Source organism: Tigriopus californicus, chromosome 11 (genome assembly GCF_007210705.1).
Source record: "Tigriopus californicus strain San Diego chromosome 11, Tcal_SD_v2.1, whole genome shotgun sequence".
In the NCBI taxonomy this organism is placed as follows: domain Eukaryota; kingdom Metazoa; phylum Arthropoda; class Copepoda; order Harpacticoida; family Harpacticidae; genus Tigriopus; species Tigriopus californicus.
Genome location: NC_081450.1, coordinates 10,342,748 through 10,414,836, shown reverse-complemented (window position 1 = coordinate 10,414,836; position 72,089 = coordinate 10,342,748). Strand labels below are relative to the sequence as shown.

Below are 72,089 nucleotides of genomic sequence, written 5' to 3'. Positions count from 1 at the left end.
AAAAATGAACCACCCATCCCACGAGAACTTTGAAATCGAGATCTCGAAATATTTGAATATCACCCAACAAATCATGACTTCCAAGGCGCACCCTTCACGAGGCAGACTATTCAATGAGGAGCTCGACTCGTGCTTGAATGGAGACTCCAGAAACTTTCTCAACGATTCACCTCAGCTAGAAGCCATGCTCGTGGAACGTCTTTGTTCCATGTCGATGAAGGACTTGGAAAGGGTTCCACTCGAGCTTCTTACCAACCCAGGGTTGCTCAATGCTCTGGAGTGCTTGAATCCAGGTCAAACTCTCGTTTTAACCAACAAGTTGAGCGATCAATTCCCGCTTGCAATGCCTTCTTTCATGTGGAAGCATGTGCTTATGGAGAAGTTTGAGGTGTTTCAAAGCGACCTGTCGGATTCCGAGCTTCTCAAGTTCCTTCAAAAGACGCCAATCTCCACCGAACAAGAATGGATTGTGTACAACCGATTTCAACCGAGGCTCTTGAACAATTTGACTTCGGAATTGCTCTTTGAGCTTCTCTTGATTCCAAATCCCGCTGGAATCTTTGGGCTCATCGCGCCATGGGATTTACGACCTCATATTGATAACCTCCTGGATGACATGGAGCTTTGGCCCATCCAAAAGCTCACGGCATTGTCGGAATTGCCTCCAGTGTTAGCTTCATCGTTACTCAGCAAAATCTGGGAGAGCAATGAGTTTGACCATGGTGGCAAAATCGCTCACCATTTGATCCACGGACTGGCTTGTCATCATGTGAATCAAATCCCTTTGATTTCGATTGACCGACTCGCCAGGGAGTTTTTGGCACGCCTCGGCCCGGGAACATGGATCAATTCCCACCAGATCATCACTTGTTCCTGTTTACGAGCGAGATTACAGCACTTCCAAAGACTTTCCAATCAAGGGACGTCCTTAGTTACGACCCAACTTGAGGCCATTTCAAACTTGTCCCCATCGAACGAAACTGACGGAGAAGAAGAGCTTTCTTCAGCCTCTCTGGGAAGGGGAATTTGTTTGCGAAGAAGCCATTTGTTTCTTCCAAGTGATTTGTCGAAAACGGCATCGGTCGTCGTGCCGCCCTTAGAGCACCAACCCTGGCATCGATTACATTTGGCCAAGATATTTCCCTATCTCGCCAAGCGTGACGTCATAAAAATAGGAGAAATGTGGAAAAGTTTCGGGTAAGAAGAGGAGGATGAATGACGACGATGCTCCGGATGACGGAAGGTTGTACTGTAGCAGTGGTAATGACAAAAGTAGGTGCTGAGATGCTGAGACGATGTACTATGTGCAAACATATTTAGCATTTGGAGGTCCCTTTTCCTGGTTATGGTACTTGATGCCACAAATCGCAATGATTGTGCTAGGCACTCGGGATTGGTTGATAGTAACAGGTACTTTATACTATGTCTACTTTAGGGCATCACTCCTTTTGAGAAGAGAGTAAGTAAGATATTGAATTACTTAGAAAGTCTCCCCGCAAAAGATGAGATCATGACAACGACCCTCTCCCTTCTTGGTTGGTTCTCTTTTCTTCCTCTCTTTTTGGTGTGGGCCGAATGAAACAAAACCATGCTAGCTCGGTTATACCACTGCGGGTACAGCTACTACTGCTACGCCCATGCAATGGAAGAATCAATCTCATAAATCTTTTTAGGGTCCCCTTATCATTGAGTTTAGAGGATCTGATCCAATTTGGTCCGAGCATTTCGTTATTGGCCTTGGAGAGGTTCCAAATGGTCCCGGAACAACGGAAAAATCTCTCCATGGCCTTAAAGGCCGTCATTCGTGAATCCCACCACTTCCAGGCAACAAACGACCCAAAAGTGAGTTTCCGCCCAATTCTAACACAAATTCAATTCGACATATGAAAGAGACTGACTGAGCACAGTCATGGCAAACGAGTTTTCTTGTTCTTAAGCTTGGACCTATTAAAGATAATACTCGTAAGTTATTAAAACCTCAGAATTGATTTACGGTAAAGATTTCCTAACACTCAGCATGAAATGAATGGGTTTCGCTCCATTTCGCCGCCAGGCATTGAAACTTGAGAGCACGAGCTTTCTTTAAACCTGTAAAAGAATAACACATTGTCACCAGACGGAAAATCTTCCCGTTTTTTCCTTTCCCTATTGCTAAAAACCGTGTGCCATTACAATTTGCAGAGTTGCTTTTCGAATGAATTCAAGGATGAAATGGATAATTTGTTGGAGCTCTACTTGCGTCTCACGAGTCTGGACGAGAATTCAGTTAATGGCTCGAGCCATTTCATTTCCTCGTCGAAAAGTCCAGGTCAAATTGGAACAACAATAACAACAACAACAACAACAACCCCACCTTTAGCTCCGACTCGAAAAGCTAAATGGCCCAGGAGGAAGAAGCGGGACATGGAGCACTCAGGCTTGGCCAGTAAAGCAAAGTGTGACTTTGCCAACTTAACGTTCACACGAGAGCTTTTCAATTTCACACTCAAATTAGCTCAACTGCATTTGGATTCGGGACTTATTCGGCCTGTACCACACATTGGACCATTGGTAATGGACGTAGTGGAACAGAGGCGAACGATCCTTCAACGGGTTCTCAACCTCGGCATGAAACTGAGCGATAAAGAACTTTATGACGAGGTCACTTTTGAGCTTGAGGACCATGAAATCAATCCTGAGCAACGGGCTCTCATCGAGGATGCTTTCAATGAAATCTATATAAAAGCGGTGAAGCGCCTCGTTGTTACGGCCAATCTGTTCCCCAAGGATATGACTCCCTTGAGCTGTCGAATTGCTGACATGGACCTTTTCCTGATTTTTCCCATGTCCATTATGAGCCAATTTTATGATCGAGAAATCTGGTTGGAACACAGGAACTACTCCATGGAAGAGACATTGGAGAACGAGGTCATCTCGGGTGAGATTTGATGAGACAAAAAATGTGCCAATTGAGATTGATAAATCACATAATCATCATAATACCCACATTAATCACTTTCAGATACCAATGAGAATGAAACCGATTCAGTGCTTTTGGCCATTCTTTACAAAGGGTCCAAGGCGTATTCATCAGCTTTGGTCACGGCCGAGGAATTGGAGAGAGCCATTGACTTTGTGGCCCAACTTTATGGGCTCATCATGGAGGCCTACAATCAGAAATTGAACTCGCCTTCGTCCTCGAATTGGAACCTGGTGGGGATGAGTTCCAAAGTGGAATATAAGATTGCCACCGAAAAACGAAGATACCTTGATCGACTTAAACGGATCTTCGAACTCAGCGATTTGAGATCCGACGAAGTTGGCGTCATTTTGCAGTCTCGCTTGGAGAGTGAGGACCAAAAGGCACTTTTCCACATGGAAAACCTAAGGTATCAGTACCGTCTTATCAAGAGCATGATTCAGATTGCGAAAATAAAGGCCGAAGATTTAGAGCTAGGTGATCTTCTTATGGGTAATGGAGATGCCCTGGAAATTATCTTGAACCTCTTTCCGGAGTATCATCCCACGGAATACAGTTCAAACACGACCACCCAGATCTTCCCTACTGTTCTTCATTCAACTTGGTCTATTCCAACAACCACCACGGCCGTCATGTGGACATCGACAAATCCACCCCCGACTTCCAAAATCCACCAATCGACCCCGGGAGAGATCTTAGCCTGTTCGTTTGGCCTTCTATCTGGCGAAATTTGCGAGAAGAATCCCGTATATGAAGACTATCCTCGTATCCTCAACAAATCTTTGGCAAACTCCTCCGGAAAGGATCCCGAAAATCATGATCTTATAATCCAAAGCTTATATCTCACTTTGATCCAACTCTTAAATCAGAGAGTCAGCACTGTCAATGTTAGTAAAGATGACAAAGTTTACATCCAACTTTTCATGGACAAGAAGAAGAGGAAGTTCGTTTCGTTCTTGAAGATGAGGAACGTTACATTGGAAGATACTTCAGGCTTGGAACACCACTTCCTGGAACAAATGTTGGACATTTCAAAGACTCTCATTCAGGAGCTGGACTTGTCGCCGGGTGACTTGGGGGTGGAACATGCTTTGGAATATCCAGTCATCCAGGACTTGTTTCGGGGCTATATATTCCAAGGTGTGAAACAGAACCCCGAGCTTCATGACCTGATGTGCGAGAACCATTTGCTCCAAACCTCGTGTGTAGTAGAAGGAAGCCCCCACAACCGATCCAATTTCTTAGAAAAAAATACGAGGGATCAAAAAGTATCGACACTTTACGAAAACGTACTACACATCCTTGAAGAAAGGGAGGTTGAAGGAAAGCTGAACACATCCATGGCTAATTTAGTTCATAAGGTGAAGATCCGTGCTCAAAAGAACCTTCAGCAATCACTCTCGAACGCGATGTCGAAGAACGGAGAAAGCAGCGAAATTGAGCCCATGACGATGCTCCACACCAATGTCGATCCGGCCGAGATCAACCTGATCAAGACCAATCTGACGGACTTCAAGCTTAAAATGGCTCAATACTTCATCGACAGCTTGAAATTGGAACCCGGGGACCTGGGGTTGAACCAATCTGCCTCCAGAGACGAGTCTATGAGGACGGCTTTCCGGTGGTATTACGTCAAGTTGAGCATGGAACAAAGACGGATCCTATTTCAAATTGATGCCATGTTCAAGCAGGCTAAGAAAACACTCAAGACCAAGCCACTGACGAGGGATCAAATTCACGAAATTCGAACCCTGCAAAAGAAGGTCAACAAAGACAGTGCCATCGTGGCCCAGCGATACTTAAAAATAAACGCGACTGGACAAGAAAAGCAAGTGGCTAGAATCTTGGCCGAGATGGTGAAGGCTGGGAATCTTTCGGACATTGTTATCGATGAGGTCAATGAATTTGCCCTCCTGCAGAAAGTGTACATTATCATGCGACTCGTGCAGATCGTCGACATTTCTCCGCAAGACTTTAGCTCCACTCTTCTGGACCAGATCCCTCAATCGTACTTGAACATCATGTTTGGAAAACATTTGGAAGAGAGTCAGGTGGAACCGCCGACTCAAAACCACGAAGACGTCACCCAAGCCCCAAAGGTTATGGGTAGAGGAATACCTAGTGATGGACGCGAGGACAAGGATGTCACCAAATCCAAGTCCAAAAGAGAATCCGAGCGCCCCGAAACGGCTCATGCTTTGGAAAGCAACACCTTGTCAAATATTGCTTTCTTTTTGTACCATAGAGCTGTTAGCATCGCCTCCTTCCGCAAATCCAAAGGCCAATTAAGTGTTGAGACAATCCAGGAATTAAACAACATTCTAGCCAACCAGCAGAGAAGCATTGTGGAACGATTTCGAAACTTGGGGTCCGATGAAGCTCTCCCAAGTGAAGGTCAAAGCAAATTGGGATTTGTAGTTCTCCATGGCAACCTCGGCATGGATGAAAGTGAGGCAATCAACAATGAAGTTATCAAGATCCAACTCAAGGCTACGAAACAGATCATTCTCCTCTTGAATTTGGAACCACAATTCTTTCAAGTCAATTCGAACTTCATTTTGACCTCCGGAATCAAAGCCTATCTCTTTGGAAAGACACCCAGCTTCAAGAGCGAAACCAATAGTTACTTAAACGGAGTGAACGTATTGTATTCCGATATTCGAAAAGTGCTCACCAGATTCGCCCATGAAGGCAAACTAAACTCCAAGCAGACCATAACCGCCAAGAAGATCATCAACGATCTAAACAAAGAAACTGTGGCCGAAATGGTGCACATCCTGGAACTCTCTCGAGCGGAATTGCATCCAGACAATCTAATCAAGCTGATCCAGGCCAAAACAAGTAGTGAGACTCTCACATCTGATCAACAATTCGAGATCAAGACCGTAATTTACGAGAAGAAACTCAAGGCAATTCAGCAATTTATTTTGCTTTTGGAACTCAAGCAATCGGACTTGCGGATTAGTGGAACCGTCCCGGATGATCTCTTGACCTACATTTTTAATTCGGATGGATTAAGAGCTCTCCAAGAGGCAGAGAGTGCAGATGTGGTTCAATTTGACCGACTTAATCAAGCTCAAGAGGACATCTACGGCGTTTTTTGCATGTCTTGCTTTCACCGTTTGTATTCTCAGTGGAAGAAAGATCACAATATCGACCAAAACGACGACAACACCACTGATGATGGTCCTCCAGAAAAAAGGATCTTGGGTGGAAAGGAGGGTGATTTCATTATCAAAAGCCTGGGTTTCCTCAATGACGATGCAAATGACATTGTAGTGGCAATCGACGACTACGATTTGGCTTCTAACAAATTAATGAGATCCTTGAATGCCGAACACTTTCCGGCAACTCACACAGACGTCGGGATTATTTTGCATATGTATCAAGTGACGGCAAATCTAGGTGCAAATATGAATTTAACTGACATCCAAAGGCGCCAATTCAACCAGCTTCTAGACTCTCAAGAAGAGATGATCTATTCCAAACTTCCTGGTGTAATTGGAAACGCAACATACTCGGTCAAGAATGGTAGATTTGGCATCGTGGTCGAGACCAAAGACATCGAGGAATATCGGAAAAAGGCCCTTGAGGATTTCATCTTTAACTTTCACCTCTCTATGACGAAGAAAATGATCCATCTCCTGGGATTAAAGAAACAGGACTTTGACGAGTCCATACATATTCCACCTTCAGTAGAGGAGGTTTTGTTTGCTCCTATGTTCCTTAACATCACAACCAAAGACCTTGGCTCTATTAGTGCAATCTATGACTATCTAAAAGACACGGTTCAAACGAGGAACAACCTTGGACTCATGTTCGATCATGAATATGAAAAGGCCACAAGGACAATTGATGCCATGAATAGGAAAATAGAGGACCGCTTTGTTCCCCATTTGGGACAAGAGATGAGGAATTTGACCTTGGCAAGGGCCTATCATCTTTTGGAGAGGAAGGTTGACAACGGTAGAATGAGTAGAGAGGAATTGGAACAACTCAAGTCCGAGAGCTTCGTGGACATGATCCAAAGTTTGAAGATTGTCATTGAGATTCTGGAGCTTGAAGAGAGTGACTTGCCCGATTTTGGGAGCATCAACTTTGAAATAATGAATGCGCTTTTCGATTCAATGACCGATTCGGATCAAGCTTATTTGGAGCTTCTACACGAAAGGCCCAAAATTAAGGCCGAGCTAGACATGGGGAAAGTAGAACGGCAGCTGCAAGTCTTGAGAAACGTGGCCGCTAATGGACGTTCATGGGGTAAGAGCAACGGCGATTCCCTGGAAGATGGAGAAGTTCAACCAATCCCGTCCCTTGACTTCAACAATCCGATAATTAATCATGCCAAGGACAGTGACATCACCCCTTCCCTAGGTCACAAGCGGTCTAAGCGATATGTCATCCAGCCTTGGGTCTTCTCCTGCGAGGACTTGCGATCGTTGGGTGTGAAACGAGCCCATTTGTCTGTTGAAATGGTGGGGGCAATGTCTCTCAATGAGATCCGTAATTGTATGGATATCATTCAAAACCCGGGTCCGCTCCACCTTTGGCAAGGTGTGCTCAACCTCTTCAATTTGACTCATACCGAGCAACTTGTCCTCGCTCAGAAGGTCCCCGAACTCGTTGGGATGCTTCCTGAGATGAACGAGGTGGATAATAAACGTGAATTCTTGACGAAATTAGGTCGAAATTTTCAATTCTCCACCCCGGGATTGTGTCGCGAGGGACACCTTCTTTCTTCTAATGACATTGAGAAAAATGTGCCCATTCCAACAAGTGACTTGTCGAGCATTCCATGTGTCTTCTTCCATCCCTGTGCATCTTTTGCTCGTTTATTAAAGGGATCATCCCTGTCTCTTCCGTCTGTCATCGTGAATGGGAAGAATTCCTCTCTTCTGACACTGAAGAATGCCGGAGAAATTCCAGAATTAAAGGCCCTCCGTCGGGCCAACATCCTTTACAACAGCGACTCAACACGAACCTGGGAATGCCTGGCTGACTTGGCCAATGACGATCACGAAGACTGGACACCCGAAGACGTTTGGTATGATCAACTTTTTAGCCGACACTCTGAAGATCAATTATCCAAACTATGTCAAAGTGGTGCCATCCGAGGCTTGAACAGCTTGAAATTTGACATAAAGTCAGCTGACGTGATGGCTCGACACGAGCAGTGTGTTGATAAACTAGCTCCGATTTTGCGTGATAGAGTGATCGCAGCCCGCACAGCACTCAAAGACGATGACGTTCCTTAAGACATAAGAAATTTCGGACTTTTTTTAACGTGTTCAAGGGAAGTGATGAACAATAAAGAAACTTGTTAACAAGTACGTGTAGATGTAGGTTACAAAATGCTCATATCTCCCAGCATAGGTTGGTGCAAAATTGCATCTGTCTTGAAAGTAGATTAATGACTGCGGTATTGGGATGTCATCCGAATGAGCAGTAGAAGCAGAACTTTCCTTGGGAGCACTCTCTTTTGCACTTTTACTCGTCATTGAGAAATGACCCTCCTCTTCATTACTTAATTCCTCACAAGGGCCCTTCCACAACCCCTCTCCGAATTTAACCCTTGTGAGGATCTTTGAGGATTTGTCTAGCAATAATATGCCAATTCAAGCCTTTCTCGCGGATTTAGTCTTGTCCAAAAGGCCTTGGCCCGATTTCGACTCTGTTGGAGCGACCATTCTGATTTATGGAACAAACACATCGGCCAAATGGTGTAGGGAGGGACAAGTCCATTACGTTTTGTCCGCATGCATACATTGCCTGACAGTTACTAGCGATTATCGGTATGCAAAATAGACTCAAAAGCAAATGAGAGGTGGTTTCGCCCATGTCATTTCTCACTCCCATCTCCGAGAAACGAAACCCGACCCGATTCAAATACTCCCAAACTGGTCAAAGGCTTGACTGGCCTCTCTGTTTGTGCTTGCTAGTGTGTTTGTGTGTATCAAGATCAGATTCTCATCAATCCTTTCAAAGAATTGTGGAGGTTCGAGCGCTCATCAGCATTATTCCTCGACACAGGGGAGGGCGACGAGTAAGAGTAGTTTCAAAACTTGAGTAGGAAAGTGTCAAGTGTAACAATGGTACCCCGTGGAGATATCTTAAACCCATTGTTTGCTCACTCACTCACTCACTAACTCACTCCTTTACTCTCTGAGGCCATGGAAGGGCACAAACGGTTTCTTTCAAAATTCCCGGATTAAACCCGCTCTTCGAGAGTATCAACATGAATGTGGTGGGAAATTGCACTTTGATGATTCCTATCGAACAACTTAAGCCCAAGACGAGAGCACAAATCCTTGGGATAAAAGAAGTGTCCTTGATTGAAGACACGCGTGTACAGGACAGGCACGATATTGTATGGTGTTAAGATCGGATCCGAGGCATGAATCCTATCATAGTGGCATATTGCCATGTAATTCCAGGTTTAGATGTGAAACGGGCTCAGCATTCGACTTGCTCGGTGAGCCCGTAAACCCATCACAATACGAAGCATAATCTCTATTCAGTCCTGACAATTAAGAGAGATACAAAGCCATTCAAAGGATGGTGGTGGTCAGTCAGTATCTGAGCAGTATGTTGGTCAAGAGGACAACCTCGGGATCGGCTCTCCCATCCGTTCCCAAGCACTTTTTCAAGCCTTGACATTGGAAACCCATTTGTGGTTTATTCCCAAGGCAGGCCAGTTCTTTCATCGTATTTGTCCTAGTGTGACCGAGTGGAAGAATTTATAGAACATCCCTGAGATCGTTGCTTGAGGGGCAACAACCTCGAAACGATTTGCCTTATGGCATTGAAAACGTATCTACGTACAATGCCTCTATCCGACTCAAACATAGCAGTAAGCAATTTCCAAATTCGGCATTAAGGTATACCTCAAAATTTGTTGTCAAATGCGCAGTATGGTCGACCTCGGTGTTATACAGGCGCCTTTATCGAGAAGAGAGATCATCTGGCTGCGATAAATCCAATGTGACTGAGGAGAAAGAGAGAAAGGTTAGACTGATCCAAGAGTTTGATGTTGGACTCAAATTTCAGAGGTTTTGTGCCTCGATCTCGTTGTTCTCCTACCCATTCTTTATTGTCAGTCAAAACTTGTTGGGTTGAAACTTTGTTTTTTTTCGAGGCAGCAGGAATAGCTCGAGTGAGCATTCCAAGGCTTGACCAACCATGTTGAGCAATCAACCGACCAATCTCTCAACCGAATCGGGATTGAGTGGAGGGCTGGCTGGCTCTCTCGCAGTGAGTTTCCAAGTAAAGCACTTATTTGAGGTTGAAACATGAGACGGTTTTATCGGACTCCAAGATGACAAACCATTATGCTCCAGATCTTGAATTACTCGACTCGTTATGTATTAGCGGGAGAATGAATTGTTCCACGATGATGCTTCATATTTCTGGTCCCTCTCTTTTCAAAGGCAAACAGAGAGTCTCTTGACAGGGTTGTCCTAGTTGAGCACTCATTTACATTCGCTCCTCGTGCCTGATATTTACTTTGGGTATTAAATTCAATTCTTCTCCCGTGAAGAGCCCGAATGAAACCCCTCTTGAAAAATCTCAGTCAGTCTGTGCTCCATCTCGTTCTCACAGTCAAACACCAACACATACCTCATAAGGATGAATCCATCCATCCACACGAGAGGACTTCAAATATTTGAGCAAGTGATTGATAGTCCAATGACATAAACTTTCACATCAAACTTTCCAACTAACCTTATGCCATGGGGGAGATCACCGCTGAAACACAGCGAATGGGTCTGTTTAAACACATTTTACCCACGATCAAAAACGAGATACTCCGTCGTCCAACCTTCGATAGGTTATTTCAAACTTATCTCAGAGTCACGAACAACTTTCACGGTCGGTTGGATTCAATTGCAAGTGTCTTTTGCATTCAGCTTGCATTGATGGGAAAGTGAGCGAGCGAGTGAGTGAGTGAGTGAGTGAGTGCGATGATGGTGTTGTTCGTGCTAAAATGCCTACCATTGCACTAAGGACGTTCTCGGAAATGATCTTGGCATGATTCTTGACCAATGTTCTCTGGTTGGTTTCTCAAAATCAAATCTACATATACACACACACACACGCACACGAAGAACCCTGAGGAAGAAAGAGCTCAGAAGCTCCGAACCCCGGTCATTTGATCGCTTTCAAAATGCCTTTCCGTGAAAAGGAATGAGAAAAATTCAGAGGAAGCAAGTTCAAATGGAATTGTCCGAGTGTTTTTTTCCTCTCCCAGTTGCATCTTGTCTTTGGCGAGAAGGAATTCAAATTTGTAGGGCTTTTTTTCTCGCTCCTCTAGAGAATTCGAGCATGAACCCCGAGAGCCAAGATCAATAGAAACCTTGTTATTTTTGAAAGGGATTAGCCAAGGGATCCTCGAACCGGGGTGTTGTTTGCTATTCTTCATGAATGTTTCTGCCTTCTTTGGATAGATGAGCTCCTCATGAACAACAAACCAGCCATCCAACCAACCAACCACCTACTCGTAAGGTAACCCTTCTTCAACTCCCAGGGTGACGTGACAAGGGGGTGTTATTGCGGACTGTCCTCGAAGGTAGCAAAGTATGGCACGAGGAGCGATTGGTGATGACTGATGGCAATCATGATGATATGATCTTCGTACAAATCGGACTGAACGACGAGATGCTTATCTATTATTACTTCGATTATGCGGGTAGTACTCCCTTGATATCTCAGCTGTCCTTTGGTGGCTGGGTAAGAGTCCAAATATTAGAAATCCCTTGTCTACACAAAAACACACTCATTCGTTGGACTGACAATGATCGCTCGAGGCATCTTGGATATTTCGTCCGAGGGACACGTGCGCATTTTTGCCTCCATCCATTGCTTTGGCGGCGGAATCAAATCCTTCTTTCCCCTTGAGGGCCTGCTTGTCAAGAGCCATCATCTTCCACCCATTTAAGCTTGTTGGGTTTTGTGGATATCAATGTCTCAGATTCACATCCCCTCATCAGGTTTGAACGGGCGATATCAAACATAGAAAGAGTCTGAACAAGTATCATCCTCTGTTGTTTCACTCCTAACTTGAGGAGCATTCAATATTTTGGAAACAGAAATGCAAATGGGCATTGTTCATAGATCTAGATCAAACATGGATCGATCACTGGTCAAGATTTGAATCTCCTGGTTTGGGAAGGGTAGACCATAAGTAGGGATGCTTTTTGATCAAAAGACATTAATGCATAATGCAAGAGCTGGAAAACAGAACCACAAGAAGTTCGCTCTCTGATCTTCTCTGGCATTCCTTGATCGATCTAAACTCATTCATTCATCTTCAAACGACTCGATTCTAGAACGAGCAAAAGTGTTGAAACCAAATTTAGGGGCTCATTGGCAAAACAAGAAGATTGAAATTAGTTTAACGAACTACAAAAGCGAAACGTCCGCCTGGCTGAGGGTATGTATACCTCGTATTTAGATTTGGCCACGGATTCGTGCATAAACGAGTCTCCTTGTAGTGTTGCCTGAGCAAGCGGGAAATTGGCACTAATCTGTGCATGCATGCAACGTGCACTTCAATGATGTGATTGCAACGATTTCCGGGCTCCATGAAAGTGCATCTGTTCCAAGCCTTGTTCCACCCACCCACTCAGCCCCCTTCAAAATAGACCTTGTCGTCCTGCAGTCCAACCACTTAGAATCGAGTAGCAGAGTAGTAGTTGGCCAGGTTCTGAACCCTTCCAGTCATGATCGCTTGGTCTCACGTCAGAGAATGGATTTCAGTTTGCAATTGTGCACCTCTACCCAATCGGCATGGCGGGATCATTGGAAATACGTACATTCAGGGCATGGAAGTTGTTTTTCATTCAAGGTTTATGGACGGTCATTTATCTTTCAGGGGCCTGTTTCATTGTATTCAGTGAATTACAGATGACATTTGGTAACTGATCCAGGTTTGATATCGGTTCTCAGAACTATGACCGATGACTTTGGTTGACAATTTGAGAGCGATCCATTCGGACGCATGACACTTGATCAACAATCTCTTCTGTACTCTTTCAATTGGCTTCTCAAATAAATGATTCAAATTACTATTCTTGAGCCGAAACTCTATATTTCATGTCACGGATTATGTATGTACGTAATTGAACACCTATAAAAAAGTATTAGAAGCACCACTGAACGTGCAATTAACCATTTTCCATGAGCAAAAAATGTAAGAGTACCGCTGAAGGCAAGATGCGTGAAGCGCTTCCATGTTATTGGATCCCCCCCCCCTTTTATGGAACACTTGGTTAAAACTGCCCCTCCCTGAATGTTTTCCTCTTGCTCCAAGTGGTTGTACATGAACTGGTCCTTTTAATGTGCAATGTGGCAATGGACCCCTGGAAAAGGGTCAAAATTGGTAAATTCCGGCTCTCACGAGTTAGAGGCATTGTTCCATAGACCAAGTGTACAAGTGTTCCAACCAGGCGATAAAACTTTTTGACGTCACTTGGGGATGTCCAGGGAGGTGGCCTGAGCTTGGACCAGTATTTATTGCAAAGAGGGAGAAAAAAGGGTAAGTTAGGGGACAAAAACTTGAAATTGACGAAGAGCTCCCGCCATGTTCCACCCAGACAGGGTCCAAAATTGCCAGGGATGGACCACCCATGAGTCGAAAAAAATGGGGTGAAGAGGGGTAATTGAGGCACCTCGAATGTAACTTTGGGATAATGGCGGTTCTTGACTACATCCTCACGCGAGCCATCGAACCCAACGTCGGGGACGAACGAATCGATACTAGTGAATATGTAAAAGACATTTTCCTGGATATGTCGCATCGGAAAATGACATTTTGGCTTCAAATCTGGGTCTGAGAAAATTCGTAGCTCAATAAAACACCGACGAGAGAGGAAAAAAGAATACACTTTGCATTGTTGGTCACATTTGAAAGGGCTTGCCGCGTATCGGTCCCCACCAAATTGGAATTTAGGATGTGTTTTGGCGGGACTTGACAAAAACGAAGTCGCATTCCTTGATGGTCGGGCCAAATTGAAAGGAGATAAGTGTGGAATTTAAAGTGTTGCCACTTCTTGATTGTGGTTTATGGTTCATAAACTCGGATACACCAGGATTAACCATTGTCCATTTGACCTGCCCAACCACAGACGAGCGGTCGAGCAGACATGCATACTACGCACAGACGGGAAATCGTATATCCCTTTAAATCTGACGACAAAAGATTGCCTGAATGACCTCGATTCTTCAACCCTAAACTTTGATGGTGATCGTCTGTGAACTCTCGCCTTCTCGTAGCCTATTCCGATGGCTGATAAGAAGAGCCTTTCGAATATTGGCTCGACGCTATCGAATTCCGAGTCAGGAGGATGAGATAGCATTCTTATTATTCTTGACTCAATCAAAAGCCGTGAATGTAAAGTCGTTCGTAGGTTCGTTCCTCGGTCATGCCCACCGTCCGACTCTTGAGGGCTCCCCAATTCAAACAAGACCACGTACATCGTACCTACTACAGCTATGGAGTTCGTACGCGTCATAGACAGGAATATGATGGTCGATGATGATGGTGATGGTGGTGGTGGCGGTGGTTGTCTTCTTGTCTTGTCTCTTCGAGTCAATCGGTGCCGTATTGTATTCTTCACAACGAACTGATCAGATGGCTGTTTGGAGCTGAAAATGATCAAGAAGTCCATTGAGACGAACGAGGCGAACTGAAGGTGACTCAGGGCTTTTAAAACGGTTCCTCAAACCCCCGGTGGCCAACCCAACCCAATATTGACTTTCATTTACGTCATGTCAAGTTGCATCGAAATCACACGGAGTAAGAAATACGGCAAAATGTCCATTCATACTTTTTTGTCCTTTGGCTCGGAACTTGATTAACCTCTCTGATCTGGCTTCGGTAGTTTGTACGAATACATCGCAACGAAAGTAGAGACCTGATTCAATTCTCCCGACGTGAGTTGTCAAGTCTGAGTTGTCGATAAACCCCGGGGAAGCGGGTCATATTGCACATTATTGGCAAGATTTGGAGATGAAATTCTAAACCTGATGACATTCAAAAAACATTGTTAGGCTTGGGAAGCTTTTGTCCTCCTCCTCCTCGGTTGATGGCAGACTATAATAGCAACTTGAGACTCCAAGTGAGAATTAGTGCCAAACCCAACGGAACGTCAAAAAGCTTTTCTCTGTCGGCTCCACAAAAAGTCCGCTTTCATTGATCACTAGTAATATCGTTGGAGAGCGCATGCACTCTAGCGGCCAGACCTGGTATTGCCCAATTGATATGAGCCATTAGGACTGGGCACAAAAAAAGATAATAAATATGTTATGCATGTCCATTGCTCAAGCATTTATGGGTACATTAGTCGTCGTCATTGCTATTGAAATATCCAGCCACTTCCGTCCTCGATCCATTTACCACACCTTGCAGAGCTACAGCCTATTTACCATCCGTGAATAAGATTTCTTTATGTCGTACACTACATACAACACGCATTCTCTCTTGCATTAACAGTCTGTCCATCTGCTCGGATTTTGGGTCGTACAAATTGAGAACGAAGCTCTTTCCAGAGAAAGAGAGAGAACGAGAGCGTTGACAGGAAAAAGCGATGAAGGATTCGTTTTTTTCCCTCAATGGTTTCTCGGCTGAGGGTGCCATGATCATCCTCATGGACATCCACTGTTACAAATTGGAAACACGGATGAGCGAGATTGAATCCAGACCAGGAATATTGAATGTGCTGCTTGTCGTACATGTCCTGTAGCGTAACGATATTGGGACGGATCAAAAGGGTGATTATCAAATCTTTTGTGGCTTTGAATCCGGATTTAGATGTCGTACGATCGATCCAACACTACCTGAGCGAGCACTTTCAATGCATTTCAAAGAGTGACACCGTGACTCAGCACGGAAGAAGCTCTTAATCCGTGATAATCCGTGCATTTTTGTCGCATGCAAATGTCATTAGCTTGTCTGGTCAACCAAATCGGCGATTTATCATGAACTCACAAAACACGGGACTCATGGCGAGAGTCGCACGTCCAAATATTTTACCATTACCCTAATGGGCCAAGAGCCCACGCCCTTCAGTATTATCTGTGTACGTACTCGTATGCGACTTATGTACAGTGTGTACAAGCGCCGAGTGTGATGTACTGACAAGCTCGTCATTCATCCCAATTAGTTTCATTCTATCATCCTAATAACAAGCCGTTCCATAACTCGATGATAGAGAAACTGACTTGGAGAAGTGACGTGTTAGGAGTGCACTCACTGCACATCTGAACTTCTGGCACTTACTCGCTAAAATGAGAAGGTCTCGGTTGTCCGCTCATCCAAGTTTTAAAATCATTTATGGTATGCTTGCGTTCCTCTTCATGAAGAGTTCAACTCAAAAATGGATTGGACAAGCGGTGATGTTCAAGCAAACTACATAGACCTGTCATCGTTCCATACTTTGGCTGATGTAGTGGCATCCCATCATCAAGCAGGACAAAGTACAGGGGCACCAATGCATAATACAACATGATGAGCCGTCGCTCTTTGCTCGTGCGTTGAAAGATACCGTGCGCGTCTTTCGTCCCTTGGAAACTTCTGTGTCTGTTCATGTAATGCTCATCCTATGTGATGGCATTACACATGTATACTAGTACTGTATGTAGCGGAACATCCCCGTGCTCCATCATAAAAGGGACGCGTGGCAGGCATTCGCTCAGATCATCATCATTTTTGTCGATTTCTCAGACGACACTTGCAATGGAATGGATGGTGAAGAGAGGCTCCAAATAGGATATCCAATGTCTGTCTGAGATGAGAAAAAATGCGCCCAGGACTTCAATGGGATGCAGAATGCACATTATGAATTGTATGCACATTATTTATGAGCATGTTTACTCTGGTTGGAATATCTCATCCCGCAAGACAATTGAAAGGAACTAGACTGAAAATGAGATCGTGGGACGTGGGTGATTGGGTGGGTCGACGCAGCGATTGGGTGTCCAAAGAGCCATCAGCCATGAAACAGATGTGTCTAATGGATAATTGAAAACCAGAGATCCATCGTCCACATATCGTGGATGCGGGTGCCATTGCTGGGACTGGGATGTGCCAAACAGATTTACCCTTGATCCCAAGTATTGATATGAGTCGATTGCATCTGGTGCTCTGGGTTGAGGTTGGTAAACACATAAATATTGCACTTATCCAGACAGTTGTTCAAAACAGACTGGATCGTTCTGCAATTTTAAGCCAAATCATCCCATCGATCACTGGCCCAAGCTGGTGTTCCCAGCTCAAGCCTTTTTACTTCTGGTTGAATAGGCAAGCAAGAGTGCCAAATGCTAAGGAGATCTTCTGGGAGGAGACAAGGATCCATCGGTATCCTATAAGAGTGATTGAGGGAGAGCCGTGGACTTAACTGCAGCCATTTATTCCCCCCACCACCAAAACCTTTAAAACCTTGTTCCACGACAACCCTGCTCACTATTGACTCACCCACCCACAAGACTTCCAACATCACCCTCGATGGCACAAACAAGGATAAAAACCGAAAGCCGCTTCCAGCTAGTTCCACCCATTCTTTAGCGAAGGGATTTTTTCGAAACTGACTGCTCCTCATGCTAAGAGCCCTTCGTGTATGGTCCCCAACTGAGCCAAAGAGAGGGTGAAAGAAAGATGAAAACCACACTTGTTTGCCAAAAGTCTTTATATTGTTATATCTTAGCCTGAAATGCTCCCATCCGTCTATTTGGCCGAGTTCTTTGTTTTGTCATGTTTTACAAGTGATCCTCATCCCAAAATGATACGAGTATTTGCTTCAGTACATAGTCGAACTTGAGCGTGATGTTCCAACTCCTCTCTATATTTCACTCCATCCAGACATATGGGTGGGAAAAGTGGATCCACGATGGTCTTGGCGTTGAACCGTTTGTTTTTCGGTAGGGAAACTTAAAATGGAAACCACTGTATAAGGTTACATTGGACCAGCTCGATTCTTGGTCTTGTGCACTCGATTACTGTACTAAGTACGTACAAGGAGGGAGGGAAAGCGAGACATTTTCAGGGAGGGGATGGTTGGGGCGATTTTGGTCTCGTCCACGGTATTGAAAGTAATATTCCCTAACCACTCTTTTATCAACCCTGGACTGGTTTTGTTCCATGTTCCCCTTTCTGGTGGAATAAGGCTGGGCCAAAAGGAAAGAGAAAGAGACCGACAAAAGTAATGGAATGTCATTTGATCGCTGATGACTATTGATATTTTTATGGTTGTCTGTGCAATAAAGAACTTCATTTATCCTCCATACTTATTGGACGGAAGCCCTCAACGAGATTGGTCCAACACATAGATTCTTCTTCAGAGGGTGAAAAGAAGCAGATAAGCAAGCTTGGGATTGAGGATCCTGGGCTGGATTGACTTGTCTTTCATCTTTTGCAAACCACCCCAAGTTCCATTACTCGGGGATATTTTCCGTCATCTGCTATACTTTAGTCTCCTCTTCACCCTCCTTCAAGACAATAATGGTTGTTCCAAAGCCAAGGTTTTCTGGGGGGGATGGAATGGCACTCCTTCAGAGCTCGGTTTGATTTGATGCGGAGGATTAATTTTTCCTGTTCCGATTTCCAATGTAATTAAGTATGTCTTTGGGTGGAATGAAGTTTGCATGGATTGTTCCTTGTTCCACTTTCGTCCCCGAATCACGGTGGGTGCTGAGTCATCTCTTCCCCTTCCTCCCTTGGTTCTTCGTCTTTGGTCTCTCGTCCAAAGTTGTTGGCTCTTGAAACATTTGCTTCTTTCGCATGAACTCTCCAGGATTTGAATAGTAATTGGCTCCGCCAACCCTTGTTTCATGTTCAGCTTTGCCTTTTAAGCCCCACAATTCTCTTGATCGCCTTCAACCAACCCTATTAGTGAGTGGAGGGGATAACAGCCAACGATGATGTTATGTACATTACACAATGAGCTCCATGTGTAACTTCACAAAAAGCTTGGGTAAATAATGGCTGTCTCATTCTAATTTGACGCGCTCGTCAAGGTTCAAGCACTTTATACTGTTAAACAATAAGATTTCGGAAGATTTCATGATTAGAAAACTGTACTAGACACCAATTTCGAATCCCACGTGCGCATTGGAAAATGGAATCAGCTCGCTCCAGGTCAAAGGTCGGATGCGCAACTTTGAATTGACGGAATGCCATTCAATCGGAAGAGGAACGTCCCACTGTCCTCAATAGGTGCAATTTGCAGGGTGCGTCGTTCAAACGCTAAAGCCAATTTGGAGGAATCTCCCGCTGATTCTCACACAATGAACTCCTCCCCCCTTGCCACGACCAAAAGGGAATTTTCGAGCAAGTTCATCCTTGGACAACTCGTCTCGTGTAGTATGTGATGACTGTACAGCGATATACGAGTAGTCTGAATTACAACGTGGATTCATGATGTGCACTCAACTGTCCTTAAATACGAGCGCTCAAGTTCTGAAGCAGTTTGAAAGCCCTCGTTGCTACTTCTAGTTGGCAGCCACTGTACTTTCTCTCTCGCCTCGCTCAATAGGATCTAGAACTGGGTGGACTCAATTGGAGAACCTCAAACGATTATGATGAGCACATGTGTAGCGTCTCCAATGCTCATGACTGGGCTTAGCCTCAAGGACGTTGATTGGTCGTGGACAAGAAGCTCGAGTTGGCACATTTCGCAAATTCTTGGTATGCACAAATCTATGCCTTGAACTATCCATTGTATTGTGTTTAAGCACAGTTATGAAGAATTTCATTCTGTCATGTCCAGGATGGAGAGGGGTCCTACAATTGGACAGATCTGCGTACATGGAGCACTAACTAGGGTTTTAACTTCATGTGATGTTCGAACATTTAGGGAGGGGGAATAAGGAGGGATAGAAATGCTTTGATTTCATTCAAAAGTATTTCATTTTCCGAGCGAATGGTTTCAATTTAGGGTTCTGTCAGAGCGTAACCAAATGCTGGTGGTTCCACCCCATGGGAGGACCAACGACCAATGACGACCAACGACGATGATAAAGAATTCACATGTCAGGCAATTTTGATCAAATTACAAATGACATCGTTCCAGGGTGTCATTTTCGACTGTTCCCAGAATGGAACGCGTCAATTACCCACGCATGACACCTTTCATTCATCCCGGGTATCGCCAGACTCTAAGCTTTTCAATTCTCCGGTGGCTGGTTCTATTGTCTTGGCACAACCATTTTCCGTCCTGAGCCTCAAAAGTCTCAAGAAGGGACAATTGAAACTTACTTGTACTCGATCATCTTTCTTCTTTTGGTTCTTGCTTGTTTTGCTCCCCTCGTGACTGGTCCTGGTCCTAAAATAAATGGAACTCGTTGAGTCGGCTTTGGACCACTCATTCGCAACAATACATATCGAAAAGATAAAAGCATTTCTCCCTTGGCCAAAGGGGAGGAAATGTCCCCGATAACACGAAGAGGGTGTCTTTTGGCCCCTGAAACAAGATCAAGGAGCTCATGGAACTCCCAACCACTGACCAAAATGGTCCTTTTAGGTTTGTCTTCACGTGCGACCTTTGGATCTTGAGGACCTTTTTGGGGCTTGATAATGTTCTCCAAGCCACTAAGCATGACCTAGCATATCTAGCTGGCTTGTCCTGGTATAAATTTCAAGAGATGGGTCTGATTCTAATCAGTGAAGATTGGTTTACTTATGAGTCAAACTGGAAGTTTTTTCGGCCAAAGAGGGAGGACCAGCATTTTTGATTCATGTTCCTTTGGGTTGACATTGTCTTGGTTGAGATTCAATGGACCAAGGGATCATTTTTGTGCTTGCTTTGTTGACGTCCACGATTCTTCATTGGCGTCTCACAAAGCCCAAAAAGCCGAGAATTCAAAAGAATTCTATAACGGAATCAAGTCGGAGGAGATGGACGACAAATCGTGAACTGACCATTATGAAATGGTTGTCAAACTCTCTGAGTCTTTGGGTTCCAATAGTGCCTCCCATGAGTCATTTTCGTATACAGCACGCCCAGTACCTTCAAATGGTCCAACGATAAAGAAGAGAGGGAAGGAACAGGGATATAAATCATTTTGGAACGATTTTTATCTCTCATCGTTCCCTCATGGACGAATGAGCTCTGACCTTACTGTCCTGCTAGGAAAAAGCATGCTTACATCCAGCTGGGGAAGTCGGTGAATATTTGACTATAATGTATTCAAAAAGCATCTGAGAGTGATGACAAAAGAGCTGGAAAATTGCTTCCTCCTCTTCGCAATGAAAAGAAGAAAGAACCCAACGGTGTGTCCCATCCCAACCAAAATGTCTTTCAGTTCCAGTCCTTTTTTGACAGATTTCTCTATAAAGAGATGGGCCATTCAGCCATCGCGTGGTCCTTTCACTTCCTCAGATGCAGAAAGGTTCAACTTCAACACCCTCCGTTGCCAAGGTGGTCGATTCTCTTCTCGACTTTCTCTAACGGAGGGAGACAAAGAAAGAAAATGACAAAGATGACTTTTTGGTGCACAACTTCAAACCCCCTTCGTTCAACTTGGAACTGCACACAGCTTGATGGGAACTACCTTTCCTTCGTCCCTGGTCTAGTCAGACAGACAGTGTCTCATTGGCAGCTGCCATAATACTAAAGCGACACCTAAAAGACATATTCGGGCACAATTTTCGATGTCGACGATCCTGTTCAATCGATCAGAAAAATTGAAGGGAAATCTAATCCCTGGATGATGAAGCTTTTGCGGAAGCGTTTCTATGGACTGTACCAAGTGTGGAAGAAGATTGCCGTTCTGCTTGGTAAAGTTTTCAAGAGATCTAGGTATGGTTAGCTTTGGCGAAGAAGCCAGACTCATTGATATTCATCGAGCGTTCATGGCATTATTTCAATTTACACAAAAGAAAGAAAAAGACCCACTCTTCCGTATTCCACTCCGTCTGATCATGGTGGGAACATTAAAGGAGGGACACTGACAACAAGAATGGTAAGGGAAGAAAAGATTACTTCTCTTTCAGACTTGATGTTTGGAGTTCCTTGGAGTGACAAATATTGATCTTGTCTTTACAAGAACCTCTAGCCCATTTTTTTGCTTGAAGTCGATTGTTACCCAAAATGTATTTGACCCATTTTTCAATGACACCTCCACTGCTCTATCCGGTCCCAAGATATCCCATGAGCACTTGAACAACCCAAGACGTTTGAACCCTCCTAAAGGGGCTCTCTCGCAGAAAAGCCACTAGGTTAACCCACAACCGCAAACTTTTTTGATCCCTCTTCAACCAAACTTGAAAGACAGCAAAGAAGTGTGGGCTTTCTTTCTATTTTCGACCCCGGTGGTGAACACCCGTCAGGATATCTTCCAGTATTTTCGGTTCTATGTACTTATGAGAGCAAGTACACAATATGGAGAAGAGGTCTGAGGGGGCCTTTTGGCCCAGACTGGAACGGGCTTTTGATAGATGAAAGTTTTGGCCCATATCTCAGTAGTTTGAATATCTCTTGACATGAAAGATGTACGGGTTAGCCATAAGCAAGTCAGTCAGTCACTCTCTCCAAGTGCGCTCGATCAGCCCCATCATTACCATGGTTTCACTTTTCCCCCCATCAAATAGAGATCCCCAAGAATAGAAGCGATGAGCGATTCAACAACCATCAGTACTGCATCAAGTAGAGCGCTTTTTGGAACCCCTGGTTTAGATCTCTGTTTTCACCAAAGGGGATGAGTCAAAGAGGAAATCGATGCCTGCTTTATCGAATGAAAGCCCCAAAGGAGGTCCACTCGGGAGCGAGCTTTTTATCAGGGGTGATTTGAAGTGCCCATTGTGTGGAAGAGGTAACCCGACCGAACGGGCCTTCGCTCTTGTCTCTTCTTGCGAAAATAGGTTATTCCTCATCACATTGACCCAAATATACTTGAAGAGAAGCTTCACTATCCACCTACGACCTGCACGTACTAGATTGACAGAAGAGCTTGCAAATTTGCTATTTACAGCATGGGGCTCACAAGAAAGACGAGTTGTGCTCGTGAAGCCCTTGGGCTTAGTCTCTTCAGGGAAGTAAGTTTTGGGGAAAGATTTTTGGACCGACCAAAATCGGATGCCTCTGGGAATTGCAAAATGTGGCCTGTTCTATTGATCGCTGGATTGAGGCATCCACTTTCAGCCAAGCACATGTTTTATTCTTCAAGTTCTCGACGAGAGTCCCATGTCCTATGGTGGATGAAAATGGTGAGCTCTCTCTTCACGGCTACCCGTTCCGTTTCCGGGGTCAGTGCACTCAAGCGAGCAACCTCAAGACCCATTAGTTTGATCCAGGTAAGGATTTTTCTTACCCTCTGTCTCCGTTATCGACCTCGTTCTTCCCTGGGAGACCCTCAAAACCGCCGCTCTATTTATGCAAAGTGTTCCCCACTCTCAACTTGTCCCATCTATTTCACTCTAAGTCACCCTCCCCATCACTTTAGGGACCCGTTTTCGGGGGCGGAAGATGCTGTAGACTTTATTTAAAACAGCCTTCCCAGCTGAGTTAGGGGAACATCAACATGACTTCATCACAATGAAGATCCACCTTAACAAGGTTTTTTTATCCTTACTCTCCAGCTATTGTTGGCCTTGTTAGTCAATATCGAATTCAAAGCGAGATCGTAAATTGAATGGAGCGATATGGACAAAAGGCCGATACTTAATTGAGGTTTTGGTCCCAACTACTACATGAAAAGGCGAGACGGAGGATATAATAAAATTTTCCAAATTCTTGCTCAAGGGCCCTTAACGAAATGGTTCATGTACCATTTCCATTCGTTTCAAACTCGAGAGCAATCATTTCAAAAAAGGCTGTCTTCGTCGAATAAGTGGAAGTCGAGCTTTGAATCCTAACGGGGCTTGTCTATGGGACATTTATTTGATTACTTGTTCCACTTGCGTAATGAAAGAGGGTGGAACATTTCGGTTGGACCTTGTCCAATATCACATGGAAGTGCAGCCAACACACCACAACACACTAACAATCTGGTGGTGGGTTTTCTGCGCCTTTGTTGTTGTAACAACTACCAATGTTCCATTCGTTGTGGCTCACACATCTTGTGGCAATTAATTAGGCGAGGGGGAGTAAAACCCAGTCCAGTTTATTGGTTCCAGCTTCAAGCTTCAATCCATCGTTAGACGAACTATTTCGCCACGAAAACAGAACCACAGTATGGCAAAAACACCCATATTTTGCTTAGATTATCTTCATACTTCGGGTAATAATGGCAAACGAAGCCGAGCAATGATGATGTTTGCTTGAAACTGTGAGGGTGGCTGTGACTGCAAAAAGAAGATGGGAAATGGAATTTTGAGCCCCCTGGATATAAATATTGGGGGAATGAAGCAGAGCAGAAGAAGGAGGAGAAGGCGAAAGCGAATAGAGAGGGAAGATGGGATTTCTTCTGGTTAGGCTCTTCAAGCTTTACTTTGCAGGCAATGAACGAACGTACGTGCTACATCAAGTCAAGAAAGAGGGATTCATTTCCAGACATCTATCTCGACATTAACTCCACTAACAAGATGGACCGACCGCCCCAAAGCAGCCAAGATTGCCAAGAACCTTACGCACCAAAGAGCAACATTGAAATGCACATGTTTAACCACAGTTACGCTTTTAATGCTATTTATAAGCAAGACACTTCAGCTATAACTACGTGGAATAATCCACTTCATGTTATGTGAGCCACTGAGCTGGATACTTTTGATGCCCCCTGCTTGGATGGTCGGATGGTTGGTTGGTTGGTTGGTGAAAAAAGTAGTTTGGCTCAGTGTTTCTTTCCACCCAGCCATGGAGATAAGAACCCCCAAGGGATTAAGTGTAGACTCCAACACCGTCTCACTCGCTCACTCACTCCGTACTTCGAGCTACGTGGACCACCACCAGGCTACTGTATTCGCCCAATGTTCCACGAAAAGCACCCGGTGTGTGTTTCCATTCTGTTACAGATACTTGTTGGGTGTTCCCAAAAATGGATTGCATATTGAGACATCAAGCTCTCTCGCCTTTGGCTTGAAAGGCGAGCCATGAATGAGAGTAAATTGAATGGAATGGTTGTGGTCCTCGCGCCCACCAACCTGGTTTCCCAATAACTTTTTATCGCTCGTTTACATTCATCCACATGCGTCACATTTTCGGTTGTCAGCACTTCACTTCCCCATTCTTAGTTGGACGGGAATTGTAGTGTAACAAACAAATAGAATCTATAAAGATGCTTGCCAAAGCCCTAATTCCCCGAGGTATTCCAGACATTCAGGATGGTTCGCCCCCATTGCATTTTAATGAAATGCTGACAAATCGTCATTCCTAGACAAGCCTTCATAAGCATGGGACGAACAAGGAATATTTATTTTGGACTAAGTTTGATCATAAATTGGATGCATTACTCACAAGAAAGCTCTTGCGAACGTTTCATGGGGATATTTGAAAGGCATCGGCGAAAAGGGCAATGATCGAGCCATCATGGATGATAGTTTAAAAAGGCTCATGATTTGATTTTGTTCACCCTCAATCTTAAGACCAGACGATCCCCTTTTGTGCGTATTTTCCATATGGTGAGCTCTAATAATCTATTGAAACGATGAAAATATGCAAGTGAGAAGAAGGAGAGTCATTTAAATTTTTAATGTGTCTCCAAATTAGGTTTAGAGGGGAGAGGGAGCTGAAAATAAAGAGATCCAAGGCACGTGTTGGAAAGCTCCAGAGATTACCTCGAGAAAGTCAGTCACCCCTTCTGCTTCAAGCATTGTCTCTCTTGTTTATTGAAAGAACGGAATGAATCCCATCTTTTTCGGGACCTTAGTGAAGCATTCAATTGGTTCGGTAGGGACGAAAAGAACCACTCACTGCAGGGACCAATATTGCAACTAACCCTAGAACCACGCCCACTTTCCATGAAGAAGAGGGTTTTTTTCGTTCCGAGTCCAGACGCTTAATATCCGTCCAAGGGCGTTTTATTTTTCAATTGAATCCATGTGTCAAGCCCCCGGGAAAACTTGACGTGATCACGATATTCTGCCTGACTCTGACTTCACACAAGTTCGAGACCAATCCCAAGTTTCCCTCGAGAGTTTAGCTCAAGGAACAGTAAACAACAAATGACTTGGGAATAAGTTAGCACAAAATTATGTGCATGAACTGTCAGTCATCAAGTCAAAAAAAGACCCTGAGACTCACATTCATCGCACAAACATTATTCCCGTCACTATGTTCCCCTTTGACAGCCACTTCAAACTTCAATTTAATCAAGTTAGTCCGTATAACGAAAAAGTGTCGCCAAAATTCGAACTCACTACCTTTGAACGGGAATCTGTCCGTACGTTTTTTTGTTATTTGCCGAACCCTCGAGCCGACCGACCCAAGGGATGATGCTTCAGCCCAATTTAGTTTCAACTAGGAACATCCATTAGGGTCGTTCCGTGAAGTGGCGTCCATCATATTTCATAAATACTGGGGTTGATGGTTCTGGTGGTTGTCGCAGACCCTGAAAAAAAGTTGCTTCTGACATGAAAGGATTTAGCACAACCAGCCAACTACCAAACACTCGATACACGGGTATCCAGTTTGACATTCTAAAGGCTCGAGTAACTCACACTTGAGCACGAAAAGTGCGGGTAATTTTCAAAGAGATTGAACATTGGCCGCAAAAAAATGACGCTGGGTTTGAACATTTCATCTGGCGAATCATAGATACTGTACATACAACTTCATTGGGCATGTGAGCTCATCAATTGAAACTGGGCACGAGATCATGTCTCACAAAAAGTGCTCATTTGGGGATAGTTAATGGTTGGAACCTTGGGCTTCCCGATCATGACCTTCATTTATGAATGGGGAGTAGGCACAAAGCGTCTTCTTTGCTCACGGCCCCAGTTTCTTGCGACTTACAAGGTATACCATATACGTGGTACGTGTAGTACATTCCTTGCCAGACAAAATCCATCATCACTAAAAGGCAGTAGAGAACATCAGAGGGTCTCGAATGAAGACCTCATCATCAACATCTCCGTAGTTTCCAACATGTGCATGCACCTAGTGGAATGTCCGTACTGATAGCTGATGAGGGTCGGTTGGGGAATTCGAGACCGGGAATACGAAAGACAGCCTTCAACGCTGACGAGAACCATTAACAACGAGCACTCGATTACGGGAATTGACGATATAGCTAGTAGCTCTTACCTATTTACTACTGTACGCTTGGAATGCGAAGCACCCCATGAACCTTTGCTTCTAAAAAGGATCGTCTTTCTATGCCATGGTCAAGGGCGAGTGAGAATCGTTTCCATGCATTACAATAGACCATAGCAAGCTAGCTAGAGTGGCTTGCTTGAATCGATCATACAAAACATTGAACAGGGTAAAAGGACCGGCAGCGCAAGGGGCCACATCTGGGTAAGCTTACATTGAAGATGTCCTCAATGGCTGGCAAGTTAACACCCCGTCATTTTTTTTCGTTCTTTTGGGGGGTGGTTGCTGTGCCGATACCATCATTCAAGCCATGAGATCCATGCCATATGGGATTACACCCCAATTGAACAAGCGGGCCACCCTGTAACCCACCACGTTGTCGTCTGCCTGAAAATAGCCAGGGTGGCCAATCCATCATAGTTAAGCCTCCCTTGGTTCTCTTCCCCATGAGTGAAGCTCTTCTCGCTCTTTTTCACCCCTCTTCTTCGAACCCGTGGGTCCACTTAAAGCTCTCTATACGCCATCAAATTGAAACTATTTTATACAAAGTTGCAGTGCAAGCCTTGGAAGCATGACATTTGTCCCTTGTTCCAAAAAAATGGAAAATCCTGGAATTACAGGTTAGAACTCAAAAGACATTAAAGCTTCATAGACCGGCATTTGTGAAAGGACTAGGGGATAACAGCTCGATTTTATCCTACTCTCTGCGCTTACGTGATAGAGTGCTTCAATTCTTCCCCGTTGTTCGCTGAGAATCATCGAAGAGCCAAAAGAATGAAGAAGAAAGGTGACAAATTGTTTGTTTCATAAAAGAAGATGGATGGCTTGTTAAAGTAGCCCTGATCACCCGTTTACTCTGTCGTTCCTGAAAGTCCATTTTCTCAACCCAAAGCGAACACTACTTGGTTCGCTCGACAAAATGGGTGCATTTGCATGTGGGAAGGAAGAATGAGTGCTCAATCTTCATGTCGCACGATTGAATTTAATGGAGCTGGTGTGTGGTTGTATTGGTGGAGAATCACATTATGCACAGATCACAACAATTACTCATACTACACCTATCCAATACATCTGAAAGGAAGAGGCACGATGTTGTGTTTTTCTTTGAAAAATCGACCTACTAAAAAATTTGCTGGTTGTCGTTTTTGTCGCTTTGACGGAATGTCAAGGAATAAGCGCAAAAAGCGAGTGTTTCGTGTCAAAAGACAATTATCAAAACAAGCTAGCAACAATCCCAGAAACAACAGCTTCTTCTCGTTGAGATCAAATCAGATAAAGGTTTTAATTTCCTGCCTTCATCCGATCCAACATGAAGTGTGTAACTCGTCAAAGTGGTGCAATTTCAACAAGGCAAACATTTTGATTGCAACAACGTGGAGTACTGTGAACTTGAACAGCCCGGAATCAACTTTGTGACATTTCCTTTCATTATCCATCAATCTAACCCTCCCAGGAAACATTGTTATACTACCTCTTGTTTGTCAAACTTCATCCAGAGGGGCTTTTTAGGAACTACCTATAATGGTTCCAGTTATTTCATCTCTCGCAGAGAACTCCCAAAGCAAACACTTTCAAACATCTCCGAGCATTTGGAAAACGTTGCGCAACGAATCGACTTAACTTTGGTCCACTGAGTCAACAACTGACTTCTGACTGCATTCTACAATGTGCTTCAAACGAGGGAACAGAGTTCAATTGTTCAATCTTCAATTTCAGATCATGGACGGGAATGAAGTAATCTCATTAAAGGTTACTTTCGGCCGAGGCAGGGAAAAAAAATCGTCTCTCAATTCCCCGCCCCCCTGTCCAATCAGGTGGTTGGTTGGTTGGTGCAATCTGCGCCGTTTGTTTTTTGTTCGAGCCCACTAGCATTGCAGAAAACAGGGTTGCTTTCGCAAGGAGCAAGTACTAGCAAGCCAACAAAAAGCAGACAAATGATGAAACTGATTCGTCATAATCTATCTTGTCGAACTTCAAAGTGGCTGACAAGCTGAGGAAGGCCGCAAAAAGACGGTTTTGTAGTAAAAAACAAACACAGAACCTTAAAAAAATAGTCCGCAATGTGTGTATGTGTGTTGGTCCCAATGAGATTGGAGCAATGGCTCTAATTTGTCTTGGCAAAATCCCTCCATTTCGAAAAAGGGTCAAGGCGTTTCAATGTCCAAGGTTCTTATGCTACTCCTATGTACTACGTCTGTACATACTACGTACTACGTGTACATACGACTCCTTGGTCCATTTCCTATTATTATGAGTTGCATGCTCTTGTGTGTTGTATACGCCACCCTCGAACACAAAAGGATTCCTATATCCAAAAGAGTGTAATAACCGGGATTTAATGGCTTCCACCCTACTTTGGAGCGAGTGCGATCCTGAAGAAACGCTATCCCTCATGCAATCCAGTCCAACCAGGTCCCATGGAATGGCTTCTGGATATTTGGATGATGACGATGATAATGATCATAATGGCAACAACATACACCTAACACTATTCCCATATAGTTACAATAGATATTATAACAATGTGGATCTATTTTTCCAAGAGGAACAAGGGTCCAATAAAATTGTTCTCAACTTTATTTGTTCAACTATCCTGAACAAGGAGTAACAGTATGTGCTTCCAATGACCACTCAAAAATATAAGTGTGCATGTACAGTACGTAAACCTGCCGAGTTGGTGGTACCTACAATAAGGCCATTGAGAAGCAAGGGTATAGGGGGCAACTTTTTTAACAGACTGTTTTATAGCTTGTTACTGTAATTACCATACCATTGCACTCCATGTCCGGAGAAATAAAGTGAAACGAGGCGAAGAAATGTTTGACACCTGATAGTTGTTGTTGTTCTTCAGATTGGCATGCCAGCCCCCAAAAATGGGCGTGTGAGCAAGAATAGGACAAGATCGTGTGACCAACCAGCCCACCAAGCGTCCAACCAAGTGGAAAGACCAAGGAAGAAAAGGCGGAAGCCTGTAATTTAATGAGTTTGATGGAAAAAGTTGCACATTGGATCACGTTAATCGTTGGTTTTCACCTCGAGTATCGGTCAAAGCCAGAAATAGACGCATTCCATCGGGAAAGGTGGATATTAGAAATGGGTCCAAACATAATCAGGGAGTAGGAACGTTTCTTTTCGAGCTCTCTCGTGTTTACAGAAGTCTCTTCTATCACTTTGCCAAGACGCTCGTCTTGTTCACTTCTTCAAGCCATTTGCAAAGACAGTATTCTACTACTTTTGCAACCACCACCATCATCACCACCACCAAAGTTCTCGAGTTCTTTTGAGTGGGGATTGACATTCCAAGTCGACTCGAGTTTCTGTTGTTGTCACAGCAGGAACAAAGCAAACAATCGGTGACATTCCGGAATTCTCCAAACTTTCCATGTGAAGACTGATCAAACGACTTAGTAGGATCCAGAGGGGCAGGGGCCATCCTCCCCCCACAATACAGTGAGAGAATGAGGTACTTGCTCGGCAGCAGGGAGTGACTACGTGCGTTTATACCCTGTTAAATACTTACAGTACTTGTGGGTTCAGATTTTGACCAAAGCTTCAAAACTACCTTTGGCAATTCAGTGTTCAGACACTTTCTGTGGCATTATTGTCTCACTTTTCGCGAACTATTCGAGTGGCAGAGTAACCAAAGAGCTCTGGGTAACCGAGAATGAGTTCCAGGTCCACAGAGAAATTGCAATTCCTTCTGAGTAACGACAAATAGGACTTGGAAGTGGGATTGGCTTCCCGTTTCACACATCTCGTTACTTTCGATGGGTCGGTTCCGTACCTACTGTATCTGTGTATGTATGTACGAATTGTACAGTAGGTCGACCCGTGGATGTCTGTAATTTGAACGGTATTTTGAGACTCCCCCTCATTTATTTCATCTCTCTCATTCTGTGGCTGCTTCGTATTTGGCCCTGCCTGAAATGAAAGGGTTCATGGGGAGGCAGGAGGCAGGTTGGCAACCATAAATGCTGATTATGTCGCATTAATCCTAAACAAGCTTAGAAACATAATCACAAGGTGGAAGTGGGCGTTCTACACGAACCATCAGCCACTCAGCCATTCGCTAAAAGCACACCAATCAACCGACAAAATCATGTGCGATCAACCTCGTTAAAAGTGAACCCACATAAATTTACCCGATCCTCATTCATTTTGACAAACCAAGGCGCAATGACAATTTGGGCGAATGGATTTATGATATAGAGAAAGTCATTTCATGGAGGCAATTCATCACAATATCGAATGACATGAACACACATTCATCTATGACTACCGAGGTCTTTAATTAAGGCCAATTGGTGGCCAACAGTACAATTTGCAGTCAACCTCTTGCGTTACTTTTCTGTCATACCTACTGACAAAAACCAACGAGCAAGTTCTAAAAGTCAGGATTTCTCAGAGCGTTTCGCTTTGAGCCTTTCTTCGGAAGCTTAAGCCGTCGTTCCAATTCAACTCTGAAAGATTAATCGTTCCCTGACTGGCGGCACCCCCACTTTTAGGTGGTGAACCCTCCACCGACAACCCACCCTGCATTGTAGTATTTTCAGTAGGTCCGAGTAGTACTCCATTGGGTCGGAGGGTTGGGAGAAGTTGTTCACGATGGTTGATGTCACTCGCTGACTCGGTTCATCCAGGATTCACTTGGAAAAACACACTTTGGCGCTGCCTCTGCCACCGAAATTCGAAAGGATGTGATGACAAAAGAATCCACCCCCGAGAAAAGGTGCACTTCATTCACGGCACCCCTTTGAGAATGAGTGGGCAAATAGGCAAGGTCTATGGGAAAAAGTGACTGATTTGGCTTGAATCTAGTCCACAACTCGGTCTAGGGGAGGCTGTCGTCATCAAACGCCATGAATGATCAATGATCTGGGAGAAAATGATAACAACAATAGTAATGACGAGAACATCGTTTAGTCCGTCGTTCATGCCGTATACCATATTGTTTGACAAGAAATTTCGTATTTCATACATACATAGTTGCTGAAGATTTGAATTGTGGTCAGAGTCAATTTCACCATTTGCAGACCATTCAAATTCTTGAATAGGACGATGAGTTTGCGTTTTATCTCTCGCCTCTGTGTCTTCTGACCCGAGAAAAATATGACTGGTACTGTTCGAAAAGTTCATTTGGGGTTCGAGTCCTCCTTGTGTATCCAGCGAGTCGTAATGGTTTTCTGATACGGGCTCATTGATGTAGGGAACACTATTATTAGAAGCGTGAATCATTTCCTCCACAATGCCAGTTAATGATCCTGGGTGCTCAAAAACATGAACCTGCTGATCATCACTTCGCATCGAAAAGAGATCTTTCTCGCAGCTCCGTCCATTCAACCCGCATTTTCGCACATCTCCTCTGCCAAAGAACCAACCCACCCACCAACCAACCAACCAGCCACCCAACCAACCAATGGACTAAAGGAGAAGCACCAGATCCAGCACCAACAGACCAACAACCAACCAACCAAGGACACTATGGAATGCGCTACTGAAGCTGCCAATTAACCATGGTTGCATACCGATGTCATTCCGATAAAGAGGCTACGTACGATGATGCCTCTTGCTGGCTGAATGTACAGTTGGCTGCTCAGATAAACAGATGAACATGTGTCAAAGAGAAGTATTATAAATGACTCTGACTGAGAGTTGCTCGCTGTCGGCGGCATTTTTGTCAAAGAAACCTAATCTTCCCATCTTTCATTTACTTCAAAAGCAATTCTGAAACGTCTTTCTACTTACTGCGATGTGGATTGTGTGGTAAACTCTCGATCAAAGGAAGAGAAAACCAACTTGTTGTGAGCGGAGCGAAGTGAGTAAGTGCAACGATTAAAGTAATTTCTCTTGTTTGCCCAAGATCGATCTCATCTCCTCCAGATGAACTCTGTCGAATTTCACCCAATACTCTTCAGAAAATTCAAAAACTAATGGTTCCACCAAGTACCGGAGTGACATTGGCCACCAACGAATACCAAATGTTTGCCAAGGAAATAGTACAAATCATCATGAGCGGACAATCAGATAATCTTCTCTGTCTGTCCCGAGCATCCCTTGTCCTTAAAAGTCATCTCGAAGAAATCACTCCATCAAAGAACACCCGGTTCAAGTTAGAAATGAAACGAATGCATTTGAACTGTTTGGCCTCTCTCTTTGTCACCTGATCTTTCACTTTCTGGTTCAAAGCCAACCATCTAATCCACAAAGAAGGACGAGAAAGGCAAACTCGCCAATGGTATTTTTGTGCGCTTCCTTGCCAAAAGCTCAAAACATCAATGCTAATGACATTTGCCGTAATCAGACCAAAGTTCCCTTTTATTGGGGATGATGGACCATCTCCCCTGCTTTGCTTGGACGTGGATCTGTTCCATTTCTGTTTTCCTCGACTCGCCAACAAAGCTATCCGACGCGGTTGTTCCAGATTTTGGCGCATCTGTTTCGTTTTTCGTTCCCAGGAATTCGATAAAACACTTTCGAGGGAGATCCCTTTGGGGTTCAAGGTTGTCGAGTGTGGAACTAAGCTACACATCCCAACTTGATCATAGGAGTTATGGCGAGCCATAAATCATGTTGACAAACAAGACATACGCTTGGCGAGGAGAAAGTAATGGCCAAATTTCCTTGGTAGTCTGTCAAAGTTTGTATGGCGAAGGCTTTGCTCCATGGATCACACATTCGGATCACAAACCAATGAAGGTGAGTGGCAAAAGTGGAGGTGGGTGGTTTGGAACGAATAGACTTGAGACCAATCAAGTGTTCTCCAGTGTGTCGTTACGAACCAAGCAGAGAGGGAAAGGTCTTCATGGAACACCAACCAGACTCTTTTTTTTTTTCAAAACTGGTCGTTGTTGTCGTCGCACGAGCCACTAGGTTTTTTTTTCACATCAGGTGCATGACCTCGTCAACGGGGCTATTTTAGATCAAATTTTCAAGTTTCTTTAGCATCTTCCATGCTTATCGATGGTAATTGAATCGGAAGCAATGAAACAAATATGAAAGTCAAGATCTAGTCGCTTATTGGTGTGGAAATACAAGTGCGGTGGGGAGAAGGAAAAGTATGCAATTATTGGTGATCATGGGAGTTTGGCATGCGCCTTCCAAGGGATTTTAATGGAGCCTTGACGCGCCATCCAGGGAAATAAACCCACAACTTTTTTTGAAGGATGAGGTCTCCGAAATTGTACACTTTTGCTCAGACGAAGGGTATTCCAAGCGGAGTCATGTTCCAGGGCTTTTGAGACTTCCCGAGCCTAATCATTGTTCCACACACACGTCTCCTTGGAGAATGCTCTCACCAAGTCTGGGAACGTGTGCACAATGTGAGACTAAGAAAGTGGATAACTAGATATTAATCAAGATTGTCGACTAACAACGAACTTGGCACATCAGACAGGGCATTTGCTCACAATTTAGAATTGATCTACCCATAAATGCATATTACTGAAGAGTTGAATCGTCTAGACTTGATTTGGACCAATCTCGTTCAATACCCTCTAGACATGCGAAGTGTCAGTTCCAGAATCACCTGAAAACATTTGGCTAATCAATACCTGTAGAATTTTGAACATGTAACTATCAATGACAGATATGCACTCATCCTCATCGACTTAATTTTGATCAAGCAACCAAAGGTGAACTAGGGATTTGAGATGCATTCACTCATTCGTTATTTCAAAAGCTTAGAGCATCACCTTGAACGACGAAATAGTTTGAATGCGTGTGATCCCTTTTTCCGAAACTTTCGTCCTTGCAACAACATGTTGCATGAGTAAATGCAATCTTTCTCATTTCACAATGATCAAGGAGGTCTTCCTCGCTAGGTGCCTCCTCCACTTTGGAAAGTTTCAGGGAACTTTTCCGCGCAGCGCCCTATTTGTTCCAAATTACTCAAGAGCTTTGTTCATGCTTCATATCTTGCATTCAGAAGTCGATTTTGCGACAGGTCCACAATACTGAATCACGAGGAGACAAGCAAAAGAACCATCGTCTATACATCTTGCCGTCGGACAGGGTGTGGCATAACTTTTGACACCCAGTACGGAAGAGTGGCTGAAAAAGAGCCCAAGACCTGCCAGTTGCAGGCCTCATCTCCAAAACAGGATGTTCTCTCGTTTTGCGCCAGAGGTGAAGAAAAAACCTGGAGCCAATCCAAGAAAACTCACCCCATCTTGATAAAGCTCTCCGCAGAACCTAATCCCATTGTACGAGTATGTAGGAGGCGTACGTACATCCCGGCTCAGTAGGAGAGTTGCCGCAGGTTTACACTAGTACTGGTCTAGGTTTGCTCAATCCTCTCTTCTCCCCTGCTAAGAGGGCAAAAAGGCTCCTTTCTTGGCGTTTTGGCCAACCCCACACTCAGGCTTATTCGGGGGGTCTTCTTCACTGTTCCAAAAAGGAACCTCCTTGCTGCTCTTGAGCAAATGAGCTCCAACCCCGCAAAAAGGGAAATTAAAACCGATCCACTATCTTCCTCGTTCTCTAGCTACTCTTTGAGCGGGATAAACATTGGAAAGGGGGCAAAATGAGAAAATGAGCAAAAAATAGAAGAAGCTAATAATTCTTCTCTTGGCTCAGAGCCCTCTTTCTTTCTTGCTCTCTCTCTCTCTCTCTGCTTTGTGTACCCAGTAGTAAGAATAGAACAAGGTTACAACCACCATTCTAGTTGGTCTCCTAGACCTTCCCAACCTTCGCTTGATACTTTTGCAACTCGCTTTCAAAAGCTATATTTCAAGGTAACGAAAAAGTGAACTATCTAACTTATCCCTTCACCTTTTTTCTTAGATCGAGATATGAAACTGGCTTTGTGACAGGAACACTTAACCCGGGTGGAAACGACAATCTCTACCATCACTTTTTAATCACATAATTTCAAACATTTGAGTAAAGACCACAAGTAATCAAAAAAATGATTTAAAAACTGATTGCTCTTGGTAATGTTTTGTTCAATGCCAAGTTTACATCTTAATTTACAGTCATGCAGCTTTCCTGGATATAACTGAGACTCAATGTAGGTCCCAAAGTTTTTGCTGTTTCATTCTTTCTTATTCCACTGTTCTAGCAGTCCCCCGATCACAGGGCATGGTATTTCGGAACAAGCAATAATTCAATGGATTTTTGCCTCCACTTGATCTATAACTACTATTGTACCGTAGTACAAGAACGTTCACCAAGGTTCCATAGTAGAATCACTTCCTCAAATAGTTCCAAGAACAGGAGGGAACATGAAAATGGAATAGTTTAGAGGCCGATAAAGAAACGTAATGGGACTCATTGTTACTACAGAAAGCCATGAATATGTGACAATCAAACGTAGAAATGGGTACTTCCATTCCACTCCGCATTTGTCCCACTTACGATTGGCGTGGTTCCCTGAGAGCTCTTTTTCGAGTGTTGAAGGTTCACTCTCGCTCTCGGTCGCTTGTGACACATGATGACACTAAGTGCCATCTTTTCAAATTCAAATTCACGACTTTTCAATTATTCAAATTGGAAAATGCTGAAAAGTATTAGGCAGTAGACACACGACTGTCGAGGGAACACGGGTTCATTCCATTTGGATCAATCAAATTATGTATTCCATTTCGTAAATCGAATCCGTTCCCTTCTGTTCTGGTAAACCCTTTCTTATCGTGACTTCGCCAACCACTACGATATTAATGACTGCATGTGGTTAGTTCTAACCACGAGACCAAGTCGAGCTTTGGATTCAGAGGAATATCCTTGACATTGAACATATTTTGAGTAAGAAATCGGATACTCAACGAAGAACCTCAAAAAACCAATTGGAACAGTTCCTAGGACAACAAAGCAGTACAAACAAAACTGTCGATAATTTTGAGCCAAATTGCTTACTCCCGACTTCGATCATGAAAATTTAATTGTAGCCGTTCGATATGGGTTTCTTTTCCACTATCTCTTATCTAATTTTCACGAAACGGCTCAAACTCCAAGGCATTCAAAACTAGCTTCAGGTTTGAACCACTTATGAAGTGACTAACTAATCTTTTGTTGATGAATCAAACGCTTGCGTTCATGATTCGTTTTCTAATAGAGTTTAACCAGCTATTTCTTCACATTGATTTGTCCTGTTTTTACTTGTGTTTTGTCACGTTTTTAGTCCGAGTCTCTCAATTTTGGGGCAGAACTTGGAATGTTGTTGTTCCAGACCTTGAGAAGACCACTGGAGAAAGCTGTAGGCGGGCTATCGAAGAAAGATTAGGTTTTAATTCATATTTCGCCACTTGTGTGAGTGATGAGTTTGTGACAGCTTTGTCGTGACAATTGCGGGTCCACCCGCAATTCAAAACTGGACAAAAACACTTGGGAGGCCAAAGTGGGTCCTCCTCGTTCGATCATCAAGTGGTGGTCATAAATATAGCTCCAAACGGGCCTTTGTTCCGCTTCATTTTATGAACCCCGTTTGTACGTTGCAGAGGGTAATGCAGTTTTTAATTTGTTCTGGAAATGGAACGTGTTTCAAATTTGAGACTACACACTCACATACATCAAGGGACCATATTGTGTTTCGTGTTCGAGAACCATTTGGCTCACACCACTACCCACTGAACAGTAACGTTGTACGTACGTAAGGCCAGAGCGAGTTTAGTAAAAGGAAGTAAGGCCGTGAGGGAGGGAGGGAGGTGAGTGAACAAACTAGGCTTTGGGGGGCCTTTGTGAGAGCCATTCATCCATCCATCCTCCTTCTTGCTCCTACATTTTCTAGAATGTGAGCACATTTTTGCCGTTCACCGAGCTGGACATGTCCCACGATAAATCATATTTGCATGTTTACGAACCCTTAAGCTCATTATTATTGCACAGTTGGCGAGGATGAGAAGTCAAACCTGGCGGGGGGAGTGAGCTACACTGACGTACATGTAGTGGTGTGCATGAACAAAGTGGTCTTGCCCGACAATTGAACGGCTGAGGTAATCGTACAAGTAAGTAGTAGAGGAAGAGGGAAAATGAAACAGCTTCATTAGATTACCTCTCAGAAATTGATATTACTGATTATCTGACACGATACGATCTCACAAGGTAATTGTTTCAAAAGGGTGAGCGATAATCGGACAAGGAACGGCACATTTATAAGGAGGGAGGAGCAAAGAAGCCGATATTTTATCAAATCAAGGGGGCGGGGGTGTATACTATTGATAAAAAAGCATAATACCATAATACTAATAAAAGAGCATTATGGATATTGCATATTATAGTGATCTTAAACAACAATCAAAATGATACTAGATCTATCAAAAAATGATAAAGACACTCTCTCTAAAAGAATTGCAAAATGAGAACATGTCATTTTTGGAACAATGAACCTTGTGATACTTTTTACTCGTGAAATGTGATCAGACCAATCAAAAAATCAACATTTCATTTAAATTGGTCAACAGAGTTTTGAGCTTTACTACATGGCCAAATCATCAATCTTCCGAAAATTGTTTGAAAATTACGGTAAAGAAGTAAAGATTGTTTGATAGATGATCCTGCCACTTTGTATGGTCCTTCCTACTTCTGATTTTGGCATCTCCATGTGGGACCATCACCCCTTTCTAACCCAATATCTTATCTTATTCATTTCACTTTTGAAGTCAAGTTTGTCTCGTGTTCACCATTGACTAGGAGGTCTTTGGCATGGCCTTCAAAATTATGGCTAGTCTCTTGAAATGAAATTGGCTCCCTGACTTGGCGGTGTTGGTAAAGGCAATTCACTGTAGTTGCAAAAGTCTAATTTAATTCCCCGGAGTAAGCCATAATTTTCTGGAGTGCACCACCATCTCTTCATGCTATGAAGTCCAGATCCTTCGCCTGCGATTCACACTAGTGCATTGTATAAGCAACAGACTGCAGCGACAGTCTGTTGTTTCATGCAATGACAAGTTCAGCACCAAAACAAGTGCATCGCCGATTGCTCTTGAATGAATCTTGGCCTCCAATTTTGAACCCAATTTCGTCGGGACCAAACCAATATGACCGTTCTCATTCAATAAATAGTGTCTGGATGAAGGGCAAAGAAGTTACCGCACTGGCTCTGGCTTTAAAAGAAACATACCCTCCCAAGCATTTGAGAACCCTCACACCTGCTCTTCTCAATGACTTACAATGTGGAGAACCTGAAAAAATAAACCCAATGGAGGCAAAACAATCAAAGCTGCTGGCTCAAAGGGGTAAGAAGAATCGTCCAAACCTATTTCCCTCTTCATTGAAAATCATCCTGATTTGAACCGAGTTGACGTGTCTATTGCAGTTTCTCCTGGGCGCAAGCGTGCATCAAACAGGCAATGGCGATTTGCGAAAGTCCCAATAACAAAACGGAACCCATGCACTTAGTTGTAGTAAAGAAGGGGTTGGTTCTTGGTTCTTGTTTGGTACAAATAGATGGGGCTGGTGGGGGGGGGGCTTTGAAGAGGGTTGATGTGGAACAACCAGAGACCCACAATACTGTGCAATTAGGTACCAGAAAAGCAAATAAGGCCAGAACCGGTCGGCTAATAAAGGGAATGAAAGGGGATCCGCTCACATCCGAATCGGAAAAAGGGTCCCTATTTTTAGCTGGCCCAGTCCCTTAAGGCGAACTTTAAGAGTGGAACTATACATTATTGAACCCTTTGGAGTTTCACGTGTTGTTAAAGGTAGAGGCGACGGTATTTTCCTATTTATTCGTAATCCACCTCGCTCGTGTATTTGATCCTCTGCATGAGCTTCCACCCCCTACCACCATCGCTCTCGCCAAAAGCACCCACCCACCCCAGCGTCAAGTGAAGGCATGCCAAGGAAGGCACGTTGGCTTGACTGTCCACCCACTTCCATGTCCATATCCAGGTCCATGGATCCACCCTTCATCGTGGTGCGGCTCGTTGCTTCGTTCCTTGCTTGCATGATGTCAGACAACAAGACATCAATGTCCATGGAGGCCAAAAGACAAGCCCTGCAAGTGCATTCAATGCTCACTCGTTCTCTCCTCAGGATGTGTCCGACCGTGTATGTGTATTCTACTTTACAACACATGGGTGGACATCATGCACAACTAATACCCCTGCTTGGCCTACGTAACTTCATCAATACAAAAGGGTGCAGCAGCATGCATTGATGAGTCGTATACGAGGTTTGAACTGTTAGGTACTAGTATAGTGCGAGTCCATGCGCTACGTGTGTGCTGTTCATGCGTGTCCATGTGCATGTGTGTGCATGCAAGACTGACTTCACTTAGTGAGTGGAGAGCACAGAAAAGTCATTTGTTCAATGACAGAAAGGGTCGCCAGGAGGGATTGGTAATACACTTCCTCGTTGCACACCCATCCAAGACAGCAGACTGTTTGTTCTTGGCTTGATCCCATCAATCTCCGAAGGGGTTTCCTTCCATTTCTTTCTTTCCGTCTTTCTTTACCTCAGTTTCTCGCTCGCTCAGTACTACAAGGGGAGAGGAAGAGAGAGAAAGAGAGAGAGAGCACTACTAAATAGTCACTAAAGCGCCCACCACACTAACACATATGGATGGTCTGTTCCTCGGTAACCAATATTCGGATACACAGAGAGAGACCCATTCGATAACATATCTGACATGTCTAGAATTGAAATGGTAGTGGTTCAAGTTCTCGCCGAAGAAGCGTCCGTTTGAGGATAGAGGAGCTTGACACATGAAACCCTGGCTCGAATTCAAGGGTCCATCAATTGTCAGTCAGTAGTTCGACCATAGGAAATGGTCTTTAAAGGGCCACATCGACCATTCTCCTTGGCTACGGTACAAACATCAACTGATATCTACATTTCCGGTCAAGTGAGGCATGAATCCCTACCAATGCTCCAGCCTCTTCGTTCGTTCGTTCGGCTAACTCTGCTAGCTCTGCAACCCTTTTCCGTCTCATTCCTGACATGGCTCCATACGTAGGATTACGTCTGCCTTTTCTCTTATTTTCCCCCTCCTCAAGATCGTATCGAACCCTCCGAGTGCAGGCCAAATCACGACGAAGCAATGAACTTGGGTAATAGTATAGCACAGAAATCATCATCATGTCTCATTCATAGTCCAGGTTCACGATTCTTTCACGAATCCTTCGGGATGACCACTTGAAATGAACAACGTGCTGAATAGAAAGAGAAAATCATGAGGCCTATCAGGGTTGCTCCTCAGGGTCGAGGAGACTCCTCAATCCTCATCGTTGGCCAACCATTTGATAACAACTCATATTTCAAAGCTCATCTTGTGCTCTACCAGACTCGAACCTAACGGGGATTCGCTCGGCCATTCCCCGTTATAGCATCCGTTCTCGGACTCGCCAGCCAAACCGACGCAGCTCCAAAGCATCCCCTTCTATCCAAAACACCTCATCGGAAGCGAAAAGAGGGAAGAAGGGACGAGAGAGGAAGAAGGCGGAGGCTGGCTGGCCACGAGAGCGGATTGCTTTCGGCTGCTCAATGGACGACGGACGAGCTGGGTGAAAAAACGAAACAAATTGTTGTTCATCCAAAGACCGGCGCCTTTTTGGTTGGATTCACTTCAGTCGAGTGTGGAAGTCTTATGGAGTCGAATGGGTGTTATTGAGCCAGGAGATTTTCAAAACAAACTGGAATTTGTGACATGAGTCCGAAGTTGCCCAAGGCGAGTTTTGAACCGTGACAGTGTGACTCAGGGATACTAAAGTGCTGTTGTCCAGTGTTGTTTTCTTGGAAACGATTGAAGAAAAAAAACCAAGCTATTTAGAAACAGACACTTTGACTTGAAATTCAAAATGGATTTCAAATCATTCATCTTTCTCGTGTTCTTTCAAATTTGCCAAGGTAAGCTTGACGGGTTCAATGTTTCAGTCATGAAATATGATGAGACCTAGTAAAACAAATGCCAGCCTTTTATTGAAATTGCCAACTGTTCCAGTGTTCGCTTGGTCTGGCCTGTTCTGAACTTTGAAAGACAAATCGTTGTGTAAATTCCCTCGAAACCAAAACCAAAGCTTTCAGCCCTCCAGGTTTGGGGGCTCGGGTGCTTTTTGCGACCTGGTTCTGGTTATGAATGTTCGAGTCATGTTGGTGCAAAACTCGACATAACCCAGAAATGTGGCTGGATGTGTAAGGGGTTCAGCAATGTAACTCGTCGCACAAGTTAGTATCCTGTTCCATGTTCCCTGACGGAATGTGGATGGTGCAACGTGAGGAGCATGCTCAACTACCTCAGGACATGTCCCCACTTATCTGGGCATGTTCCAAATAATTCAAGGCCGAGCCTTCTTTTTTGTCCTCTTGTCAGTTGGACGATGGTCGATGGAGGCGACACTTAACGGAATTCAATCGCGGCTAATCCGTTTCGAAGGATTTCGGCGATTCCACTAATCCGTCCCCGAATTATGTAATCCCAAGGAGATTGTCTTCTCTTTCTTTACGGGCTCCAATTTCATGCGTGCTTCTCTGAGACGCGAGTACTTACGAAGTCTCGGATTGGAATGACTTCTGAATTTCCAATCAAATACCGGCTTTTCTCACCAAATCCTCTTTCCTCGACGTCTTTGGGTATTCGCATCCAACTTGTATTGGTTGAATTAGAGCCCGAATGTGAGAGGAGCTCGTACTGCTAAGGCTCATATTTTCAATTGTAGAAATTACCACGAAAAAAAATCGATGTCAATATTTTTATACATGCCAAAGACGAAGTATTAGTAGTAGTTGTTGTGATTCTTCTCTGATTTCAGTCCAATTTGTCGGATGAATCACGGGAGCGGAAATCCCTCGAGAAATCGCGCTTGGCTTGATTTTCTCATTTTCCTCGGAGATTTCAAGTGCTTTCAGTTCTGTACTTCAATTTAGCGGCACCATAATGTTGATCGTGTTGAAAACGTAGAGGAGCGTTGAGTTGCTTTAGGATCGAGGAAAGGATTAATGGTTTTCCCAGATCCTCGACCACAGTGATCGTTCCGAAACCAAAACCGAGTCGGTATTTCTCAAGATCACCACGGCTTTCTTGACTGATGTCAAAAATAGCTCCTCCATTTCTTGAGAAATATCTGATATGAATGTACTGTACATACCTGTTTGGGACATGGGGGGAGGCTAGAGGGTTGTTTTTTGAGGTGAACCGTAACAACAAACCGGATACACGGACCGAATGTGCACTTGAAAACGAGTCGGCTGTCAATTTGAGATACCAAATACTCACCGCATTGCGTTGCTTTGCCACCAAATTGGACCAAATGAGGAAAGTTGTTGTTGTTCCTGCTGCTGGTGTTGTTGTTGTTAGCGTTGACTTGAATGACACCTCTGTTTTCTTTTCTGGCTCTCTTTCTCCATCTCTAGACATATTCGTAGTTGAGACCCTCTCGTTGTGACATATTTGTTGAAGAACAGCTTCATTATTCACCTTTCCTGTCTTTTCAATGTGTCAATAATGGACCCTCATTTTGGAACATGAGCGAATGCTTTTAGAGCAATTCCATGTTCCATTTTGAGATGGCGTTGATTAGTTATCTCTTCATACGTCCTAATTCAAATGCACTTGTACTGAGATTGATACTCGCATAGGATGCTTTCCATCCGGCAGTGAAGATGCAAAGTCAAGAAAATTGCCTCCATGTTGTACTTTGACATTTCCAAGAGATTTAGGTGCACTTTGGATCGATCGCGGATGCAAAGTAATCACAGTTTGGAATCTTCCTCCAAGACTCATTTTCCCTGGTGACGTTTCTGACAACGACAACAGCCACAATTTGGGAGGATGCACTTTGAACGTGTTCCAACTTTTCCTCAAACAAGCATTGTCATTCTCAGTGCGCTCAAGATCAGCTACTTATCCAGGGCGCAAACAAATTATGTACAGTATGGCTGTAAAGTTCTTGTCCCCCCATTTGATGACATTTTGAAGATTTAGGAATACTTAAAGTGATTGTTTTAGATTTTGTATGTAATATCAAATCAAATCATAAAATCAAAGCTTTTAATAGCTAGAAGTTATGAGGCTTGATGCAGTTCAAGTTTATCTTCATGATTTTGTCACGCTGTTTGACAAAGGAGCCTGATCTATGACAATGATTTAAGTTCTTAACCCCGCTAAAAATCTCAATGAAAGTAAGGTCTAGGTGTCAGTTCAGTGTTCTCTTGCCTGAAGTCAATGAAATTTGGCTTTGACTTTTTGCTGGCTGCTTTTGACAATGTCATGTAATGCAAATCTAACATCAACATTTGCATTGAAGGAGAAACGATCCTCCATTTCTTTTTTTACTAGAAATGGACAGATCTACGCCAGTATAATTCGTCACATTTTAAAATCAATGTTTAACTTTCGTCTAGGCTCACCCACATTTGTGGAGATGCCAATTTCAACTTTACATTTGCAATCAAGCGTAAATAAAAAAAGGTCAAAATTACATACTCGGTCGATTTTTACGTTCACACAGGAGGATATTTTTCTTTGTCTCAGAATTGGATCAAAATTGCCACAAGTTTTTGTACTCATTCAACTATTTTAGCCCTTCCTTTCTCTTGATGTCCTAAATAATGCTAATCCTGGTAGTTGAGTCCTTCGCGATGATCGACCTGTATTGCCAAGTCATCCATAGTTTCAAAGCTGAACGGTTTGTTTTGGAATTAGTCCAGTTCGGAGAATTCTTGACTCCAACTCTCGAGCTTTATCCTCATTTCTCTTTTCGGTTTCCCACGACGAACGTTCGTTGGAATGATCAAAGCTCATTTGAAAGGTCTAATATCAGCTAAACTTTTCTTATATGACTTCAGCCCCGGCGCTCGTCGGACAGCTCGGTAGTCTTCAAGGCCAATGGGTCCTTTTCAGTAGCCTTCCCAGACATTTCAAGAGAACACGTACGCTCTTCGAGAAGAACAAGAAAAAAGAGCTGTTTCCACTTGTGTGTTGGAAATGGAGAAGTTTTCCAACCGAAAGTTGCTAGGTGGCTCCTCCGTGACAGATCTGGTTGGAAATGTACCACAAGGTTCTACCTCGTTCCAAAGAGATTAGGAAGAAGACGAGAGCAAGGCCCTTTTTCTTCTTCTTTTACACGTTCGTCTTTGGGTTAGCTGGCATATCGGTCTGAAGGCTTAACGGGGTTACAGAGTGGGCATTTAGGCCTCAAAGATCATATGGCTCCGTGTATCCAAACCCAACCAAGCCAACTCGTACGTGATCTTGGTACGTCAACAATGTACCTGCCTTTCACACCACCCTGTTCGGCCAGCTTGAACGACGTATTTAGTAACTCCGAGAAGAGAAGCTCAGAGCAACGGCGACAGGGATAATGAGAATCAATCAATCAATGGCACATATTTTCTCATCCATTCTCACTCACGCTCAACCACAAAAGATGAACTTTTTCTCGCCGTCTTCACGATCTAGCTGGTCTGAACCTCCCAACAATTGGTACGAAATGCGTTTAACCCGATGACACTTCATTATTCCTCATCGGGGTAGTTGTAACAACAGGAATTGGCATTGAAGCTGTTCACTCACCAGACGAAGTGAGTGTAAGGAATCAAGAAGCATGTCAGTGGTGCCCCTTGTCAATTGTTGTTGACGACGAAAGCATCTGAGTGCATCCAAACGAACGACGTTGGCGAATAAAGGGTTGGATGTGTTGTCATCAAAGGGTGTGAGCTCTTTCTCATCAAGTCCAACGACCCACATCGATTTGACGTCAAAAAGCGTTTTCTCGCCTTTATTGCCACAAAACATGGAAGAAACCCACCCTCCCATCATGGGATCCTTTTCAAGACCTGCCAGACCTTTCCCTTGTGTCTACATGTAGTTCACTTCATAGTACGTGAATTTACTAGACTCGAACTTCTGGACACGGTGAGGAGAGGATGAAAATCTCGGTCCTTGGACGCCTCAGCATTTAGCTCAATGTAGAACTGCAGACGTACACATGGTAGAAAAGGTACAAAATAGTGGCTAGTCGTCGGGTTGGTCCATAGAAGTCAACTTCACGTCTCTGTTGTGTGCTGACAGCAATAACTAATGGAGGTCTATCTGTTTGATCAAAGCTGAGAAGATCGTTTCTGGAGGGCCAAAGCGGGTTTATCTTCTCATATTTATGTGTTCCCCAGTATCTCTAATGGCGAAAAGAAGGCACGTCGTCAAGTGACGGGGAGGCAAATTGAAGAAGGACTACTCCTTCTACGTATTTGGTACAATCCATACATGTACAATGTATGTATACATATTCGAAGGGACCCTGCTATGAACATGGCTGGGTACAAGGGCCAATCTCATCGGACAAGCCACTTATTCCACAGAGAGTCTTTCTCATTCTCCATCTTGTTGTTTTGGAAGTCGTCGTCGCCGTCTTCATCAGAGCAGATAGGCAAAAATTTATGTCATGCCTCCTACGGTCATTTCTTTTGTATGCTTTGTCTTAAACAAAGCTGAGCAACTTGCATACAAATTGCATCGTCACACATATTGCCACCCTTGGTCCACTATAGAGGGTGTGTGCGTGTGCGAACGAATGAGTCGTACTGGAGACGCACTATAGGCTATATACTACAGAGTAGGGTAGAGGGCCGTGGGTTCCTGCTGGTTCATGAAGAGGGAAATCTCCTGAAAGAGACTTCTGGATTGCTGCTTGCATCTGGTGGCACCACATTGGATGATGATGCCATGCACAAGATGGGAGAGAAAGAGAGGGAGAGAGAGAGTCTGCCATCAATAGGGAGTTGAGATATTAGATGCGATGGACAGAGAGGCTTATGAAGCCTTTGATCTTGGGCATACTACGGACCGTGATTGCCGGTTTCAGTCGGCTTGCAAGCAATCTTGGGTATGAATCGAAAACACTCTTTAAATGTTACGATAATGATTATTGGAAAAAACAGCCTGACACCCCATTAAACAAACCCTCAGAAGTAAATGAACACGGAGACTGCATAAAAGGCCAAGAAACATGCGAAAAGAGATGAGATGGAACGAACCAACCACGAAGATAAATGATCGTATCTTGTCTTGACAATGTGCGATGAAAATCTCCTGCTCTTTTTCCTCTCTAAACTATGAGGATCCTACTACGGAAAGCCAGCCACACAGAGGAAAAGGGTTAAATCGATATTTTCGTGCGGAGAGCCGCCAAATATCTTTTTGCATGTCAAAAGCTTGATGAATAATCGAATAATAAAAAGAATCCGTTCCCAATGGGGTCGAACTTTGGCACGACCAAGAGAGCAAGAGAGCAACGAGTCCTCTTCACTAACAGGAAGCAAATTTGAAGTGGCCTACTAAAGCTTGCCTCTCTGGCTCTTGAGCCTCGTCGTCTCTTTGGCCCTAGTTTCAAGTTTCATTCTCTCAAGTCCCTCAAGAGTTAAAACTCAAGGAACAATAACAAGACGGCGAGGACAATCCTCGTTCCAAAAAATAACAGCCAAGGCCTTCTCTGAACTTCGAACTGGACGAAACTCGCCAACGTACACTAGTCCGGTAATTCGGAGATGGAGAGCTCCCAAGTCTCTCAGGACAGAGGGAGAAACAACAACGACTCCGGTGTACTGCAATGCCCACGTACACAACGAACACTATTCCATACAGGAGTACTTAGGGGAGGTTGAGGCGGCAAATTTCTCATGAATATTCAAGACCTCTGCGAAAATCCACGACAAGCCCGTTATTTTTCAATGAGGGACCAATCTTACTTACCACTCGAACTCGAGTAGGTACGATGCGACAACTCTGTAGTCTGTAGTAGTAGTAGCGGTAAGTACAGTATCTACGTGGTGCACGTACTCCTTGATATTTCGTATTCAGTCGTTTCTTCGGGATAGAAAACCGACGCCCTAGGGGTGGGGTTGGTAGAGGGAGGAAGAGGGAGGGAGCCAGGAGCAGACACTCAAAGAGGTCGGAGGATGGATTGGCTTGGACTAGAGATAGGTCGTTAACCAAGTTAGCGTTAATTGAATCAAAGGCACGGGCCATCAACACCCTTCTTCGGGTCCCTTCCCGGTCTCTCGCGGTCCAAACCCTGGGTAGATAGACAATTTCGGCTCGTCAGGAAATGAGAAAGTACTACTCGGAGACGTTCGCTAAGCCTGGTCGGATCCCGAGGAGCGGCAATTTGTTTAATTGCCTTGAGGACTGTCGCCATGTTTTCTGCGTGCAGGGTGACAGCTGGATCGACGAGACTTGAAGCAACAGATCAAGATATCATCCAATTTGGCCATGTAATGCAATTGGCGCTTGAGAAACGCACGCTTGGGAGGACCACGTCCCCATTCCTAATTCCTATTGTAACAAAATGTTCTTTATTCTTAAATCTATTTCAGGTTTGCCTCAACAATTCATCGCATACAGCGAGCCCGCCTCCCGGGGCTCCTCGTCGAATTCCTTCTCCCAAAGTGAACCCACCATCGTCACGGATGGAGAGGTGTTTCGGGTTCAGATCGGAGAGACGTTACTACTGCCGTGTCAGGTTCGGGATCTCGGTCCCATGATTCTTCTGTGGAAGAAAGGTACGCGTGTCCTCACTGCCGGAGGCCTGCAGGTCCGTAGGGACGACCGATTTAACCTCCAAGGGACCAATCTCCAGATCAAGGACATTGAACGAGAAGACTCGGGAGAGTATGTCTGCGAATTGGAGACCGACGAGGAGCAACCGACGGCCATCGTTCATTCCGTGGAAATCTTAGGTAAGTCGTCATGGATGGTGGAGTGATTGGTTCNTCCGTAGGGACGACCGATTTAACCTCCAAGGGACCAATCTCCAGATCAAGGACATTGAACGAGAAGACTCGGGAGAGTATGTCTGCGAATTGGAGGAACTATGACATTGTTCTGGCCTTAATGACTCGACAGTGCACGCCAGGGCTCATGTTAAACCCAAATCAAGTGACTTTTTTTAGTGCCCTCCCCCCCTCTCCCCCCAAAAGATGAATTATGAATCGTTGTGCCAAAAACCTAGTTAAATGACGGGCAATGAGGCAAATGAACTTCTCCTTTTCTCAAGCTTCTTCTCGGGGTTACAGTGTTTTTTTCGGAAAGTCATGCTTTCACGCCATTAGTCTTCAGACCCCAAACAAGTACTACCAACCAGTCCAAACACCACCCCATTAGTTCACTCTGAGACCATAAATAAAATGAGGACCTACGTGGCCAAAACTCGACCATGAAGCTCTTTATGAAATTATGTGACGGGCTCAAATATGCTGAACCTTTTTTGGTTCGGGAGGAGAACAGGGAGGGGAAGCAAAAGGGAATTCTGGTTTTCTCCAACCCTAAATTCGGCCATTACCAACTAAATGAGGGCAATACTTCATGGGGTGGGTCCGGCAACTGAAGTAATCCCATGTCATTTGGAACACGGGATTACTGTGAAATGGAACGTGGTGACCAAGAAGCATAAGTCCGAGAAATAATTGGGCTGCTTCGTGTGAAAGGCTCTTCCTTGATCGAGACATTCGAGCCATCTCTTTAAGGTTCCATCACCATAAAACGCGGAATTCCCCGGCCTATTCAAATCTATTTCAGTCAAATGTCATGGTTGTTTTTGTTGGATGCCCGGGTCTCGCCTCGGAAAATTTTACAACAGTAAATTATGAAGAAAATCTTATCTTTTTATTACAAGGGAGAGAGGGACTTTTAAAAGCATGGAGCTCCGGAATACCAGATGATAAGAGAGAAATAGACGTAGCGCAAAGAGCTTAAGACTCTGAAACATCAGGAGCAGTCCAATAAAGCGATTAAAACTGAGTGGTGACACTTCGTCTTTCCTTCCTTTGCTAGTGCGCTCAACGGGCAAAACCCAAACCAACCCTACGTACAATCTATTGATCGGTCCAGTATTTCGTACTCCCCAATTTATCCCTGTCATCTGTTTATCTATGTTTCTATTGGAGAAACGATAAAGAGTGACAATTTCTCAAAAACTCGAAAAAATATGACCCGGATTACAAAAAGATGGTCTAATCGCTCGTAATCTCCGCCAGTCCAAATTGGGGGTCTCCGGAGGATCTTAATGGCAGTAAAAACACTCTTGATTATGGCTGATCATATCCAATTTCCCAGGGTGGAGACTGAAGACACAGACTGTGCGAGAGAAGTTGTGAACAAAAGTTTACCTGAATTTGTCCGACTAATTACAACTTTCCCAAGCATCATTACCCACCCATCTCCATCCACTCTCTCGATCTCTCGCTCTCTCTCTTTATTTCTGTCTTGCTCACTCTCGGATCCAATCAAAGCCGGTTCAATCTAATCCGGACAGCACTGATCCGCTAGATCATTTGTCAAGGTGAAATTCTCGCTTCAAGAGTTTTGTAGATTTTGTAGAAATAACACCGGCACAACGACTCCGTTGTCGGCGGCGAGGTTATTAATGCTCAAAAGGACTTGGAGTTGAGCATGATCGTTCTGTGTGTGCTCTTGCCCACTTCACTAAAGTAACCTTCAGGTGGTCTCGTCTTCCGAGTCTTCATAACTTGGGAGTGTTTGGCTAGTTTATGAAACCTGAACTGTTGATCTCGCTCCCAATCTTTGGGGTGCCCGAATGGCGCTTTATGATCATGACCAGGCAAAGGCTGAGAATAACAATTGAATGCCGTAAAAGCTCACACACACTCCCTCCTCCCCATGAATGAGACAACATAGGTTCTTGGATAATAATGACGATGATCATGATGATGACGATGCTGGAGTGGGTGATGGCGGAGGGTCCCCTCAAACCACGAGATGAGGATGTTCACTCATGACACAAACTCCAACACCACGAGACATTGGGATACTTGATAGCCAAGCCCGACGTTGTTTTTATGTCATCTCGCGCTATCTCATAACTTACTTGGGACTTTTATAGGTGACCGGGATGCGCGAGCTTTGGGAATGAATTTGCTTTCCAAGACCCAATTTCATTTAGAAATGGTACCATGGCTAACAAAACCCTTTAATATTGAGTACTTGGCGCATGAATGAGATCCTGGTAGAAGTTGAAAAAAAAAACAGATTTTGAGTGAAGGTTTCGCCTCTGACAGTCTTCAGTGTGAGAAAATCTTTGGCTTTTCCTAATCCCCGCAATAAAGCGTAATCAAGGCGTGTGGCCATAAATAATAAGCTTCGCTAGTGCAAGAACCAACAGCAGTCGCTATTGTTTGGCGCTAGCAACGATAGAATTCATGAGCGTAGGGTTCCTTGGTTTGCTCACCACCTCGAAGAAATAAATCAATCATTCACTCGCAGAAAATGACGCCCGAAAAGGTGTTGGCGCAACTTGGCCTTTGTTTTTCGCGGAAGAATTTGCATTTCTCACCAAGTTACTTGGAGAGTGACATTTTGGTCATTGCATTTCTTGGACAGCGACCAGATCTCATGATCATGAACCACGAATACCAAAGAGCAAAGCCACAGCCATAAACGAGGCCGTTTCACAACTTCAGCCCAACTAATTCATGTTGGTATTTTTTTCTATTCCAGTTCCACCCACAATCAGTACGGAGCCGAGTAACGGTCAGATCGTAGTGAAGAGAGGCACCACCGTCTCGTTGAGTTGTGAGGCCCGAGGCCATCCTCAGCCTCAATTGTCCTGGTCCAAGTCCCACGATCAGATGCCCAAGAGCGATATCACGAGTTCCGGGTCAACTTTGATCTTGGCCGATGTGACTCGTCACCACGCGGGTGTCTACAAGTGTCATGCCTCTAATGGAGTGGGTCAAGATGCCACGCAGGATATTCACCTCCAAGTTTTATGTAAGTTGGGGTCAAGCAATTTGGAGGCGATTAACACGCTATTGTACATTGAGCCACCATAAATCGAAGTGGAATACGCCGGGCTTTGGCATTGGAACATTGGAGCCGGTGATGGAGAAATGCAATCCTGGTCATGCCAATGGGCATAACTCACATAGGAGAAGAATAAGAGCTGGACGCATTCCATTGGGTCTTAATAGGAAGTTCAAATAGGCTTGATAGTGCATCAAATACTTTGGCCAATGATTCATAACCCACAATTGTCTTTGGGAACAAAGTGCTCTGGATATCTCGATCATGTCGGCTGGTTGGGCATCAAACAGACTCTGTCTGAGTCCATAGCTCACCTTCTATCCTTGACAGGCATGGGGCTTTCGGGGGTAATAATGTTAGGAATCTCAAGAATCTAGATGTCTGCGACGCAAGTTGAAATGCCCTCCCAATTCCATAATGTCTTCAATGCATTAGCAAGCTCTGCGGATGAGATGTTTTCGAACTCTCTCACACTCACTAACACATTCAGCTGCGCTTCAAGAGAGTGAGTGAGTGCCGATCGCTTTACAACAAAGGTACACTAACAGTGTACGTACGTACGTACGTACGTACGTACATAGAGCAAGCAACACCAGTAAAGTGGGGCAGAAAAGCGGTGGTGGTTTTGAAGATTGCATGCACACCAGAAATGATGGATATTTTTCAACCGAGGGCAAAAGTGCATTCTTGGCCCCAAGACTCCCCAAACCACACAAGCTCAATGCACAGCCTTAAAAATTGCTTGTCGAGGCCTGCCTGCAACCAGGTCACTTTGTCATGAATATCGCAAAAATCTTGGCCAAATTCAAACCTTTTTTCCTTTTGCCTTCCTTTCACCTCGGGGCATGCAATCCAACCAACCACTGTTTCCTCCTACTTGATTACAAGATAATCAAGTGAGGTACGGTCTTGGATCTCCCACCCAGAATAGAGCCACCCAAAGCTTGAACGCATTCTTCATTTTCCTTGTTGCAGATGAGCCAGAAGTGAAGGCTGAGCGTCCCGTGGTTCATGGTGGCGTCGGCTATCAGGTGGAACTCGTGTGCCTGGTTTACTCAGAACCCGCTGCGGATGTCCTCTGGTACAAGGACACGATGCTCCTGGATTCCAATGGCAAGCGCTACATGCAACAGAAGGGCAATCGCTTCACTATGCTGATTCGATCCCTGGAACTGGACGATTTTGGCAATTACTCATGCTCCGCTTCCAACATGTTGGGCAAATCCAAAGCCAATGTCCGGGTTCAAGGTAAGAGATTTCACCCTGTTTTGACACTCGCAGGGCGTGAAATTCCGAGTACTTTGTCGCACACACTTTTGTTGGTCGTTCCCAGTATCCCAGTACATACATAGACCTCGCTCCTGAAGGTAGAAACGACACGAAAGAAAGAGACACCAGAGAGGTATACACAAGATATCGGGTGAGATGGATTGGGATAGGGATGAGAAATTGGGAGATGCAGTGACTGGCGGTCAAATTATCTCGTGGGAAGTGTCATCCCAACGCAAATAAACGAAAGCGAAATCTTGGCCAGGAGTCAACAACAAGAGTTGTGTTTGGCAACTTGGGGTTCGGAGGTTTGTCAGAGTGACAGTATTGAACCCATGGGATCGGAATTTAATTGTAACGCAGACACACATATTTTGGCCTTATCTCTCATGCGGAAGATGGATGAGGTCTGCTCCTGCTGCCATGAATAATACCTAACGGAAGTCGAAATCCTTGCGCTCCACCCAACGTCGAATGATGCATGACTTAAAGGTTTCATTTATCCCCCCCCCCTCAACTTACCAAATGGAGCCCCTCAAAGGAAGCCTCATCCCCCAAATGACAGAAACTAGCCACCCCTTTGGCCCCCGCCTGGTCTCCTTCTGAAAAGAGACGCTAATTAGAGTTCAAAGCTGAAAACAATTAAAATAAGAGAAATGCCCCATTTTGAGTTGGCCCCGGGCGCTGCTCTCAACGTCCGAATGACGGGGGAGATTCTCGGATATTAGTGACACTGGCGAGAGAAATCCCATTAAACGCATCAATCATACCCACCAGAGAGGGGCCGAACACTGATGGACAGACTGGCAAACTGAAAAAAAAGAAGACCCTTGAGTCAGGTTGTCCGCGATGGCAACCACGGAGATGTCCCCATTGGGTTCAGAGATTGTGGTCTCGTTTGCGAAACAAGACGAGAAGTAGTTGAGTGTATGTTTTAGTGGCCATTTCGCGACTCGTCTACTCAATGGTAGGATGGATGTCATTGTTGGTTTGGCGCCCACGAAAATGAGCCTCAAAACCTCTTTCTCGCCCAAAGCGAAACTTTCATTCCAGGGAGCAATTCCAGTGGTTGAACTTTGGTTGGCATCTCATCTCTGGACTTGAGCTACTAGTGAACATGTTCGGTTGGCCATGATTATCATCCAACAAGTACTAGTCATTGCACACAATGTAGAAAGAGCACTTGTGTGGATATTTTTCCTCGATTTGGTCCGGAAAAAAAGTGAGATTACTCACAAAAATGCTCTGAATTGATAAAGATCGCAAAAATCGGACTGAACATGAAAGTCCGCGGGCATCCAATGACAGAGAGCGAGAGACACGGAGAAAAATCTGGAGAAACATTTTTCCCCCCCATTTCTCGGATGAGGAGAAGTCCAAAGCCTCCGCGTGTTGGGCGGAATTTTTATTCCAACTCCGCTCAAATCCCCAATTCGCCATTCTCATTACGGACTGAGCACTCGTAAAAATGCTGCTCGACTCTTGGTGTGGAAATTGAATTCGTGGCAAATTCCTGTTCAAACACGGCGAGCATCCCATCCAAAAGGGCAAATTGTCTCTTTGAGCCTCAAACACACAAAAGACACATTTCATTATTGACATTCCGCTCGTCAAGTCAGAGGGGCGATGAATAATTTATGACCGCTGAACAACAAACAAAAGTAATGGAATATGCACACGAGCACAAATGCAACGCGACGGATTCCTGAAAACCCCCAAATCATTTGAGCCGGTCTTTGATTTTCGGACAAGTTCGATGAATGCCTATTTCGGTCTTTCACTCCGCCATTTGAGTGCCTATATTTCAATGAGACTAAGGGGAAACAGTGCTATCTGCAGTGCTCGTATTGGATTTATGTCCAAAGGAGAGGGTTAAAGACACACTGCAGTAAATTATAGAGCTCGCCATCAACCACCCAACCAACAAAGCAAGTTATGTTTGACGACAGGACTCGCCACCGTTCAACGTGCTTTACGCTCTTCAGTCGTCAAATGATCCGTTACTGTTACCATCGCGAGTCATGGCATTCTCAAATTTCCAGTGCTTCAATCATCTTCTAAAATTACCATTAAGAGGGCAAGTAATGACACACCAGGGCCAATGACCCAAGCTATCTCCTCTAGTTGTAAGGACCCATTTCGGACCTTGATTCTTGAATGTCGAGCGTTACCAGCGGCCGTCATTCGATTACATTTTGGAGGTCAGCGGAAGGAGCAGACGACCTTTGTTTTCAAGAAAAGAGACGAAGGAGAAGGCAAAGAAGGGCGAAACGAAGGGAGGAGGATGCAATTTTCAATTTCCAATTTTCATTTTAATACTCTCGACTTGAAGGCGGCTTGACTAATGAATGCCGTGGTTGGTTTCTTCCTTCCAGGCAATCCCAATACTCCAATCTTCAACAGCCGCGTGGATTCCCGGAGTCCGACCAGTTACAAATTGTCCTGGATCACCGAGTCCTACACAATGATCGAGGAGTACCGCTTGCTCTACAGAAAACTACCTGTAAGTGCACACGCTGTCCATCCAATTCGTGAATCCATTTGTCTTCCTTGTTTTCAATTTTCGGCTTTTTGAGGGTGTTTTATTTTCGAGGTCGGCGTAGAGACAGAAAGAAATTGGGAGGGATTGATCAGACTCGGCCATCATGATTTATCGTCATGTGCTTGCTGCCTAGTACTACGTACATGGTACAGCTTGGCACTCTGCACTCTGCACTCGCAGCATCCCTAGAAGTGCCCCCAAGTGCAAGAAGACGCAACTTGGGCAGAGTGCGTAAAAGTCAAGTGGTGGGTGGGTGGGTTGGTGGTGCTGGAGAACGTACCCACTAGATTGAACATCGTGACTACAGATTGAAAGTCAATTCCCGAACATGGCCTCAACTCATTCCTGAGAGTGTTCACCTTATAATGGAGCATCCGTTCTTGTTTCTCATTAGGATGATCCCACCAAAGACATCGTCTACGCCTACAACAACATCATTATCAACGGGGTGGGAACACACGGGTTCGAGCACCATCAGTCCTACATTCTGGAAAATCTCATCCCCAACTCCATGTATGAGGCTCAGATCCAGGCCAAGAATAAGTTCGGCTGGAGCGGGGTCTCGGACAAGTTCCAGTTCTTCACCAGAGGTTACGGTAAGTCGAGTCTTGGAAGCGTCTTCATTGGACGGACAAATGTTGCCATCCATTCAGGATAGGAATAGTGTAGGAGTTCTGAGTTGAACACAGAGGGCGAAACCATTTGGGTCATGGCTTTTGAAATTCTGACGACTGCGAGAGAAGTGAGGATGTGGCGAAGGGTTCCCCGGGGTTTCAATCTAAATTAAAATTTCCCCACTTTTCCCTGGCTTTTCTTCCTCTCAATCGTTTCTTTGATTGGAAGAGGATCATCGGTGATAATGGACGATCTTGAAGATTAAAGTGGCGGATTGCACTCAAATCCAAGACCAGAAACATACCAACGAAGCACTTCAAGGGGGGCTCCCTCCACTTTCACCTTCTTCTCTAACTGTGACGAGAATGTGCTTCATTTCGCCAATTGATCAACTCCTCTTTGGTGTGGGGAGCGATGACGGAAAACATGGAATTGATCTAGGAGGTGATCATGTGCGATTGCACCCAAGGCAGCACACGGTATTGAGCTTAAATCGAAGATCTTTTCTTCACATCTCTCGCCTCCAAGAATGAATCCAGGAACGGGCAGACCAGAAAAAATCTCGGTCTCGTCTTTGAGTCAGGATCACTCTTGTCCAAAGGGTCAAGAACATTAGAAATTCAGTTTGTAAACCTCTAATTTGCCTCGGCTACCAACACTCTCTCACTCCATCTATCTGCTATCTGTCTGGCCACCACTAACCATCCAACCAGTCAACTAAGCAGCCAACCACCTAAAAACAACCAGCGAGTGGTTCGAGTGGTGCGACCGATTTGAGAAATTCTAAATGTTCTACCAGCGAGCTCCCTAACTACTTATGGCAGCAAACAAGTCAAAGTAGTTGGCGTCTGAGATGCAAATCTCGGGTACTTGAGAATGGCCAACAAACCTGAAGCATTGACTTAAGTTCCCGTCCAACCAACCAAAGACGCCATCCCAATTGACCGAAACAAGAAACAATGAAGAGGAAGATGTGTTTTTTTCCACGATTTTTTTTGGCTTCGCTCAACATCAGACGTTTTGAACTTTTGTCATGTGTCCTTGGGATCCAAATCATTGACTCACGAATAGTCGGGCAGAGGCCAATGTTGGTGTCACACAGGCAGCTGTGCAAATAAGCAAATACCTCGAGTGCGTATGATCAGCATCGACGTGAGGCCAGAATTGGCAGCGATTGCTTCGCTTCATGTTTTGACCAAATACCAGAGGATACGAGAGTCGTGCTGAATTTACGAGGAGAGAGAAATTCCATGTGCGTTAGTTGGTCTGGGCGCGAATCGTGGCTTCCTTGTGGCACGCCACTATATTTGGTGCTTATCTTAATGCCCTTTTTTTATTCTTCACCTCATCCATTGGGTTGTAACTATCCGACTACATCATCATCATCAGCATCATTGAGCTATCCCCTGTTGCAAAATTCTTTCCAACTATTTTCACTCCAAACAAATGAACGGGACTGGCTCGAAAAAATGAGTTCTAACAGGTCGATAAGAGACCAACGTCGTCCCTATCTGTGTTGATGGTGGAACAAATCTGCAACTCAATTTGGCACTATTTGAGGTGGCAAAATAGTACTCGTACTAATCACTGCATTGTGCCCTGCATCTTTTTTCCTTGAAGTAATTACCTTGTTTCCTGCCCAACCATCCATCCACCGAACCATCATCCATCCGCTAAGCATGAGAGTACTTATTGTTCAAACGAGTGAGTGCTCGGTACGAGACGATGTTACAGAGCAAGTGAAAAGTAATCTGTTTGAAAATGCATTCACAACTCTTCCTTTAAGAGAGCTGATGGAGCTCGAAGCATCCCAGCGGCTCGGACCATCCCGAAAAATCACCCCCAGGGCGGGTTGAAGGGAAATTCTTTTTCATTTGTAATGAAGATATCATGTTTCTCAGCAGCCACTGCCACCAATCAGAGTGTACTCCTACATGTGAACATCCGTACCTACCGTCCCTACTAGGTACGAGCGTACATACGTTGGTACTCGTAGCCTCTCATGAATTCAGAGCTTGCATGCAAGAGGGATCCCAGTGGAATGGAGAAGTCATAATTGGTCAGGCACTACCTATGAAAATCATTGCTCGGTGAAATTGCATTCATCCCTACCGTCCCCCATTTCCTAACCTGTAGATGGACCCTCTAAGCGAAGCTTGTGGTCAATTTTTCTTGGTCTCATGCTCAAAACATCATGTGCCCGTTGAATGTGAGTGTGAGTGCCTCTGAGGGTATTAGCACATGCAATCAGTTATTTCTCGATGTTATCCCATTGAGCCTTTTCGATCCGATCCGTGCATGACGCCGGTTTTTGCGCTTCCTGGATTCGTTAATTCCAGGGTTCCTTGGGCCAACTTTGCGGCCGAAAATGAGCTGGACAGAGATGAAAAAGCACACTTCAGTACTGAGCAAGACTGACATGATATTAACGTGGTAGGATGTAATTTTGGAATTGGACTTCTACACTCATTCATGTTTGTGGTCAAAGTCACGCGAGTGAATGAAGAGAGACTGGGAGAAAGAGAGAGAGGAAGGAAAAAAAACGGGTGAGACCAACAACCGTTTCAAATTCTTGACCGATTCAAACTTTAAAGTGTGAGAGAGGATGAATTGATCCACCAACAAACCATCAAGATTCCTCACTCCGATTTGATTGACAATCAATCCTTTTTGGAAATGGACGGATAATATGAAGTGCTCTCATTCATAAAAACTTGTCCTCCTGGCCAATCTCTCGTTGAAATCACTCATTCATTAATGAAGAACATCTCTCTGACTTTGTTTTATCTAGGGTGGAGGGAGGCAGTTTTGGGAGGCAGATCAAAGTAGGCATTCACAGGCATAGGAAGAGAAACAGGGAAAGACACTTTGGATGGGGTTTGTGAGTGGCTGTCAATCGGTCTGATCGTAGCCCATCCATCTCTTGAAGAAGCCAAGCTAGAGCGAGTGAGAGCGAAGATCTTGAAACTCAATAAAAACAATAACAACTCTATCAATACAACAAATTCATCCCAAGCACATCGAGCTCGAAGCTATCCGTCAAATGTCCAGACAGAACAATAGAATATTTTGGGCGGTACCCACTTTTTGCATGCCCATCTCACTCCTCTCCATCAAAGAGATATCATGAAAAGCAAACAATGGCTGCCAACCACGATAACCCCACCACAACCCACGTCTTGCGTATGAATGTACATACTACGCCAGTGTTCGACCAACCATAATATCCCGGCATTAAATAAGGGCCGTCCCAAATTGTCCCAAATGTCAACTCTATCAATAGCCAAACCATAGACAGGATAATCGACCGACGAGATGATGATGATAATGATGATTCCCGCATCTAAATTTGACCTTCTTTCTATTTTGCAGATGCCGCTCCCATTGAGAGCTCGGTCAAGAACCCGGCTTCGGCACCTTTCGGAATCAACTCGGCTCATCGAGTGGTGTCCCAATTCATGAGATATCTTTACCTGTTTCTGGCATTATTCGTGGTTCTCATGTCGTACGTGAGCGATCAAGTCTGGCCTTGAACCAACCTTTGGGGACGAAGCGGAAGGAAGAGGATACGATGACAACGTCACACCTTGTGTTCAATTTTTGCCAGAAAATGTCTAGTCAAACCAAAAAAATAACCAGCAAGCCGCGATGTTTTAGAATCCTCATTTCCAGAACAACTACAAGAACTTATATTACTACTCGTACCACAAGTAGTAGTAGTAGTAGCACTACTAGTACTACTACTCATGCTACCATCGCAACAACAACAACAACAACGCCGTCAAAGCTCGAGGCTTGGAGTCATTCATAATTCACGGTTCACACGAACAAATAGATCGCAATCATGCCCAGTCAATCAGGCCTGTTCTCCTCACACTGACTATGATTCGATAATAGATATTATTATTATTATTATTGACCCGGCGGATCCATGTGGAAGAAGAGTGTACTCAAATAAGGCTGTGATTTCTCCAAATTTTGTTCCATCTTAAAAACCTACTGCTATTGCTATCACCATGATCATCATCACCATCATCATCATCACCATCATCATCCACACTCAACCCCATTCTCGTCAGCTCGCAAACCAACCACTCGATTGGCTGCTTTTTGGACACTCGATGGGCCCTTAGATCGTTCTGTTGATCTCGGTACCCGAGTACTGAACTCGATCATAATTTTTGGTGTGTATTGTGCATAAATAAACGATGAAAAGTGTTAACAAGTCTTGTTGGGTGACTGGTTGGTGGGATGGTGTGTGTAGGCTTTTGATCGGATGACACCAAAAAAGGTGCCTTCCTCAGGTTGAAGCTATAAGCCCTTCGTGCCACATGATGGGAATCTTTATTCCACAAAGCGGACGTTTATTACCGACTCATACATTAGCCAACTGAGCAGAGAGGAGACACACAAGGGAGCGAGAAGCTGGTTCTTTTTGCATAGCTTTGCATGTTCAAAGTCATCATCATCGTCAGCTTGGAATGTTCCTAATTCGTTGTTGATAGCTCTTTACTGGCCTCGTGGTAATCCATGAGTTTCTAAAAATGTAATAATTACATGTTTGCGAGCATTTTTGGCCAGGTACCATTTTTGGAGGAGAGAAGGGTGGAGGATCCACGGTACCTACATACATACGTACATACTGTATTGCACGTACGTACGTACGTACGTACGTACGTACCCATCCGTACACGGAGGGAAAACTCTCTTTAGTGTCTGAATGCGTGACTCTAAATTTCCCAAATGAGACAAAGCCGACAAAGATGAACGGTATGGAAAAAAGAAACGGAAAAAGCTTGAAGGTGTAAGTTATGCATGCACCTTTGGTGTCCCATATGATCCCATGAACATCCAAAAGTTAGCTTAAATCGCATTATTGGATTTGCATGAACGCCTTTTTAGATGGTTGTTCTAAACTCATAGGGACACCAGTGAGCTAGAGCTAGTTCGTAGGTGCCAGAAAGTCTCTTTAAACGTGTGTAATAAACAGGTGAGAAGCGTTGCCGTTGGCGTTGGAAATCCTAGAAACGAGGGCATTTCCACGAGTCGTTGTACCCAAAATATGTGCAGATAGACCAAAGGCCTTGTTTTTTTCTCTCCACGTTATAGAGCTTATTGTCTTTTTTCCCCTTTGGGGCGAGGACTCCATTTTCTTGGAAAGGAGCGAGAAACTCAGGACTGTTTTCAGGGGGCTTAGACCGCCAATCATTAAATTCCAAGTAGATTTTGCTTCACTTATCAGCGAATGAATGTTTTTTTCTGCCCATGAAGGCTCAAAAGGACAAGGATGCGTCATGGTTAGATTTCTCTGTGAAGATCAAAAACACTGGTTTTTTGAAAACAGATTCTTTGCATCTCCGGGGAAAAGAAAGTGTTTTGTGGCAGGCAGGCTAACGATACAATCACTAAGTCTCTAATTGAATTAGTGAGATCATTGTTGAAACAAAGGCATCCGTGATAAATGGACAGACCACCATTGTGATGCAGTAAAGAGGCGTTAAATGTTGGCTAATCTATTTACTTGAGCATTGAACAAGCATGAACAGAGTTTCTCATTGAGGTCCAAAGCCAACTTACCTAGAAGTCCTACCCACTGTGGAGTATCATTGTTTTAACATTGTTCAATAATATTTATCAAATCATTTCAATCAGACAACATATATGGATCACTGAATTCATGTCTCTCGGAACGTGGAGACCAATACCATCCTGAACTTGTCATTTCTCTTGGGGTAGCCCTCTGTTTGAACTCTTTCCTCACCGTTCAAGCACTAACTGGCTAACCAGATTCGCTTGAGCCGTTTATCCCGGAGCATCCTCATCCTCCTGTCCAATCCATCCGTCCACGATGCCATGAGCGAGGTGTGAATCGAATTAGAACGAAATCGTGATTCTGTCAACCAATCACCCTTGACTGATTTCAAATCATTGGTTGGGACTTGTGACTCCATGGATTCAGAAACAAGCGAGAGCAATCGGTAGGCCCATCGCTTGCTGGTAGGTATCCCTCCAATCAATGGGATGCTTTGCCTAATAAATCTGCCATCTCATCTCAAGAGAACTGCTTTCAATGGCCCTAGGGCTGTTCAAGTCGTCGGCCGTCTTGAGATTTGAAACAAATGAGATTATTTTTGCAGATGTTTGAAATTCATCTCGGAAATTAAGCCTCACCCCTCTTCAAAACTTCAACCCTCTCTCTCTCTCGTTCACTTTGCTCTGGAAAACAACTTTGGAAGTGAATTTCCCCCTCTAGCACTGAGCGGATGGAGATTATTGCATAGCAATGAACTGCTCCTGCTCATCCTCTTTATGTACAAAACGTACGTACGTACGTGCGTATGTAACGAAGAAGGGTGGTGGTCTTTGACTGATCCCCAGCCATTTTGCCAACATTTCAGTCACGTGTTGACCTAATCTGAGACATAAAAATTTAATAACATAAAGAAGATAACTGCCCAGGTAATCGGTTTTATTAAAGCAAGTCTCGAGTTGAAAAGGGAAGTGATCGGACAAGGAAAAGAAGGGTCCGAATGGTGACCAAGATGTGGGCGATTTTTAGCGGAATAACCCAGCCCTGATTCCACTTAATCTTGTCGTAAGAACTACTCTTAAAAATCAATCTATCAACTGACTTTTACCCTTTTCTGCTACGTCAATACACACTTTAACCTGTTTTGGATCACGGGAAAATCTCGAATTTGAATATCAGAGACTTCCCTTTTTCAACTTATTGTTAAAACCATTTGTGCGAGAATAGCTTTTTAGCAACATGGCGCAACATGATTTTTGCCATTCTACGGAGTTAAACGTGCAATAGTTCGTGTTATCGAGGATTATGAACCACCAAAATAACATGGTTTTTTCGGTTCGCTTGGAATACCCACGATACGTTTCTTGCCATTAGAAATTCGAACAACGTTCCATCATGGATTCCTCATGTTCACTCCTGACATATCGCAAGATTTGACCAGATTCTCAACCCGTGAAACCGAGTCTTGCAAATCTTGCAAAATAAGGGACCCTTTGACGACATAGAAATACTTATTACACTTGAACCAAAATTTTCTTGTGGTTTAGCTTGGTCGGATCAACCAATCATAATCATAATATTAGAAACCACGACCGAAGTCTAAAAACATTGGCTTCGTTCATGAGGTAAGGTATTTTCACCCTTTTTTGGACAAATCTCAACACCTTGGTTGGTTCATAAGGTGTGCTGTCTGTGGGTTGCTTTCCGAAACTACTTACAAAAGCTTACATTTGATCGATGTTTCCGTTATTATCATCAACAAGCAAGTTTTTCAACTTCCTCGGAAACGAAATGGACCCAAGATCCTGTTCAGTGGATCAGCCACTCTCAGCGAAGACTTCATTCATTCCCCAGTTGTGTGTGATAAATCAGATTTGGTCTCCCCAAAACTCGCCTGGAGATAACTTTAGATAGAGTAGGTGCCTATTACAGTTGAGATTTCTATCCTGGAGGACTTCATCCAAGGGATGATTGTTCATCGAAATACCATTCTGACAGGTCCTCAGCCGGGATATAATAATGTCACAGTGCGAATCACAAAAACCACTTGGGAGCGTATTGATATACGTGATACAATGCTATAGTGCTAGTAGTGCTAGTGGAAGTTGAGTTCTTGCTCGGTCCCCCTCTTCGGTATCAGTCACGAATCATTTCAATTTCATAGCCTTTTTCGAAGCCCTCGCTCCTTTCACTGGCATTCCCAAAGGGGCTTTTTTTACCGGAGCTTGACAATTTGACGACATTAATAATCGCACCAAGAGATAATTAATGTCGAGTACTTTGTCGCCTTCGCTCTCTCTCGGAGAATTTCTACGGCATTCAAATCCGCAAATTGGACTTCCAATGGAAAGTGATTACAGATCACTTTGACTTCAGCTCTCTCTCTCTCTCTCTCGCTGTTCGAAAAGAAAATGAGTTCACTACCTGCTGCTGATGACGCCAATAATGATAATCATGTCTTCGGTGTTGGAGCAAATCTTGGTCAATGATGAGAGAAAAGAAGGCCTGGCTTTTGATGTATGGCCCATCTTTAGTGGTCTGATTAAGCCGATTTTCACGTTATTCCGCACACATCTTCTACAGTAGACACCGGACGCTACTGTGTGTACATCGAAGAGGTGATAATACATCAGGGCAGAATCCAATTTGAGCCCGCAATTTCACTCGTTACCTTCGTGGTCAAAAGCAATGAGATCATGAAATTGAACTTGTCAAAAGTAGACTGGCAAGACAAGTCTGGATTAAGAAAGAGGAAGAAGGAAAACGAAAGAGAGCAAACGTGAAGCAAAACGAAGCACGTTGTTTGGCAATAAAGATACTCATCTACCTATTAGATCAGGTATGCATAAAATATGCGCCCAGCATCATCGACATCACCTCAAACCAAACGAGACCAACGACCGCACGTTTTTCGATTCAGCAAGCATCTTAGGCGTGAAGTTTTACCAACACGGAATTTCCAGATGTGACCATTACTCACTTGTGCCATTCGATTTGTGTTTGCCTAATTTTGAAATTCGGCAAGAAATAGCTATTCACTCGTCAAAACTGAGTAAACGATGGGCAAATAAAGAGTATCTTGAAAGCTCTTTTGGCATGCCGTAATGGTGGGTGAAGCTTTTGCAAATCAGTAATTGCACTACTTGACATAACTAAAGAATAAGCAAAAAGTAGTATTCCCAATCACAAAGTTTTCTTAAACAGGGTCTTAGTTCCCGCCAAATTGTGATTATGCCATTTTTACCGGGGGTAGCTCAAAAAGGGGAATCATTCGACAACACAATCTCTGGTAAGTTGTTTAATGTTCGAATAAATCAGTCTTAGGCCAGAATTACAATGACAGGTCCGTTTCCTGGGGACACGAGGAATCACTGGATCTCCCTCGTCTCTCCTCGTTGTCCAAAGTCGACCGTGAATGGAGAGGAGAATGATCTGAGACTCAGAATCAGTTTTCAACTTGGACACGTCCCTCCCGTCCCCGGCAATCACGTCACCAATTCAGTCAGTCCGTCCGCCTCAAAGTCCTCAAACCTGGTTGGCCCCCGAAACAGGTAATAGGGACGTGTTCTACACGGGAGGAGAATAAAATGACACGGACCTTAATTATAATCATTATGACAACGACAAGTTTTCCACTGTCTCGATAGCCCACTGCGGGAAATGCAGTCCCAAATGTGGAGCTCTGACTACGATTTTGAATGACGTGCACTTCATCTTGTCATTCCTACAAAGGGCGAACTTTTTATTAATAGTATTGTGAGGGCCGTGAATTAGGCCTTTGCTATTTTTTGAGCAGTGGTCGGACCACTTTGCATGGTGAGCCAAGAACAACCGTGGTTCATGAACCGCAAGACGCGATCATTGCCGCTTCCTATTAACTAACTGACTGACTGGAGGGACCTTGTTCGTAGATACGTACGTAGGCCATAACTCCCTTGCTTGTTGGCAGTCCCTCCCATCCAAGGAGCCGGGGAATCCTACCAAAGGTTCATGGTTCATGGTTGGTGGGTTGGTTGGTCGGTCGGTACTGATGCCATGTTACCTCATGTCTTCCTCCTCCATCGTCCCCATCGTACTCCTTGACGTCGTTTGCCCCCCTTTTTGATGTAATTGAGTTTGAGCCTCGGGCGAAATTTAGGGATTTCTTGACGAATCTGTGACAGCTGGAGAGTAACTCGAAATGACGAGGATGATCGCTCAAAAAAATGCTCCCGAATGCCATAGACATGAAATCGATCAGTGCTCTGGGTACAACGTTGCTTAGTGCTGACAAACTTTCCCTAGAAAAAGATGCATTTTCATGAGCTTTTTTGTTGTTGAGGTCAATGTGTCGGGTTGGATGTGATTGAAATATAGATCGGTATGAGTGATAATGACTAAACAAAAGTACTAGCTACTGATCGGACCGCGTTTGAAATGTCTGTGATTTTCCAAGACTTTCAAGCCTTGATGATAAAACCGAAGAAAAGAAACAAATTGTGACAGCTTTTGATATTCCTAAAGGTGACCATGGCCTCTGTCAATGAGATAGTGTGTGTGTGTGTGAGAGAGAGAGAGATAGAAAATAGAAGGTGAAGAACCATTTCGAGAGCTTTATCTCTCTGACTGAGACGCAGTATGGCCGGTTGGTTGGTGGACTGCAAAAGGTTTTATGAGTTCAAATTACTATGCTCGCATTCCAAATGTCTGGTCTGGTAATTATTTCCCTGTGTTCGACGAGTGGAAAAACATGAAAGATTGATACTTTTTATCACAAGTTCGTCCTCGTGGCTGTGGTCGGTGGTGTCCATTTCGGTCTTGTTCGAAACTAGTAATTAATTCCGACCCTTCGACAGTCACACAGTCACAGAAAGGCGGGTGTGGAGTACTCAAAAAGCTCTTGTCCGTCGACGGTTGGGGTCCTTTCGGGATGATGAATATCGCAGATATATCTCGAGAAACAGAACTCATTTCAAAGGGAATTTGTCAAAATCTAGATCCAAGAGCAACTGGGGCAGGTCATTCAACTAGTTGCATAAACTAGAACATATTCTTGGGCTTGTTCCGCCAAAGGAAGAATAAGAAACAACACCCATCCATGAATTGCTCTTCGCGTTGTCCCGTTCCAAGCACCCCGACAAATGGTGTCGAATTATTTGTTGGATTCGATGACCACTAAAGATAGACTTGTGTGAAAAACTCTCCCTTATCTGGAGTGCCTGAGTTGCCACTTCTTTTGTCACACTCGTAGACTTCTTAACACGAGCAACACAATGGGTTTCCATCAGCCCATGTCACATTTGAAAGGAGTCCAACTGTTGGCCACGGTCGTCCTGGTCGAGAATTAGGGCCAAAGAAATGTGAAAATTATCTCGCCTCACTTTGTCCAATCTGACCATTGGAATTTGAAAAACACAAATTCCACCGACCTAGAAAAGCGATACTGTGGAGTGACAACATAAACATCATTTGAAAAAGAGACATCCTCTCTGACGTTAAAAGGAAGAAATAAAAAAAAAATATGTGAGCACATTTAATGCGAGACGTCAATAGGCAGTCATCTTTGACGGCAGATAAATCAATGCTTTAATGGCTCAGTTCCCCCTTCATTCCCCAAATCTGGATCTTGTCATTATGATTACTGTTGCTCAATTCAAATTGCAATTTGTTTCGATTATGGGCGAAATCCAACTCCTCTGGCCGCTAAAGAAAAAGCCTCCCTCGGGAGTTTGGATCGTAAATTCTGCACATTATGATTTTTTCTGCACGTGTTTCTCCTGGCTTGAGCCTCAAGAGCTTGTTGGGTTGGTGGTGACTTGGCCTGATTACCTTGTTGGCTTGATCTGGTGGCTTCATCATTCACCATTGGCTGGTGAGTGTGAAATGTTTTAAGGCGCATTAATGGCTTCCACTGAACGACTGAACTACCCTACAGTGGACTGATTCCCCCGAGGGTTTGCTCCCCACTTAACTGTCTTCAGCCAGCAACAACCCTTCTAACCCTTCTAGGAGCTCCTTCTCTCTCTGTCTTTCTCTCTTTCCAAATGTTGATCCCAAGTGAGTGCGAGTTCCACTTGGCTTCATCCCGTTGAAATGTTATGTTCCCCCAAGCACCAATAGAAGCGAGCAGAGGTGAAATATGCTTCACAACAGCGCCATTCCTATTAAAACGCTCAATAGCCCTTGATCCATGAAGTTATGAAGTTGGCCTCCATTAGAGCCATGTTGAAATCAAACTAATGCTCTAGTACATGCATGCAACAATGGCTGGATTTCGGTCATCACTCCCTCATAGGTGGAAATCAGAGGATAAAATATCTAAATCACATTCTCATATTTTAAGGATCTCAAAGAGGAGATTATTTTACTTTCATTGCTTGAGCGCTCTATTCTCGGTGGAACAAGACTCCCTCGTGAGCGAAAGCGATTTTAGTCAAGTGCTTTGCATGTTCAATATTGTGCCGAGCAAGTGGTACCGAAATTAAAATCGCGCCCCCCCCCCCTTCCCTCCCATGTGATACTGTTTCAGACAAAAAATTGAATCGATTTAAGAAGAAGCTGACCACTCACGCCAGTTTCTTGTCATGCTTCAGCTCACATTGATTTGTTTGGGGGAGCAAAAGCCATTCCGGGCTTTCAAAAATTGTTGCCATATGAGACCTCGAGACAAGTGAACAATCCTAATCATCATCATCATCGCCTTCGTTGTTACCGTCCCGTGGAACTTCTTAATCCTCCAACAAATCACCCCTTGGCTGGCCATCTCAACTATAAAACTGTCGTCTTCAATTTTAGTGTGAGTTCAAACCTACTGTACGTAGACGAGAGAAGCCTCATCAATCCCGATTCCTCACCAAAACAGACACGCACGCTGCTCGTTCTCACTCCAACTCCAAAGGGTTGAATTCCTAACCTTTCCCACTTCAGGACAATAAAAGCTCACCACCACATTCACTCTCGCCAAATTTGAAAGGCACTTAAATTGGAAGCTTTTATTCTCGATAAACTTCCAATGATAGAGTGGCAGTCTAACCATCTCCCGAACGTATTCATGTACCACATGATGACTACATAGAATCTACGTAATGCCAATCAAGCATTTGATTAAACAAGCCAACTTGATACTTGGGCAACTGGACTGAAAGGGAGTCATGCTTGATCGGGCTGAGTCTTGTTTGGTCATAAAATAAATTTTATGGCTTCCAACACCTCTTTTGCACTCTTTTTACTACGTACGTACGTACATATGGTAAGCAGTAGCACCACGAAGACTGATTTGCAAACCGCATTTTCAGCACGGCTTTTTGAATATTCATTTTGAGATATGTTTTCCCTGTTGCTTTCAATCTGTTTTGACCTAGTGGGCAATATTGCATTTCCATGAATAATAATGAAATGGCATCCCTGTGATTTAATCCTCATCCCGTGGCTTTATTGGCTTGATATCTAAGAAGGTTCTCAAAATCAAACAACCCAAGGAGACCCCCGTATTCAAAATCAAGGAAGCAAGACATAAAAATGCTGCTCAAGATACATATCGTCTGTCTTGTTGAGTCCACCTTCTCCTTCGTCTCCAAAGGTCACATGCTTTGGCGATGAGGAAGAGAATTTCTTGGAATTCCATGAGATCAGTCGAAATGCTCCACACGTTGACAATTCTCCAACCTTCTTCAATCTCTGTCACGGTCGACTCATGATTGCGTTTTACCTCCTTACCATAGAGCACATGGGACACTCTGGAAGCATTCAGATATGCGCTCAAGCCTCCAAGCCAAGCAAACCATCATGGACTACAATACCGAATCCCGATTCCAATTCACCTGAGAGTTCGTGTGACCACGATCTGGTCGACTCGTTGCGTGGTCTGTCTGTCTACATAGTGAAGGCATGTCCACCCCCTACCACAAAAAAGTGTTTGTGGTTGGAGAAGCGATTTGAATATCGATGTCAGGGGAACAATCCTAAAATTCCAAAACTCGTGCCCCCTCCTTGGCTGGCCTGACGTACTCGCTTCGACAAAATCTCCCACAATTGAGAATTGAATCAAGCATTTCGTAGAATCCATGAACGGATTCCTCCTTTTTGGACCGGCATGTTGCATTGGGTGGTTATAATTTCCTAAGCTGTTCGTGAGAAGAGGAGACATTCCAGTTTGTGCTCCAGTGGTCAATCACCTTTAATTGGCTGCAGCATATTATCAACTCATGCTTCGGCTTAAGAATGGATGTCAAGTGTGATCAAGGCGATTCATGTCCAGTTCCAACGTTTTTTCTCCGTTCCATCTGGAAGTACCCACACCCAGCTAGTCAACCAACCACTCGAGCTCAACAAGTGCCTCCAATGGCATACATAAAGGCTCCGTGAGATACATTGGAAGTGTCTGGGACGAGAGGACGAGGGGGGGATGCTGCCCACCTCCAAATTTTGCCCGTCAGATCTTTTTGTCGACCATTGAGTGACTATGATTTCAATGTGCGATATGCCGCTTTGCTAGCTCGAGGAACAGTCACAAGAAGACAAGCTCCGTGATAAGATCTCAACCGCACACTTGATGGAAGACCTGCTGAACGAGGGAAATCCATTGTTTCTCCAGATTATTGTCCAAGCCTTCCTCTCAGTTTGAGGAGAATGAGCGGGTTCAAGATGCGTCGGAGTCTGACTGGCTGGCTGTCTTTGCCATCATTTCAATCCTGCTTGAACAAACAACCGACAGAAGTGACTTTGCCGTACATGAATCTTTGGTGGTAGTGCGATGATCATTCGTGAGGGCAACCCTGGAAGACATACGAGAGGAGTAGGAGAACATTTCATAGCGGGTACACTACTATCCCATCCCCCGGTCCATTACACAGTAGGTGGGGATTTGTAGATTCGCCCCCATTGTCTTTCCACCCAAAACAACCCAAGTCGAGTCTCCTCGAAAGTAATGATAATAACATCCAACACGGTCATCCGCCACAACATTACTTACGCAAGTGAACTGGGCACACATATGTACACGCACTACACACACACACACACATACACATACACACACAGATGAGAAGTACTGGAAGCTTGTACTCGACTATCATGTAACCCTTGAGAATTATGGATCCAAGCCAAACTGATTCGATCTTGAGAAGTAGCGGGGGATCTCCCATCCAATCTAATTGCGGTTCAAACCCGACGAAAGAAGGAAAATTTCCGCCATGATGTTTCATATTTTCGACACCTTTCAAGCGGTACAAATTGTCCTTCAGCATCTGTGCAAGCAACTCAGAATTGGTGCATTGGAGCATCTTCTATGAAGCTCCAGCACCATAACGTGTATGTGTGCGTGTGTAATATGTCCTTTCAATTTTTGGCCAGAATGACTCAGCCACTTCGTATTTCAGCTACACACATATGAATCTTCAAAACACGTGCTTCAACTCTTCTGGTTCCGAATAGGGCCCCATTGAATAAAAATCCGAATTTCATATGGTGAACATGAAAAGCCGTTTAGCTGGTGGGATTTTCCTCGAAGTCATGCTCTCAATTGAGCAAGATGCGTAATTCGTATTTTCACTTGTCAGCTCTCTAATTGATCTCTTTGTGGCTCTGGTTAGAGATGAGACCGTGTTTGTCAGATAAAACGAGAATCTGCCGCATGTGCGAACCACCAACCACAAAGAGGAACCAAGAAGTTTCTCTCATCATCAACAAACACTACAACAGGTACAATCATCATCCACAACCCTTTCAACTACATCAATGGATTCAATTAGAGCGAAACAGAGAGCGATATGAAAGATCATCCAACCTCACGAGCCGCGTTCATCCGTACGATCTGCACTTGTTGTCTACGCTTTAGTAAAACTCTTCTTTGAGCTGGCTGAAAAAAGAACCCGAGTGATGATGCCATTGACGGCGAGTCGGTGGATGGTAGTAAAACCATAAAAGCTGCATTGCAAGATTTGAAAAGCAAAAATTTGTTGAAATGGTCAAACCAATAGTTCCCAAAGCTGGTGTTGCCCAACATGCTTGACATTCTCCTCGTAAAAGTCGAAACAATGGAAATAACTGCCATACTTGGCCTGCCATAGCGGAAAATCCTCGATCTCCATCCCACATGGTACATATGTACATGTACAATACGTAGTACACTTGATAGGAACGTATCTATGGACGTAGGTAGGTAGCTAAGATGGTAGTAGGGCGGTGGGCAGTTTCCATCCCCGGATTCTTCATCCTCCGTCATTGCTTGCCGATTGAAAGCCATTGTGTCATCCATCCATTTCTGGACATTCCAAGCTTTTCTGTGGGGAGAATAGGGACTCCTTCTAGGCTCATATGGCGACCCTTCG

At 44.2% G+C, this 72,089-nt stretch overlaps 3 protein-coding genes across 4 annotated transcripts in view; all 3 read left to right on the top strand.

The window, feature by feature from the left end:
• LOC131890367 (uncharacterized) overlaps nt 1–8,287 on the top strand; it is a 9,384-nt gene extending 1,097 nt beyond the window's left edge. Inside the window, exons 1-4 of the mRNA XM_059239703.1 lie at nt 1–1,197; nt 1,674–1,842; nt 2,182–2,917; nt 3,002–8,287. The exon at nt 1–1,197 is cut by the window's left edge and continues 1,097 nt beyond it. Coding sequence (XP_059095686.1) covers nt 1–1,197; nt 1,674–1,842; nt 2,182–2,917; nt 3,002–8,214 — 7,315 coding nt within the window. The 3' untranslated portion in view covers nt 8,215–8,287. The remainder of the gene's footprint in view (nt 1,198–1,673; nt 1,843–2,181; nt 2,918–3,001) is intronic.
• Nucleotides 8,288–41,618: 33,331 nt separating this feature from the next.
• On the top strand, nt 41,619–51,870 carry LOC131890742 (peroxidasin homolog). The gene is made up of 3 exons (XM_059240151.1): nt 41,619–41,919; nt 48,382–48,744; nt 51,521–51,870. Exons 1-3 carry the CDS (start codon nt 41,871–41,873, stop codon nt 51,853–51,855), a joined length of 747 nt encoding a protein of 248 aa, XP_059096134.1. The 5' UTR covers nt 41,619–41,870; the 3' UTR covers nt 51,856–51,870.
• A 707-nt stretch (nt 51,871–52,577) lies between these two features.
• On the top strand, nt 52,578–60,477 carry LOC131890741 (uncharacterized). Of its 2 annotated transcripts, XM_059240150.1 has the most exons (5): nt 52,578–52,727; nt 52,802–53,074; nt 55,471–55,598; nt 56,032–56,233; nt 59,625–60,477. In XM_059240150.1, the coding sequence occupies exons 2-5, from the start codon at nt 52,921–52,923 to the stop codon at nt 59,783–59,785; spliced, it is 645 nt and encodes a 214-aa protein (XP_059096133.1). In that variant the 5' UTR covers nt 52,578–52,727; nt 52,802–52,920; the 3' UTR covers nt 59,786–60,477. The 2 variants fall into 2 exon arrangements, with proteins under 2 accessions (XP_059096133.1, XP_059096132.1); XM_059240149.1 differs by having other exon boundaries at nt 52,631–53,074.
• Nucleotides 60,478–72,089: the final 11,612 nt, after the last annotated feature.

Excerpts from the sequence above, each read along its gene's own strand:
- LOC131890742 (XM_059240151.1), top strand. The coding sequence starts at position 41,871 with ATGGATTTCAAATCATTCATCTTTCTCGTGTTCTTTCAAATTTGCCAA. Across the intron at positions 41,920-48,381 it reads GTTCTTTCAAATTTGCCAAG|GTTTGCCTCAACAATTCATC; the intron begins GTAAGCTTGACG and ends AATCTATTTCAG. Across the intron at positions 48,745-51,520 it reads TCATTCCGTGGAAATCTTAG|TTCCACCCACAATCAGTACG; the intron begins GTAAGTCGTCAT and ends TTTCTATTCCAG.
- LOC131890741 (XM_059240150.1), top strand. The coding sequence starts at position 52,921 with ATGCTCCTGGATTCCAATGGCAAGCGCTACATGCAACAGAAGGGCAAT. Across the intron at positions 55,599-56,031 it reads TGCTCTACAGAAAACTACCT|GATGATCCCACCAAAGACAT; the intron begins GTAAGTGCACAC and ends GTTTCTCATTAG. Across the intron at positions 56,234-59,624 it reads GTTCTTCACCAGAGGTTACG|ATGCCGCTCCCATTGAGAGC; the intron begins GTAAGTCGAGTC and ends TCTATTTTGCAG.